This window comes from Lepidochelys olivacea (assembly GCF_965140295.1).
Source record: "Lepidochelys olivacea isolate rLepOli2 genome assembly, chromosome: 11".
Classification (NCBI taxonomy): Eukaryota; Metazoa; Chordata; order Testudines; family Cheloniidae; genus Lepidochelys; species Lepidochelys olivacea.
Genome location: NC_140421.1, coordinates 24,872,182 through 24,944,270, shown reverse-complemented (window position 1 = coordinate 24,944,270; position 72,089 = coordinate 24,872,182).

The following is a 72,089-nucleotide window of genomic DNA, read 5'->3' as shown; positions in this document are numbered from 1 at the left end:
ATCTTGGTTAAGCAATTAAGGGAAGAATGAATCTGTTATCTTCAAGTTTCTTATCTTCTCTTTTGAAGGCTCTTTGTATTCATGGGCCATATCCCTCCCTACTTGTGTGTTGTTGTATCTGATCACATCTCCACACAGAACGTCTTCTCTGAACTGTTCCATAAGGTAGCTACATTCATCTTCACATCTCTTCGCAAACCCTTCTTACAAGAAATCAGCCAACACAGGCCCGGATTAACCAATGCACACTTTTTGAACTTGCACAGAGCCCGCATCTCAGGGGCACCCCATTTGGATAGGTGGCATTGTGACCTGTGAGTTGCAGTGCCTCTCAGGCTTGGCCCAGCTGCCCTCCGTCATGATGGGGAGATATCCAGGCCATGTTTGAGTGAAGATGGGGGGCCCCAATTTCCATTGGTGCCCAGAGATCCAAAATTCTTTAATCCAGCATTGAGCCAACACTTAATGGCTAGGCTGAGGGGTAACTGCAGAAAGTCAGTTCTAAAGTGGGATTTCCAAAGAGGCCTGAGCAAGTTGGATAAGAAAAACATTTTAAAGTATCTGATATGCAGTGTATTGTTACACTTTTCCTGCATTTATTTTTCATTCTTCCCTCTTGTCTCTGACTTACAGGTGTCCTTAGTTACAAGGATCAGTAAAAACAAAACACAGATGCAGCCTATAAATCTGTATTTGTGTACTAATTCATAAGAGTAAAATATCTTTGGTTCCTCTTTTCAATTTCCTTTCCCTATTTGATTCACAAGCTCACTGCGGTATATTGGGCTTAGCCTTTCAGTAACATAAGCATGTCCCAGAAGGTTGGGTAACAGCAGAGTCTTCGTGAGTTGGTTCTGACTGCCGGTGAATAAATTAAGCAAGAGAAATCTCCTTGATGAATAAAGGGACTAAGTAAATACAACAGTCTTTAACCAATGGGATGAGCTGTAACCGAAGCCTTTAGAAGTAGGTCTGAATGGCTTAGAAGACCTAGAGCAAAAACATTTTGCAATATTAAGCTCCATAAAAAAATCTGGTTCTCAATACCAAAGAGTTAATAAGTTTCAAGGGGAATCAAACTTGAGTGTTACATACTGTTGTTCTCATGCTGCAGTTAAGCTAGCCTGCACTATAAAGATCAGTTTGGCTAATAAGAACCAATCTGATTCGTTAACAAGTCAGTTTAGCCAGTTGTGACATTCCACATTTTTCTTTATTACCTCAAAAGTCACTACATGAGAATTTAAAGAAGAAATAAAGATGAAATTGTTATAAATATTATTTCATATTGGTGCTGTAGTAGCACGCACTCAAGGTCAAGGCCTGGTTGTGATACACTGCATACGTACATAGAGACTGACTGGTCCCTGTTCCAAAGCACTTACAGCCTCTGAAGATTAGCAGCATAGGAAGGGAGATAAAAATAATCAAATATATATGTTTTTAACCACATATAAGTTAATGTATTAGTTTAGTAATAACAAAAAGCTGGAATTTTAAAAGATCTTAAGGGACTTACACCCTCAATTCTCAATAAATTCACTGAGAGTCAATCCCATCCCTCTCCTGCAGTATTTAACCTTCTCATAGGAAAGCACAATAGTGAAAGGAAAATAAAGTATGCCGTTTGACATATATTTGCCATTACTTTCTGTGCCACATGTCACACGCTTTCCCTGTTACAAGATGATAAAGATTTTTCTCTGGAAATTTTCACTGTGATTATTTTATTTAATGCATCCTTCTCTGACAAACCTATCTTGTCATTGACCTCAACATTTTTTCCTGGTGTTTCTAGGTTAGTTCCTACTCAGCTGAATTTCATTACAAGATGACTTTACCTCCAAAATTCACAGATAATGTTTCTTAAGCACACACAGCCCTGAAATGTGCTGTACAGAAAACTCCTAATTTACTTGGCACTGTGTTCAATCTTAGGGCAAGTGTTTCTTGTCTGACAGGGCATATTTTTGTAGCACACATAAAATTGTCTACTAAATGAAAAGGAAGGCCTGTCCAGGGAATAGGTGTGGTTTAATTGACCTCATCTTACAGCAATGAATTTGTGCATTCAGGCTTTGTAGATCAAAATTTTTGATAAAACAATGTCATAAAACAGCCCTGAACTTTTGCTGTATTTGGCTACATTATCTGAGATTTAACACACTAGCACTAAAAAGCTTAAAAAGATTTTATCTCATAGCAGCCAAGGAGTGTGGTAATAAGGTAAAGGTTGAAATGCATTGTTGGCATAAAAAAATCCAGCGCTTACACTGGATTTCTAACACACCCAGTTTAGTAAGAATTGGCACTGTTGAACTCTGACAGTGTTATGATAATATACTGAAAAAGACAGAGCTGCCAAGTCTCACACCTGAAAAATAAGACACTTCATTTGGCAATGGAGAATTTTAAGTCCAACTTTAATGTTACCCCAGTACAATTACTCCTCTCTTAGGACCTGCAGTTGTACAAAGTTGAAGTATAGAACTTGCGTCTCCCGTATAGTGTAAAAGTTTATTAACCCCATAAGTGTTCATATATACTAAACATGTGGAAGGACAGCCATTAAAATTTACTGAGATACATTTCAAAAGAAAGTAATGATGTCTATGGGTTATCCTGGAGGTGTGAATCAAAAGCAGCATTTCAAAGATTAAATTTTTAAATGTAAATAAAATATTGCATTGATTTAAATTTCAGGTCAACATTGTGTGCTGTGAGACTTCCAACAGCATTGCAGAAAGAAGTGCTCTGTTAGGGATAGACAAACCCTAAGGAGTTGGAGATTTTGTAAACTTTCCAGCCTGCTTATCAGGTTCATATTATGAACTTGTGAAATTTCTTTTCCCTTTAAAGCACATATTCCTCATCCCTGCCCCTCCCAGAATGGTTTAACAGAAAAAAAAAATTTTTATAGTGAGCTTGTGACGTTAAGTAGGAATAGCAGAATAAAAGCTAGGCAGCAACAAGTGAGGTGCGCGCGTGTCTATATGTAGATATATGCTAAATTGGGTGTGTTATACGTATATACAGAGACACAAACTCACTTTTTTCATTAGACCTTTTTCTTGCTGCTTTTCAGGTCTATTTTTCAAGTCTCTAAATTTGATTTTTACTTTATTCACTCTCACCATGTTTCATATTTTTTCTTCTTTCATATTATGCTCCTTTTTCAGTTTCTCCTAAGCAGAATCTAAAAACAGAGTGTAATGGGGTTCAACTCACTACCACGGTGCCTCCTGCTGGCCATCCTTGGAATTTCCTCAGGATTGCCAGTGCACCTTCCTCAGGTAGTGTCCCTGTCCTGTTGTCACTCCTGTCTCTGCATCCAGGACCCATGTCACTCCCTGGACCGTGTTGTCCTCTTCTGGACACATCCCTCCGGCTATGCCCCACTCATTTCTTTCCCCCCATTCTGGGGGACTGTCAGTCCCCCAATCCAACCACTTGCCTCAGTGGCAATCTGCAGTCCTTGTTCTAGCCACTCATCTCCGTGGCAGATTACAGTCCATAAACTGCCTCGATGGCAAGTGGGGGCAAAGCGGGGGGGGGGACCCTGGCCCACCCACTACTTCAGGTCCCAATCCAGGGACCCTATAGCTGGAAGCCATGTGTTGCCCTTCCTCCAACTCCACCGTCTCCTTCCCTGGGCCACTTCCTCACAGCCCCAGCACCTCTTCTGCCCTTGTATTAGGGCCTTAGTCGGGTAGGTATCAGCCTGGAGCTTCCTCATACTCTGCTGACTCAACCCAGCACTGCTCTGTCCATGGTGCTCCAGCCTTCTAAACAGCCAGTCCCCCTCCCTCAAACTCCAGGGAGTGACTGCCATCTGCTCTGGGGCCCATTCTTATATGGGCCAGCCTGGCCCTGATTGGCTCCTCCAATAAACTTTCCCCTAATTGGCTGGCACTACAAGCCTTTTCCTTATTGGCTGCCTCCCGTGCAACCTCCCCAGGGTTGCTTTAACCCCTTACATACCAATGAGGGGCAACTACCCAATCAAACACCCTCCCTCTTAAGAGCACACACCCGGGGAGGGGGAGGGAGGCATATTTGTCTTCCCAGCTTCCCTCACAGCTGGGGCCACAGGATCTCTTTCCTGCCTCAGGCTCTCCACCAAGAGGAGCAGCCTGCCTCCCTCTTCCAGGGTCTGGGTCCCCACCGTAGCCTGTCCTACTCCTGCATAGGTTCCCCTCTTTATCTGGGCCCTCTCTGCCTCAATTATCTTACCCATCACCTCCCTACCGGGCATGGAAGAGGGTTGTCTATCAGGTCCTCAGTCCTCACTGCCCCCTCACTCTGAGCAGTCCCTGACTGAGCATGGCTCTCAGGAATCCCCCTCCTTCTCCTCCAGGGGCAATGCCTTTTTATATGGACCTTCTTATGGCACTGGAAGCACATCCCTTGTTTCCCCTTGGCCATAGCTCTCTCATGGTCCTTCTCCTTTTGCTTGGCCCCTTCCCCTGGGTTAGCCTTGCCCCTGCAGCCCAGAGAGCACTGCCTCCGCACATGTCCCAGTTGCCCACAGGTCCAAATGTCCAGTGCCTCCCTGTTCTTCTCACAGGGGGGTCTCTCTTGAGCTCTTTTGCTTTCCTATTCTCCGAGTGGGGTCTCTGTTCTCCATCCAAATAGGGGTACTCCCTCTTCATGTGTCCCAGCAGCCCAGAGGCAAAACATTCTCTCAGCCTCCTGGTCCTGGTGCCTGGCTTCCGCTCTCGCTCCCTGTGACTCTCATGGACTCCCCTTTGCAGTGACTTAAACAGGCACAGCTGCTGTTTTGCTAACCCTGTCATATAGGCCTGCAGGTGCTCCTGTATCTCCCACTGTCTCTGCTGGGTGGTGAGCACCTGCTGTAGCAGAGTCTGAAGCTGCCTTTGCATCCTGTCTGCCCCTTCCCACAGGGGCACCACCTTCAGAGTCCAGTTTGGGAAGGCCCCAGAACCCTCCACAAAGAAGGTCTCGGTATACCCCAATTCCATTCTTCACCTTACATAGCCCTTAGTCGCTCAAATAGGCAATAGTCCCCATAGTCTTCTATCTTGTCATTGTATGAGGGGTGACCATGTGCCTGCATTTTCCACCATGTGTAACAGGGTTCAACTCACCACCATGGTCCCTCCTGCTGGTGGTCCTAGAAATTAGCTTAGGGTTGTCAATGCAACCTCCCATCATCAGTCCTGTCTCAGCATCCAGGACCCACATCGCTCCCTGGACCACATCATCCTCTTCTGGACACAGCCCCCCAGCTGTGCCCCACTCAGTTCTTTCCCCCCATTCTAGAGGGCTGACAGTCTTCAGTCCAACCACTTGCCTTAGTGGCAATATGCAGTCCCAGTTCTAGCCAGTCATCTCAGTGGCAGACTGCAGTCCAAACACTGGCCCTTACCTCAGTGGCAAGTAGGGGCAAAGGGTGGGGGGGGACCCAGGCCCACCTACTACTCCAGGTCCTCAGCCAGGGACCTAATAGCCAGCAGCCACATGCTGCTCCTCCACCAACTCTGCTATCTCCTTCCCTGGGCCACTTCCCCACAGCCCCAGTACCTCTCTTCTGCCCTTGTATCAGGGCCTCAATCAGGCAGGCATCAGCCTGGAACCTCCTCATACTCTACTGACTCTGTTCTGGGTGCTCTAGCCCTCTAAGCAGCCAGTCCTCCTCTCTCAAACTCCAGGGAGTGACTGCCCTCTGCTCTGTTCAGTGGCCCCTTCTTATATGGACCAGCCTGGCCCTGATTGGCTCCTCCAATAAACTTTCCCCTAATTGGCTGGCACTACAAGTCTTTTTCTTATTGGCTGCCTCCTGTGCGGCCTCCTCAGGGTTGCTTTAAACCCTTACATACCAATGAGGGGCAGCCGCCCCATCACAGAGAGACATTCAAATTCAAGTGTAACATTTGGTTTATTATTATGGGCATCCGAAATTTAAATTTAAAAAAGAAAATTATATATAAAAATGGAATAGAAATAATTTTGATAAGGTTTTAGCAAGAGTTAAATAAACAAACTAAACTGTGGCAAGGTGTTTTTCTCTGGGCCTTTCAGCATGGTGGGTACATTATGTGAAGACTATAAGCAGAGCTGGTCAGCAATTTTCTGTTGAAATGTTGGATTTTTTTAATCTGAAAATGTGGCTTCTGCTAAACTGAAATTTTTCACAGAGAAATGTCTATATTCCTGGAATTTTTTTTAATTTTTATCTAAACAAAATGTTTTGTTTCAGGTCAGGTTATCCTGAGTCAAAATATTCAGTTTGTCAAACCAAATTGAAATATTTAATTTTAGTCCTGTTCAACATTAGTCTATGTCCACCTAAGCAGCCATGGTTCCTCATACCCCTCTTCTCCCCATGGGCTGGTTTCCTTGGCTAGATTACATCTCCGATGATGAAGCATGGTTCACCTGCTAAACCACTGTGGTTCATCGGGGATTGCCATGGATAAATTGGAGAGAGTCCAGCGAAGGGCAACAAAAATGATTAGGGGTCTAGAACACATGACTTATGAGGAGAGGCTGAGGGAGCTGGGATTGTTTAGCCTGCAGAAGAGAAGAATGAGGGGGGATTTGATAGCTGCTTTCAACTACCTGAAAGGGGGTTCCAAAGAGGATGGCTCTAGACTGTTCTCAATGGTAGCAGATGACAGAACGAGGAGTAATGGTCTCAAGTTGCAGTGGGGGAGGTTTAGATTGGATATTAGGAAAAACTTTTTCACTAAGAGGGTGGTGAAACACTGGAATGCGTTACCTAGGGAGGTGGTAGAATCTCCTTCCTTAGAGGTTTTTAAGGTCAGGCTTGACAAAGCCCTGGCTGGGATGATTTAACTGGGAATTGGTCCTGCTTCGAGCAGGGGGTTGGACTAGATGACCTTCTGGGGTCCCTTCCAACCCTGATATTCTATGATTCTATGACTGTAGGACATAATGGTTGATGTAGGCCTGCTGGGAAGGTTGGCTAACAGGGGGAAATTGGGGCATGAAGCTCTAGAACTACAACTCCTCTTAGGCAGTGAAGCAGCTTAAGTGGAAACAGTTTAATGTCTAACCAACCCCAAACACAAAATTTTGACATTTTCCAACTGAAATTTTTCAGACTCTTTTGTTGCATGGAACATTTTGATATTTCAATTTGTAATGAAAACAAATGTTGAAATACTGGAATTTTCCATGTGATGGAAATTCCAATTTAGTTTCATCTCAAGTTATAAGTACATCCACTGGGCCAAATTGTACGCCGGTATAAATCAATATGTATAAAAAGCAAGGATACTACTCAGCAATTTAAATTTGGTTCCGTTGTTTTCAATTTTTTTCATGCTATATGAATTGCTTTTTAAACTACTTACATTTGCACAAAAATATATTTGCTTACCTTCTTGTGTGGAAATGAATTCACAAGAGAAGTGGAAAGTGTTCTTAACTTAATCTAAAATGGATATTACCTTCAGTAAACAGGTGAGCAACTAAGTCATTTTCTGCACACATCATGAATGAGGTTTGATTTAATCTGTGGTGTATTGGTATTTTCCACCAGGCAAGTGAAGGTTTAGAATTTTATTTTCCTCATACTCTCCTGACTATTTGTGTAGCTATGCAATATAGTCCTATATAATACTGCACTGATTTTCAAGGGCACAAATTGGCAGTTAGGCACCTAACTTTTGTTGACTTTCAATAGGACGGAGGTGCCTAACTGACATTTATGTTTTTGAAAATCTCCCCACATACAGATAAGTAAACTTAGTTCACAATCATGCAGTTCACACTACATATGTAGTGATGGCCCAGTAATTTTTGTTAGAATTTTATAATTGCACCCACCAGAAATTGTGGCACAGAAGCTACTTGCGAAGAAAAAGCAGACACCGCTACTACTGTAGAATTGTTCCCTCCTTGTCCTGCTGATGGCAGCAACAGGATTTTCAAAAATGCCTCATGAAATAGGACACAGTGGAATTACAGAGCGCAGTGCAGAGCAACAGCTGAGACCCAGGACCTTTAATTTGATCTCTTGGCCACTCTATGACAGAACAAGAAATAGTTTATTTTACTTCCTGTCCCTGTAGGTCTTCTGATTCCTTGAGGACCTGGGTCAATCTCTACTTTTTCTGTATAAAATGGCTGGTCTAATGATGTGTCAGTGTCAGACAACTGGTGTGGCCTGGGCATCTAGTGGAGACACTACTGGGCACAGTCTTTTGGGGCTGCAGTTCCCACTTGCCCCCATGGTGCTACTTTGGACTTTCCTTGGTGAGTGCATTATCTAGGACATGCCCCAACTTACCCAGGGTGTCAAGTGCAAATTGTAGTACATGCAACTCAGCTGAGCCCCAGTTGTACTTTCCCAGTTGTACAGATGAGAAAAAACAAAACACTTTTAAAAGTTTTGAAAAATCTAACTGTGTGTGTATGTATATAAAAAAAACATGTTATATATAAGTGTGCTAATGGCTTGCAGGTCTGGTAAAGCAGCCATCTGAGACACTCAAAGTGCTTTACACACATTAAAGAATTAAGCTTCAAAACAACCCTGTGTGGTAGGTACAGCTTGATATCCCCATTTTACAAATGCACAAACTGGATCACTGACTGACTGGCTTAGTGACTTGCCTAAGGTTCCATAGGAAACTCTGGTAGAGCTCAGAACAGAACCCAGATTCTCTCAATCCTCTGCTTTGGTCATGCTTCAAAACAAGATGTTCTACATGGGGATGTAATTCATTTTCGACATTACTGGAAAACAGAACACATGTTAGGTATGTGAAAATCAGAGAATACTGTTGGTTGATGTGAAGACAGCCACAATACAGTGTGTACTATTTCCCCATGATCTCAAGAGCACTGTTGAAAACTAAGAAGACTATCTGGCTGATGTGATTATTTCACTCTTGAACAGAACACAAACAAATTTTCAAAATGTCCAGTACTCAAGGCTTGTTCAGTACTGAACTGGAAGTGTTTGCACATGCTCACCTACACTTTACCTCTATAGTTAAAGGAATTCTTACCTACTGCTTGTTGTTAGAAACAGACTGAATAAATTCACAATAAATCAGGTAGCTGCAAACTTTGGCTAATTCTGCTAATTCATGAACACTTACCCCTATGTACACTTCCTGTTCTCTGGATCTTGACAGCTCAAAAAGTCATTATCTTAATGGATAGGTTCACATCTGTCAGCTGGGAAAGCAATTACCTAAATTGATAGCAGTTGTTTTAGTGTAAAATGGATAAGTATGTCTCTTTAAATTTCTCAGGAAGTTGTCATTTTATTATTTAGTCAGTTTATGATGATGTGCTGTGAACAAGACAAAACTAAACAGTGACAAAATGTCAACTACCTGATGAAAACTGACATAGGTAAACACCATGCATAATGTGGCTCTTTAAAAACCAGAAATGAATTATTTGGAAGAAAGGTTCATTTTATTATAACAAGTATCACTCTAAAAATTGAAACAAAATACATGACCAGAATACTTTGCAAATAATGTGCTCTTGGAAGCACTTTATTTCCTTTTGTTTTTCTTTGTCTTTCTTCCTTTCCACTCATTCATCATACCCTGTTGTCCGGGTCAGAGTTTATCCTTTATGATGTAAGCACAATTCTAGGGAGTCTATCCCTAATTCCTGATGAACCCCCACATTCTCCCATTGAAGTTGAGAGAAGTTTTGGGTGTTCAGGGAATACAGGTATCACCCCAAGGTGATATTTGGTTATGGGGAAAAAATATAAATTTAGACCAAAGAATTCTCAATGAAAAAAAAAAAAGCTTGCTCTTCCTCTCCTCCTCCTCTCCAGCCCACTTCCTTTTTGCAAGTGTCAGCTTTCTTTGCTTTTTTAGGTCTATGTGAACTGCTTTTCATTTCTTTGAAAAATAGTGATGATAATTCTTTCACTGTTTTGCACATCCATGAAAACTTGTTTCCACCCTCTGTTTCAGAGATTTTTTTTTAATGTAGCCCAGGTCCAAGCTTTTCAAAAATCAGAGCCCAAACTTAGACTTTTACATCCATACTTCGACACCTGAATAAGTAGCCTGAGTTTCACATATTATGAGACCAAGAGGTTTCTTTGATTTCTGTGGGAGCTCTGGGTGTTCTGCACCTCTAAAAATAAGGCTACTTATTTAGATGCTGCATATGGTTTCAGAGCCTATTTTATTATATTGAAAACATAATAAAGCTTATTTTTGAAAATCTTGGCCCAGGTCTGTTCAGGTACAATCCTACAAGTGTAGGGCTGGAAGGGACTCGGAGAGATCATCTAGTCCAGGGGTGCCTGTAATGGGGCGTCTACTCCACACTAACTGATGTAAAGTGTTAGTGGAACCCTAGGGTGGCTGTCCGGGGTTCTCTGCTCAGTGACCCCGTCCGGTTCCCTCCGTCTGACCCTCTGATTGAGGGAAAGAGCGAGAGCCGCCAGTCACAGCCGTTAGTTGCTGTGACTACCATCATTATTGTCTTCTAGGAAGGGTCCTATAATACATGGGTGTACCCCCCTCCCTCCCAACCATCCACCCCGCAGCCGTGCCCATCTTGTCGGGCACTCTCAGGAGAGGGAGGGTCGGTGACCCTGGGCGCGGCACTAGGTAACTCGAGAGGGTGGAAGACCACGAGTGTCGAGGAAGCCCCCCCGCTCTAGGCCACCAGGTAACTCAGGAGGGTGGAAGACCACGAGTGTCGAGGAAGCCCCCCCGCTCTGGGCCTGGGCTAACCTGAACACCTCTCCCTCCTGAAAGCTGTTGTGTTATACCCTTTGATTGCGTTGTTTTGTTGCTAAGTTTTTTTTTTATCCTTTTGTATTCTTTGTAACTGTTACAAATAAATTTCCTTTCTGTTTCAAAAAAAAAAACCATCCACCCCGCAGCCGTGCCCATCTTGTCGGGCACTCTCAGGAGAGGGAGGGTCGGTGACCCTGGGCGCGGCACTAGGTAACTCGAGAGGGTGGAAGACCACGAGTGTCGAGGAAGCCCCCCCGCTCTAGGCCACCAGGTAACTCAGGAGGGTGGAAGACCACGAGTGTCGAGGAAGCCCCCCCGCTCTGGGCCTGGGCTAACCTGAACACCTCTCCCTCCTGAAAGCTGTTGTGTTATACCCTTTGATTGCGTTGTTTTGTTGCTAAGTTTTTTTTTTATCCTTTTGTATTCTTTGTAACTGTTACAAATAAATTTCCTTTCTGTTTAAAAAAAAAAAAAAAAAAAAAAAAAAAACCACCCACCCCGCAGCCGTGCCCGTCTTGTCGGGCACTCTCAGGAGAGGGAGGGTCGGTGACCCTGGGCGCGGCACTAGGTAACTCGAGAGGGTGGAAGACCACGAGTGTCGAGGAAGCCCCCCCGCTCTAGGCCACCAGGTAACTCAGGAGGGTGGAAGACCACGAGTGTCGAGGAAGCCCCCCCGCTCTGGGCCTGGGCTAACCTGAACACCTCTCCCTCCTGAAAGCTGTTGTGTTATACCTTTTGATTGCGTTGTTTTGTTGCTAAGTTTTTTTTTTTATCCTTTTGTATTCTCTGTAACTGTTACAAATAAATTTCCTTTCTGTTTCAAAAAAAAAAAAAAAAAAAACCCTAGGGTGGCTGCACAGAAAGCAGCCAATAGGGGAGGGGCTGTGAGGAGCAGCCAATCAGGGCCAGGCAGGCCCATATAAGAAGAGCTGCAGGGAAGAACAGGTTCAGTTGCTCTCTGGAGCTTGAGGAGGGAAGCCTGGCTGCCTTGCAGAAGGAAGAATGCTAGCACCTTGGACAGAGCAGTACTAGGCAGGATCAGAGGAGTGAGAGTGAGCTCCTCTCTGACTGCTAAAACTGGCATGCTGATCCCCTGAGAGAAGGAGAAGGTGCTGGGGAAGTGGCCCAGGGAAGTAGACTGAGAGGTTGGAGTGGGTGCAGCACATGGCTGCTATCTACACAGTCTCTGGGCCAGGACCCAGAGTAGTGGGTTGGCCTGGGTTCTGTCCTGTGTCCCCTGCACTCACCACTGAGGAAGTGGCTGGACTGTCAGACTGCGATACTGTCCCCCTGAAAAGTGAGAGCACAGAGTGTGGCAGGGCTGTGTCCTGAAGAGGATGCCATGGTCCTTGGAGCAATGTGGGTCCAGGAGTAGAAGTGACAGCGGGTGAGACACCACTGAGAGTTGGTGAACTGACCTGTGGAGCTGATCAATACAGGTGACTTTAAATCTTAATAAAATATGTAGAATCTGTTTGGCCCACACAAGGTTGTGCTTAAGTTTATGTGGCCCTCCTGTGAAATAAGGTTGGGCACCACTGTCTGTCCTCACACTCTGAGGCAGGACCAAGTAAGCCTATGCCATCCCTGACAGGTGTTTGGCTAACTGCCCTTAAAAATCTCCAGTGACAGTGATTTCCATAACCTCCCTTAGAACCCTATGCTTTATGTTAACACATTATTGCTGTGTTATTGGAGACCATGGACAAAATGGCTGTTTAATATATGCATTTGTTTTTGATGCATTTATAATGTTGTCATGCTAACATGAATAATGTGAGGGAAAGGATTGAGTCGTCTTTTGCTCTGCAGGTGAGATCATAGGTGGTAAAGAGGACAGTTGCTCATGTTGGCCTTCTGGCGTTGGCCTGGGAAATCCATTCTCAGGAAATGTCCAGCTCAATATTGAAGATTCAAGAGTTTCAGATAGTGCAAATGATGTTTGGGGTAAATAATCTGATTTTGGGGCACGATGATTGTCTGAACCAAAGCACGAGACCTTTTGAGCTTTGTCATCACTTGGCATTGTGTCACATTCTGTTATAACATGATGTAGCATGTCATAACACTGATGCACCAACCATTTATTATTTTTAAAGGTATTATACAATGATGCCCCTAGCTACTGTAACTTCAAATTTATCTTGTGATAGATCACAACCTATTACATCATGAGATGTTACACAGCCCCTGTATTTTATTAAACAAGAGACATCTCATTAAATCTTGTGATATACCCAATTTGTAACTCAGAAATTAACTCATGTCACCACTGTAAGGGGTCCTCAAATATTCCTGCTTTCTGGTGGGCTAATCCAGTGGTTCTCAACCAGGAGTTTGTGTACCCCTGGGGGTACCCAGAGGTCTTCCATGGGGTACATCAACTCATCTAGATATTTGCCTTGTTTTACAACAGGCTACATAAAAAGCACTAGCGAAGTCAGTACAAACTAAAATTTCTTACAGACAGTTACTTGTTTGTACTGCTTTATGTACTATACACTGAAATGCAAGTACAATATTTATATTCCAATTGATTTATTTTATAAATATAAGGTAAAAATGAGAAAGTATGGACTTTTTCAGTAAGTGTGCTGTGACACTTTCGAATTTTTATGTCTGATTTTGTAAGCAAGTAGTTTTCAAGTGAGGTGAAACTTGGGGTTAGGCAAGACAAATCAGACTCCTGAAGGGGGTACAGTAGTCTGGAAAGGTTGAGAGCCACTGGGCTAACCAAGGGAGGAGACCTGACTTTTTAATCTCTTCTCATGTTAATCTTATTGGGGGATAGAATTTTGTGTAGGGCTCAGACTTGCATCCCATAGACTTCTTTTACTTTGAAGCCTGGGTCAAACTTTACATCCAAGGTTTTGGCATCTTCCCCTTCTCCTTTAATATACCTGACTATCGGTGCTCTTTTTTAATATATTGTTCCCATTAGGACTATACAAAGACTTCCCCAATGTTGGCAAAAATCAAACCAACAAACAGAAACCCAAGCCTTCAAAACTGTTTCCATGGCTTTGTGTACATTCTGTGTATTTGCCTTGAATGTGAAAGGAAGTTTTCTACAATGAAACTTTCTGGTGAGACGAAAAACAGAATATAATGTACAAGTTTTAAAAGGGGCTAACTGAGGTACTTTCCCCTCCACCTGCATAATATGGTGTGACTTCCCAAGGTGTCTTTTTTTTTTTTTTGGAGGCTTCAGAAACTATGTAATATGTGGAACAGCTAAATGAATTTGCTAATACAGGTATCTGTTCCTCATTTAAAACGCTGCATTCACACATGGAAGGGTCTGGTGTACTTGCCATTATTGCAGGCAATTGCAAGGCTCCCATTGCCTTCAATAAAAGAAGAATTGGACCCAGACTGGGTGACTGTACAAGCAAATACTCATTTGCCACTGCAATTATCCTTGCTGGAAGCACAAATACGGTGTTTAATAAAAGCATTGTTGCCACCTTCCCCCCCCCCCCCCAAAAAGAGGTGTGCCACAGAAGCATACACCAAGTGGGGGTTGAAAGTTAGGCCTGGATCCTGTAGCTTATTTTGCACAAGTGGTTGGTTCCCTGTGCCCATGCAGAGCCCCACTGACTTCAGTGTGACTGTTTGGGCATAGGGGTCTGGCCATTAAAAGTCAGTTGGGGCTTAGTCTTACATTAAGGGATATAGAGGAAAATCTTCTCAGCTAGGTGCCTTGCCTCATATATATTCTGAAGTGGGGGGGGGGGACCTTTCATTTATCTGTGAAATGAAAATGTGGAGATTCCCATCGTTGGTCCAAATTGGCACGTTCATCTGATTCTTTTGCAAAACTGAGTGTGGGACTGCATCTTCAAAACTACTTATTAAAGGATCGTTATAATGGAACAATAGAAATGTAATGGGCTAGAAAATGAGGTTCTCATCCAGCTTCTCCAGATTGGATCCATACAGTGTATTTTCTGGTGTCGTCTTCAGTCTAGTTTTAAATGACCCAACAGTTGGTGAGGTTTCCACATCTTCTCTTAAAAAGCCATTCAACAGTCTAATAACTAGTACATATATTAAGGTAACTGATGAATTACACTAATTTTAATTGTCCTTTTTGCTTTAAGGTCTAAAGAACAATTGCCTTGGTAACTTTATTTTGATTTTTTTTCTTACTGCAAGTATTTTTGTAGCTTATTCTTAGAAAAGGACATTATTATATCTGTGTACACATTTTTCTAGTGCATTTGATTTTCTACAGTCTTGCATCTTGTATAGTCATTAACACCTCTCCAAAGTGAGTGTATAATGCTACCCTGTCAGAATGCTAACATTTATACCCTTTTGGGACCGGCATAAATAATTACAAAAGGTACAAGGCACTGGAGAGTCAGGCCAGTATATATGGTAGTAATGGAAATATCAAACACTTTGAATGTGAAACAATGAAATGTAGTCTTGACACACATTTAGTTCACAGTAGAAGTCACTGTGATAAATGCTACCTAGAGGTGCATTGTTTGCAAAAGAGTATCCTAAAATCCCACACTGTGGCTGTTTAAATTGGTAATGCTGGATCATGCATGATGCATCTTTCACTGGACAAGAAGCTATGGGTACCAAGTGGCACAATGTAAGCTGACATAGCCTCATGTGATGTGATAGATGTGCCACATTGTGTCACCAATTTAAACCCATGAATGGCATCTCACTGGAGTGCCTGAAGCCAGGCTTTTTAAAGCCCATTTTCATCAAGGAATGTCAGGATATGTGTTGCATGTACAGTAAAACTCTCCAAGTAGCTGTTTATAAGATGCCTTAGATGTATGCCACCTTGAGATTTTTCTTTACACCAGTACCTGGATTAAAGAGTTGCTTTGCAAATCTTTACTGTTCTTTGTTTACTGATTATGTCTAATAAAATGTCCTGCCAAGTGTCGGTGTTTGAGACTCTGCCCACTTTAGGAATTGTAACCATTGTGTTCATTTGTCTACAATCTTCAGTCTCTTTTATGGTAGGTATTCAGGTATGGAGCTGTTTGAAAAATGTGAGGGTTTATGCTGTGGCAAATTTTGACTTTTTTAGTAAAAAAAAAAAAAATCAAATATTTCAGCTGAAAATGGAAAGATTTCTTTTATGAAATGGTGCCTCATGAGAGTTAAGAAAATAATGATGCCCCTCAGGGGAGCTGTAGTTCAGGTGCCTCATGCTTTCATTCTCCTCTAGAAGCAGGGCTCCCTATCCAGGTTCTGCCTCCTGGGGTGTGCCATGATCTCCCCACTTGGCAAGGAGAGGTGGTGCATCAGAGCAGCCACATGCCAGTGGTGCAGAATGGGAAATGAAATCCAGCTGGGGAGTCTGGCCCATAAAGGAGAATGGAAGCATGAGTCAACCAAACTACAGTGCCTGAGACACTTCAGCACTGAAAGTATTTCAGGTTTCAGCTAAAATATTTCTGGATTTGGGTGCTCTGTTTTAACCAAAAAAAAAATCAAATTTTTATGCAGAAGGCAGGTATTTTTCATTTAGTCAAAAACCCAGTTGTCAAAATTGGTTTTCAACAGAAAATTTTCAACCAGCGCACCTCAACCAAGGAAACTTCTCATTGGTAGCTCTTGTCAGTGGGGAATGTAACTGGTGGTTTTGTCGGTGGTTTCCTAGTGGACTAAAAAGGAAGGTTCCCACTGTGCACCTGCAAAGTATCCACAGGGTTTAGGGCAGTATGTCCTATGAGTTGCTGGCCAGCTAATGCACGTTTTCTTTTTGACTCACTAGATTGACAGGCCGTGGGTGAGATATAGCTGAAGGCGCATCTTTTTATTCCCATGGAGTTGTATGACTCATTTGTTTCTCTCCACTCATTTTTATTCCATTTGGGAAGATAAGGGCTTTTAACTTTGTATCATATTTATCAGGTAAGTCTCTCCATTTGTTTTCCTTTGAATTTTCTGTCTTGTGCAGCTTTAGCACGTTTTACTGCATCTATACCACTCCTGAAGACTTCCTGAATCATTGTTTTTACTTGTTGGACTCCTTCCTCTTCAACATATTTGGCACACTCCTTCAGCAATTGTTAAATTAGCTGATTTTTTTTTTTGTTGCATCACAAGCAAAAATCCCTTAACTCTAATTCCCAACTTCAAATAGATAAATTATGATCAATGGCAATGTTGAGTCCCTGGTACAGTAACCCATCCTATAGGGAGCACTGATAGCTGCAAGTGATTGCTAAACAGCTAATTGGAGTCCTGCTAACCTTCAAAACTCACACTTTAGCTTCTGAATGGTTTTTGCACTGAATTTTCTTAACAATAAGGACAATTCACTTAAGCAAAGCCATTGGTTTTCACATTATTGAATGCCCTTTCTACCATTTTCTTATTTTCTTTGCAAGAATTAGGTTGTTAAACCCATGCTGTTGAAGATAAAAAACAAACAAAAAAAACCCAGTAACAAATTTAGGGGTGATGGTTCTGCCCCTATGATAATTGAATGCAGTGCTGGGCTTCCACATAGTTATTATCAAACTTTATTGATTATAAGACTATGCATTTGAATGTACAGGGTTGTGAAGAACATATTCTAATTTTAAATCAGAAAGATGAAGTCAAGTAGGCTGAATGAAAAACTTTCAGAAATCCATTTAATATTATAAAGAGAGCTTTATTTACAAACAAGCTATCAACATTTGTATCTATATTCCCACTCATGATATATAAACACAGACTTGGCAGCTCACCAAGGTGGAGCATGAGAAGATAAAAGCTGGAAAGTGAGGTCTGAAAAGTTCTTTTCATCTCGATAGAAGAAAAGGATATGAGAGAAAATCATGGAAAAAGGAATTCTGAATTTCTAGGACAATGGTAATGTTGGAGTTGACTGGTCTAATAAAGAGCTGGAAGTTTTACCATTGGTATAGTCATATGTATTGTCGGTAATACAACAATCATCATTGAAGATGGACATGTGACTTGGGATACTTTATAGCACCTTCCTGGCTTTGTTTAGCCCAGGACAGCAGTACTTGGTGACTCTGTTGGGAGGCCTTCATCTTGCTAATTTAAACAAAACTAAGGATTACTGCAGACACCACCAAAAAGGCACTATGTTCTCCAAAAAGATTATTTGCTTAACACCATTAGGTGAACATGACCCTGTCTTTTTGGTACTAACAGAAAGAGAGGGAGGAATTCTGTCTTGGAATGAAAATGAAGTTATTTTTCCATATTGTAAAATTCACAATTATGGAATTTTAATATTCTATGAAAATTAGCTCTTGTAAACTGCAACTGCCTAGTTCCACACAGCTGCAACACTAGGAAGCTAATAAACCAAACATCAAAGATGCTGACAGGCTACATTGTGAGCGCATTAATGTGGATGGTAATAAAATACTCCTTTACAATGGAGGATGGAAAACACTCCAGTTTTAACTACGTAGTTAAAATTAGCAGTAAAGTACAAATTGTCCAATGAGATTCTTTTTTCATTATATATTTAGATTTCAGTACTTAAGTGTTTGACTAGGTGAGAACAGTTCAAGGGATTGTACATGTCCATTCCAATGTAGGTGTTTGTGCCCTTCTGTGCACAGTTGTCAGAGATTTACCCTTAACAGTACCTGTCAGGGCAGTCTGAGCACCCTCTGTCTTATGCACACCACTCAGGCATAAGGGGAAGAGTTGTTCCGACCACCCTCAATTCCTCCCTACTGCATATGATGGTTGTTGGAGTTCCCAGTCTTTGCTTGGTTGGTTAGTACAAAAATAAAAAAAAATGTTTTGTATGGTTCCAGCATTCAGTTTGGATATAGTCACCAGTACCAGATATATGCTGCACTGTCTGGGTTTCAAGCCCTGCCACTCTTGTGGTAAGGAAATGCCTAGCAGTGACCCTTACCCCAGCTGTCTTAAGTGTTTGAGGGACACTCATGTGAGTGTCAAGTGTGGTATTTGTAAGAGCTTTAAGACCTATTTTTTAAAAAGACAGGGCAGCTAGATTAAAATATGAGCTGATGGAATCAATGTTATGTCCTCCATCTAAGCTATCTCCCTCAATCCAGGTGCCAAGCACCTTGGCATTGGTCCATAGCATGCCTCTGGCATCACCACAACTGAAGAAGAGACATCAGAAATCAGACTTGGCACTGGGATTGTTGAAAGATGAAAAGAGAGGTGTTATAAAGGTTTGGGAGGGTATTCAAAGAACTCCCCAGAGCACACCTATAAACCAGGGAGTTTGTTGACTCAAGAGCCCAGTATGGGCCTTGCAAGACTGGCTCCTGAAGTACCTTCATCCACATGTCCTCACTCCTTGGTACCACAAAATGTCTTCCTGGTACCATCTACTCTTGAGGTGTTTGAAGCTGAGAGAGAATTATTAAACCTCTCTGTGTTGCTGTCACCAGAAGTTCAAGAGACTCATCTGGCACTGGCATCCAAGGTTCCACGTTCGTTCAGCACCTTCACCTCCACAATGGACAGCTCTGTAGCATTTGGCCATCAGAATACCAGTTAGTCCAGTACCATCTAGGGGAAAGCCACAAATGATATTCTCAGCTCCCCTTTCTTCAGAGTCTGAGCCTTCTTCACCAGTACCAACAGCTAAGGCATCACCATGATCACAAGAAGAAGCTTCTTCATCTGACTATGGGATATATAGGAACCCACTTCAACCTAGCTGTTCCCATCTGAAAGGCATGTCAGACAACATCTAGAGAGGTGGTCACAAAAAGCCATCACTTGATCACCTTATAAGAGTAATATTCAGTTGCCAGAACTAAAATTGCTCCTGACCATAGCAGAAAATTAAACACTTATATTCTTTATATAAGAAACTATAAGTTATCCTGTGGCCCTCTTGAGTTTGTATAGAAAATAACTCTTATTTCATGTGCTAAATAAGTGTATCTTTCTGACATTTCTTAGTGGTCCACAATCCTGGAGTCAGTTCAGAGTAAACAGCCAAAAAGCTCAATCCTTTGATTCAAAGGCACAGGGCACTAATTCCCCAGCATCATTATGTATTATCTTGGGGGAAGATGGGAGGTTACACAAATCAATATTTGTGGTAGACACATTAAGTGACTATGAGTTTGAGTATCAACATTCATTTTATGATGCTATGAGGACACAAGGATAAGTGATATTGCATACTTTAAACATTTTGTCACAGAACAGGGGAAACAGTCCCCATCATATGGGATTTTTAAAGTTGACATTTTGAAATCTTGCTGGTATTGAAATGTTGTGTTCTATGAATTGTACCTTTAATATAACTTACTTAGCACTTCAGTGTAATTTACAAATACTAACTAACTTTCAAAATCACTGCAAGGTAGGTATTGCCATCTCCAGTTTACCACTTGAGGAGAATGAGGTTGGGGGCCTAAATCTCCGAAGGCTCCTTTAAACAGTTCTGCCTCCGGCATAAATGAGTGATGCCCAGAGAAGTTAAAGAACTTATCCAAGCCACAGAGGGAGTCAGTAGCAGAGCTGGGATTAGAATTCAGGAGTATCTGACTCAGTTCTCTGGTCAGATCACTAATCCACCCCTCTCTGTGTACTATGCAGCTGTATGTGAAGTCTTTTAATATTTTAGACCTTTTTATGTAACTCAAGGCCTACTTAGCTATTATAGGGGGAAAAAAGGAGTACTAGTGGCACCTTAGACTAACCAATTTATTTGAGCATAAGCTTTCGTGAGCTACAGCTCACTTCATCGGATGCATCTGATGAAGTGAGCTGTAGCTCACGAAAGCTTATGCTCAAATAAATTGGTTAGTCTCTAAGGTGCCACTAGTATTCCTTTTTTCTTTTTGCGAATACAGACTAACACGGCTGCTACTCTGAAACTTAGCTATTATAGGTAAGTATTCCTGAATTACTGACCCTGTTTTAATAAAACATATTTCATTAAAAGAAAAATCTCTATTTAAAATTTCCAGTGATTTCCCCTCCCTCGTGAACTCCATTGTAAAAGTCAGTATTTTTTGTCTGATTTTACAGAACTTTGCAAAAGTGTAAATTTCAATGCAGTGCCTGCAGCTGGAACACTCACTTGCAAACTAGTTGCCAATGATTATTGTTTAAGCAGTGGGTAGCAGAATATAGCTGTTGATTGAGTAGGAAAAACATGGAGATATTCAAACAGTCGTGTTTCATGATATAGAACATCAAGGGATGAAAAGGAAAGACATAAAGGGAAGGGTGCAGCAATATTTCCTGAAGATAAGCTGGAACCATTTATACAAGGTATGAACATATTGTATGAACTGTATTGGCTGGCAGTGATATGATTAACTTCCAGTGTTAGCAAAGAGCACCTAATTGCCAATGTCATTTTGGTAAGGGAGGTAGGATTTTATAATTAAGAGCTGGCAGCTTATGAGGCCCAGCCTTGTGAGACTACCAGTTCACTACCACTACCTCTTGGGTTAGAGTGCTGCAGTGTTTTGTGTCAAAGCTTTCTTTAATTTAGAAGCTGTTATTTTTAACACTAAAATGAAATGAATTCCATTTTTAAACAAATCATGATCTTTTGTAGTTATTACATATTCCATTCAGGGATGTCAAAGTGGTGTACAAAGGTGGATAAATTCTATTCTTCTTTCATGGATGAGTAAACAAAGGCATAAAGAGTTTAAGTGGCATGCCCCAAGTAAAGCAACTCAGTGGCAAAGTCAGGAAGGGAATTTGTAAGAGTATTGGTTAGACCACTAGATCATGCTGCTTTTTCTTTGACAATCTGAGTCATTCCAAATAATAAAGGGAAGGGGCCTTCTACCTGTCAGCCAAATTGTTTGTATGAAGTTGATGCCATAGGTTTTCATTTTTAGGCTGCTTTCACCCAAATCCTCAAAAGAAAAAACTGCTTTGGGGTTTTTTATTCAAAACAGCTACTGCATGCAAGTGAATTACTGAAAATGTGAATTTTACAACAAAGTAAACCACAATGTAAAGTAATAAGAATGTTACATTGAGTTCAACTTTGAATTCCCTAGTGCCTTTTGGGGATGGGAGACATGGAAGAAGGGAGAGAGTGAGAATTCTGTTTGCACTGATTTAATACTAGTTGTATGTGTTCATAGAACTATCCAACTGCCTAAAATGAAAAGGATATTCAAATTGTGAATTCTGAACATGGATTAAAAACAAGCTTTATTCAGGCTTCAGAGCTGTTGAAGCCCTGAGGCCCCAATCCTGCAAAGTAGTAAATGCTGGCTTAACTTTAAGCATGAGTCATAAGCCAGAAAAGGTGGAACATGTGAGATTTTTAGCTGCCCACATGTGAGGGAGCCAAGTTATCACAGGTTGCCTGTAAGTCTGGTTATGAATGAGTGGAGCCTCAATAGGAGGAAATACCTTTCAGTTTGTATACTGTGATGGGTGAGTGGGGAAAACAGTGGCAGGTGTGTTAAACTGCAGTAAGAATTGGGGGTAGGAAGGCACCAATGCATATTGCCTACTTTTGCAGCAGTTGTGTTGATAGTTATCTTAGAGGCATGATGAGCTTTTGGGGTATACTCGTATCTGCCTATACATAGAGTAGTTTGATCTAAGGTGACTAGAGTTACCCTAGAAAAAATATGGTTGTTATAGGCCATTCTTTTTAGTGCATTTGGGCCAGATTTACAGAAGTATTTTGGCACCTAAAGATGCAGGTAGGTACTTAACTCTCATTGATTTCAGTGGGAGTTGGGATTTCCAAAAGTGCCTACTAAACACATGACTGTATCATTAGGTGCCTAAATACTTTCAAACACCTGGCCCTTTTGCACTACAAAAGAAGGACTAGCCCATAGTATGTGAGAATAGAAGCAAGATATGGTCAGCGATTTTGTCACACTATCAGCCCCCTCTGGGATACTGCTGCTACTACACTGTTGTACTACTTTGTGTGGAAACTCTGGAGGGAGTGCTGCTGCTACAAGAACCTCAGCTATAATTACTGTATTATCCACCACCACATATGTACCACTCAGGAGACTGTAGATGAAAAAAGCAGCTCATAGAGCCAAAGATGTACCAAGCTTGTCTATGTTAGATCTTCTTGAAATTAGAAAAGGAGTCCTTGTGGCACCTTAGAGACTAACCAATTTATTTGAGCATAAGCTTTCGTGAGCTACAGCTCACTTCATCGGATGCATACCACAGCATCCGATGAAGTGAGCTGTAGCTCACGAAAGCTTATGCTCAAATAAATTGGTTAGTCTCTAAGGTGCCACAAGGACTCCTTTTCTTTTTGCGAATACAGACTAACACGGCTGCTACTCTGAAACCTTCTTGAAATTGTTAGAGAACCATCTGAGTTACAGATGGATGAACTTTCCTTTAAATTGTATCTAACATTAATAAAATCCATGTTTATTATGTTACAGAATACATCATGTAGTATAAGGCATTTAGTAACTGGTGAATTAGTTTAGAGGTAACAAAGGAAATTAAGGATTCTATAAACTGTGTGTATACACACTAGTAATGAAAAAGTCAGTATTTCAAAATTTCAGAAATGTATTGAATAGAAATTGCTCTTTTAAAAATGTTGTAGATAACAAAGATAGTAAAAACTTACTCACGTTATGGTATTTTCACAAATGTAATAGTTAACTGTGAAGCAATCCTACAAAGCCAAACAGAACATTGATAGTAAGTCTGCTACAATACACTACAGGATAACATGCTAAAATATAAAATGCATACTATAATGCATAATACAACATGTCAAAGAGGAGAATAATTTAAGACACATAGAAAATAATGGATATATGGCTCTCGGCAATTGTTTTCAGTCTTCAGCATCCTCTTGCAGCAAAACCTCACACTGCAACAACTCTATCTCAATTTCCCTCCCTCTTTGATGGGCAAATTGCCATCTAGTGCAATGCCTGAGGGTTCTTTGTTATGACCCTGGCTGGGTCATTAATAGTCTCTCTCCTATCAGTGTGATAAAAAGTTCAATACGTCAAGAAGCCAGTTACTCTGGAGGACAGGTTAGCAATTCACCGGCCCTCCTGAACATGATTCACTCATTCAGTTTTAATAAACCCTTTGCTGGATCTGAATGTGGAACCCAGGCTCACCCACTCCTCAGTCAGGATCCCTGCATGAAGCAGTTGGAATCAATCTCTCCTGACCCCTTATGGTTCCCTTGAGCTGCTGTTGAAGGGTCTTACTTTCAGTGTCTCCTCAGCCTCTCTGGCAGCTATCCTGCCCTTCTGACTTGCATCCTTTTTATTTCCCCAGCTGTTGAGGCTACCATCCAGCCCCAGTTGAGGAAACAGCCAGTTTCCATTAACCCTTTAACAGCTGAGGCCTCATGGGACCTGTACACCCCATGATAACAATCTGAACTTTCAGAGAAAGTAACAGCATTGTTTGATGTACAGTGAGGCTCTTAGAGACCAATACTCACATTATCAAGTGTTCCAGTTTAATGCAATAGTTACAAGATTAAGTTGTTAGTTCATGATAACATTAAACCTCATAAATATTGAATATCTATTTTAAGAATAGTCTTAAACAATGCCAATTTCTTTGGAATGTCAAAATATGCTGCACTACATAGCACATTCTTATGTTAGGCCTTTACATTTGGAATCCTATGTGCGGTAAAAGGAATATTTATTTTTCCTGATGAGAGAAATCAAAGCTGCATGCTATTTCAGTGAAGTCAAGCTGACACCTGCAGAGAAGCAAGCCATGACATTTTAGCTGACTGCTCTCCCTCTCTCTCACTCCCCCAGTTGTGGCTTGTTTGTTCATTTTATTTACCCTGACAGACAAAAGGAGCCTAGATGAATGTGTTTAGATGAGGCTTTGGCATACTTTCCCATAATTCATATTTTCTTCTCCCCTGTTTAGTAAGTAGTTCCTACATGCTAGTCTTATCTACATGTGACAGTTCTACAGAGGGAAAATGCACTTGAACACATTTGTATTAACTCCAGTACTCCCCGCCTTCCTGATTTCTCAAACATAGCTACATTTATCAAGATAATAAGCTTCAGGTTTCATAATAAGAAGAGATCTATTTTCATGTCAGCCTGGCATAGTCCTGACTGACTGAGCTAGTAAGATCCTTAAAAATATGAATTTAGGATCAATAATATTTATAGCCCCATTTATAAAGTAGAAGTCAAAAGCATGTAAAAATACTGAATTTATTAGGGCAACTTACTCTAGGGACTGTACATTTACTAACCTCTAATCCTTCCTCTACTATTTAGCATCTCTGAGTCTAACAAAACAAAAATAAATTGAAGGTGTTCATGGGGGGGGGGGGTATGTACATACAGGAAGCCCACAAATTATCTTGATTGTGTCCTAATATTGCAGAGTTTACTGTATCCATCAACCAGTCTTTTCCTAGCTGCATCTTATTTTTGTTAACTGTGGATGCCATTAAAGAATACAATAAAGTTATGGTAATGGAATTGAAATATATTTTATTGCATCAATATAAGTTCCATTTACTGTATAATATGACAGTGCTTAATAATTTTATATTACAAGCATAATTATAGTATCAAATTAGTAATTTTCACAAAGTACTTGCATTAGATGCTCACATGATATGATGCAATATATTCCAATTCTCTATGGCACAGTAAGATACACATTCATTTTAACGGGAAAACCAGAGAAGCAGCACACTGTAGCATCTGATGGTCCCCTTGAAGCATTTTGGAAAGACGCCTATCCTTTTGTGGGACACACATTTTACTTATAATATTCTTGTAAGCCAGGTATCCTTGCATCTTTTAAACTGCTGAAGATATACTGCATTTTAAAATGTGAATAACTTTCTTTAATAATAATTTCAAAGGGCACCATTCAGCTATTGTTATCACAGTGAGCAGTTCCTTACTCTGTGGATAGTCCCATTAATATTAGTGACTCTACTCATGGAGAAAGATCCTAGTCATTGTGAGAAGGATGACAGAATTAGGCTCAAATTGTTTGAAAACAAGCTAGTTCAGCCTCAAAACAGCACTGGGTGGTGGATAATGGGATTAATTTATGTGCCACTGAAATGCAGCTTCTTCTAGGGTGGACCACAGCAGCTTTTTAACACTTCACATCAATACTACACATCAGTTTTAAGACAAAAAGTGAAGAGTAGTGCATCCAGTTGAAACTATCTGTGGAATTTGTGCATGTACATTTTCCTTCAGTGTTTTACATGAATGTTATTACTTGTTCATGTACTGATAACCTATGCATTTTAATTCTTCTTTCAGAGTGTTTTTTATCTGGAGAGTTAGTGTAGTATCATATCATGCATTTTAAAAGATATCCCAATATTTTAATAAACACTTTAAAAGAATCCACCTTAAATACTAGTTTCCTATACTAGAAAGTTCATCAATATCTGGACAGCCATGCAGGCAGCTAGGAGGCCAGTCCATTAATGAAATGTTAATGACTGAATTAGACCTGTAATAACAGAAGTAGGATGCACTGCTGTGAGTCCATTAGCATCAGCAGAGCCTGCTGGGGAACAAGTAAACACAACATACAAAACAAATGTCTACTGATGAAAGGTTTGTGTTGCTATAAAGGTGTTCAAGACCCAGAACTACATCTACAATGCAGTGCTATCCTAAGATTTTCTTAATAGGCATTCTAACCTGATTTACATTTGACAATGAAATAACAAAATGTGTGTGATGGCATTCATATACAACCCATGCTCTGCTGTCAACCCAGACCACACTGACAACAGCAAGAGCGATTGAATAGTTTAGTGAACCTCCATATTACTGAGGTTCAAATCCAGCCCAGGTTCATTATGGTGTAAAGTTGTTACCACCCGATGGATGCTCGGCCACTGTGGAAAATGAGCTTCATGGTCCCTGACTAAAGACCCAATAGACCTCACAAATACCACCGCTGTAGCTGGCACTATTTACAGATGCTACTAAATGTTTATATCATGCCTTAAAGGTAGATTAAGTGTAACACTTTCCATAAAGCACAATATATGTCAATGTAAGTACCAACCTAGTTAATGGTTTTACTGGTGATCATTTTGCCCAAACCATTTAGCTAATGTGCCTATCCATAGTCATAAGGTATAGTGGTGGATTGTAGGAAAGATGTTAGGGAGGGGGCTGACTGCTGGGATGGGGAACTAAGAGTTCAAACTGCTCCACTTCTTCCCTCTCCCAAGCCCTGCAAATTTGAAGTCAATCCCTGCCCACAAAATGGGAGAAAAAATATAAACACCTCCTCTCTCTCAAAAATCTCAACTATTTCCCATCCCTTCCCCAAGTCCAAAGGCTGCAACTTTCCCTTTCACAACTGTCAGACCTCCAGCTGGCCCCTTACAGCTTCTGTAATGTAGCTGTAAATAAACATAAAAATTATGTGTATCCACAGCACTCTGAAAATTGAAACATTAGGGTCAGCATAGAATAAATAATTTTAATATAAAACGAATAATCAAAACCATGCTGTATGGTAGTTCTCATATTTCAGTAATGTACTTGAAACAACAGATATCAAAGTCAGAGAGTGGGGTGAATTAGAAAGAATTGGGATGGGTAAATTCCCACCAGCTATTTCAAAACAAAATTTGCACTCAGTGGCAAGTTCCCTGGGCAGAGTACAAGATGAAGTAAGAGTTGGGCTGGGAAGAGGATCGGAAGAGAGTGGCTAAGATAGAGAGGAGTAAGCGGATGGCCAAAGGTAAATCTGGGAGCAGTAACATTGTTCAGAAAGAAAGCACATACAGCCTAGAAAACAGAAAATTATTTTAAAGCTGAGGAAGTTGGTGTAATTGTGTGACCTTCTCCCAAGGTGCTCAGCAGGATGGGTGCAGGGATGGAGGTAGTGCTCCTAGACTGGTATCCCAACGACTGAATGAAAATAGAGTCAACTGCCTTTTCACCTCTAGAATCCACACTGAGGGTGTTAAAACATATTGGCAGGTAGCATGGGGAACCTTGCATCGCTACACTCTGTTCTGTGTCTAGAGCTCAATACATCTTGTTGGTTTTCAGTTTGCACGATTTCACTCCAAGCGTAGACAGCTATCTAGTTCCACCAGCTATTTCCAGTACCATGTTACTTATACTTGGACATTTAATAGATGATCTGACAACAGTAGTTGAAGGCAGAGCCTGTCTACGCTAAAGCTATTACTGATGCAGCTGAATCAGTGAGGGTTTTTTAAAAAAGTTCCCTAGGGTAGACAAGGCTGCTGAGAATGGAACTATTACATCCTTTTTAAAAGTGCCATGTGCACTCTCCCAAGTGCTGGAGATGATGCATAACTAAAGACTTTGCTTCTGCTTCTCTACTGCTGGGTCCTGCCCTGACCTCTCTGTGATTCGTGGAATTGCCAATGGAGGAAGTTCTTATCAGGAAACTCTAGTATCAGGGTTCTAGAAGTGTTTCATGTTCTCTTTCCTAATATCATGTCTGGGCATCCAGAATCTGGCCATTAATATAAATTAACACTGTTGAGACATTCATAGGTGGATACCATGGTTATAAAGTGAGCTGTGCTTTAGAACATTTAGCCCCTCTTGAGTGACAGATTTCTCTCTAGTGACAGATTTCACTACCTTCACCCCTCTGTAGGTGGAACCATGGGTTCCTCCCACTTTTAGACTAAGTCTCAGGGGTGCAGCCCCCTGTTTTACCATCTGTGAAGGAGCTATATGTCCCACTATATTCATCACCTGGAAAACCCTTCCCTCCAAGAGCCACTGGCCAATGGTTGATTAAAGTGACTCAAAACAGCTGCTTCAAAACAAAGTATTATTTGTTCACCCAAAAGAAACATATCTTTCAGAGAAGTGAGTTAAAACAACAAAAGGCCTACATGTCCGGGTCTTACCTCATCTTTGTCTTTTCCTTGTAAGTTGTGGTAAGTGCCAATCAGCCCAGAAATCCTTTCTGGTTGGAAGAGCCAACCAGCCATCCCCTGCAGCATTCTTTGCCCCTCTCTCACAGCAGTATCCTTAAGCAGCTGCTGCCCACTCACCCCACCCTTCCTCTCTATACAGGGTTTTTTAATGGTTTGCGGCGGGGGGGGGGAGGGTTAATCTCAGGGTCAGGACTGGGAAAAATAAAACTGTTAGTCTGGCTGTAGCCATGCAGGTGAACATCTCCCAATAAACATATTGCTCCCATAAGGTCCTTTGGTAATATTCCTGGAGATATCTTCATCATTGTTTCATTTCTTCCCTAGTTTTCTCTTTTCTCCTTTGATTTAATTCTCTGCAGTATGATAGATTAATGGGCAGGTACACTGATGTACATATAACAGCCATAAAAATACAGCATGATATAAACATATACCGTACTGTGTGGCTGTGGCAAAGTGGTTTCTGATAAGAGTCCAGTGGTTAAGGCACAAGCCTAAGATTTAGGATAGGTGGGTTCAAGTCATTACTCTGTCTCAGACTTCCCATGTGACCTCAGGCAAATCACTTTGCTTCTTTATGCCTCAATTCCCCATCCTTAACATGGAGGTAATAGTACTTGCTTACCTCAAAGAGGTGTTATGAAGCTAAATATAACGTGACTTGCTCAGAACCCTGGTAATGATGGACTGTAGACAAGCATCTCTTCTCCATGCTTCTAGGTGTGGTGTTGCAGGCATTCTTTCAGCTCAGTGCCCCCTTTAGTCATTGTGGTGCCACAACAGTCTGTCATATGTGGCCTGTCCCTCTGACCAGGTCACTACTCAATCCTTTCCCCTCTGAGGTTAACAGAAGAGTCCCAAATAGGAAACCCTTTATACTTTGCCCATGTGTGATCTGTTGTTCCTCACTGCTACTTCTTTTCCAGTTATGGTGGTTCCTTCTGAAATCTACTCCCTGCCTCTCTCTCACAGCAGCTGGCTGACCGCTCTGTCTCTTGCTTTGGAATGGTCACTCTGTCTCCTCATGTAGGAGTTTCCCCCCTCAGCCCTCTCTCTCTGTGGCTAGGAGTTATGTTCCATAAAGTCTCAAGCAATAGCTTCCTCCTCCAGACAGGAGTTGCCCCTCAGCCTGCTCTCTGAAGCTGGGGGTGTGACTTAAATCAGCTGTAAGGCTTTTATTAGCTCCCTTCAGCTGAGTACCCTTTCCAGTTAGCCTTCCACTCTGGAGAGTTCAGCAGGCCAGCCTGCTACCACCAGTGTCTTCTACTATGAAAGAGGAGGAAGCCTTTATGCTGTTCTCCTCCCAACCCCTTTCAGTCGGTTGGGTGAGAAGGGAGCCTTGCCCTGTCTTCTGTGCAATGCATCTGGTCCTTAAAGGTACAGTGTCACAATTCCTTCCTCAAATGCCACTCAGTCCCAGAACCCTTAGGTCTCTCTCTATATACTTTAAAGGGAATGCAAGGTGGCAGGGTGAGCTGACCAGTAGACACTACTCTCCTTGATGGCAGACCACCCCAACACATATGTCCTCTGGAAGCCACTCTATCCCATAGACAGGTGTGGTCAAAATTAATACCTAGCTGTGAACCTAGCCAGGGGGTTCTTCTTGCCTGGTTCCACAAGAAAGTCTCTTATGTCTTTGGCAATATTAATAATAATTTTAAATACTGACAATTTGTCTAATTTCCAGAGTATTTCAATTGTAGAATTTTGGTTTGTTGGTAGAAGCAATTGTTTGCTGAACTACTATAACTCAGAAGGACTGGGTAATGGATACTGATTTAATTATGAAGAACACAGTGAGCTAATTATGTGAGCTAAAGAAATAAATATGCTATGCACAAAATAAATCAATAAACCATAGGAAATAGTTGTATTAACTGTAAATCCTATAACTAATTCCTCCTGCACAAAGTCCCACCATATATTTTCTAAACCATTCTCTGCACTATTACACTTCTGTGGTCCTAAAGTCTAAGTGATCCTTGTTAAATAATATTAATATTTTTCTTTTCAGAAAAGCTACTTTCCTGGTATAGCAAGTTGAGTGAGTCATGCTGTCTATAATTTGCTTGTCAGCAGTGCTCTGTTTTTCTTCGTTTTGACATTTTTACTTGTTTCCTGAAGCCTTTGTCAGCTTTCTTATTGCATTTTCACTTGGCTATCAAAATCGAAGGGAACAAGTTCTGTACAGGATTTGCAATGGTGAGCATGATACTAGATCTGAAATTCAGACCATACAATGAAATGGCCCATGAAGATTAGGTCAGAGACAAATAATAACACCTGACAAAAGAGTATCCATTTGATTAGAGCTACTGTGATACTACTTTCTCTGCAGTACTTCTTGAACCCATGACCACCATGTTCATATTTTGGACATATCAGAAAATGGAGAGACAGTCAATGAAGTACATTTTACATTTGATCACTGAAAATTGAGGATTGATTTGTTTGTTACAGATTAGTTCTTTCAACACGTGATTATCTTAAACGTATGCTGATAGTACTATTGCAAGTTACTGTAAAATAATAGCCTCGCTTGGGCTTTTTCCTGACTCCACTGAAGTCAATAGTAAAATCTCCTCCATTGATTTCAGTGTCTACGATAGAGCTCGAAAAGGGTGTGAAAATATTCCCTCTCCATTTTTGGCATGAAATTGTTGCTCATGAAAATGAAGGACTAATAGTGTAGCACTGACCTTGAACATCCATAATGCAGATAGATGCGGGAATACATAAGACTCTATACTGAGCTTTGCCCAGGGGTCCCAGTTCAGACCTTTTTTCTATTGTCTTTGTTTCTTTAAAGTGAGGTTAGCACTCATGACACGTGGCAGATAGATATCCTTAGAGAATGAAGACCTTTATTTATTCATACAACAGGTATAGCACAGCCTGTAGCAAAGCTCTCAATGTCCCCTTGAGCTTCACCAATATCTCTTGATGCCCCTTTGGGCCGGCAATGTTCTGGAAGCCAAACTTTCTCCTAGTGAATTTGGCCCATGGCCTACTTTGTGGCATTCCGTTTGAAAAACCTTTTCTAAATTTTTAGGATACAAACCTTCAAAGGCTGCTGCTGTGACAGTACAACAGATACTGTGCTTTGCTAATGCAGGTGGCCTAAAGACACAATTGTGCAAAAAGAGAAGCTACTGAAAGGTAAATAAAATGTGTTTTGTTGACATACTAATTGTTCACTTCATACTGTAGATTGCTTTGTATTAAACTTAACTAATTGAAATAGCTAGCAGGATTCAAATTAAAAATATATTGAAGTCATATTTTGTTAGCAGTTCGTCAGACCCTTTCCCCCTCTTGGTGGTGGTATTTATAAATTAATTGCATTATTATTTATTAGTATTAATTATTGGATTTGGTAGCAGCCAAATGTGTGCTAGGACCTCACAATACACAGCCAGGTTTCCTGACCGTAGGAGCTTACAAGCTAATTTCAACCATGATTCAGTGTAGTGGGGAGGGAAGTTATTAGGAGTTAAGGGAGCATAGTAGGAAGAGGAAAAGAAGAGATGGGCCAGATCTGTACACTAACATGATATGACGTAGTAAAGAAGGTTTGGGTGGGTCACTTATTTTAAACAAAAAAATAAATGTCTTAGTTGGGGAGAAACAAAGGGATTCAGAGATGGGGATGATGTGAGGCAGACAGGTAAGGAAGATGATCTTTGTGGTTGCATTATTTTTTTTAAGCACTGTATCAGCAGGTGATAGTGTCGGAGTCTGGAGAGAAGGTGGTTATCATAATTAAGGCTGGAGATGAAGATAGTCTGGAAAAAGTGTTTGTGTGGGCAGAAAAAAAAGGTCAGATCTAAGCAGTGCTATAGAAAAGGAGGATTTGGACTTGGTCTGGATGTAGTGGGTGAGCACATCTTTCTCTGCCTCAGATCATAATTTTATTTGTATATTGTATACAGTATTTTAACTGTCTAAAAGTACTAGCAGCCAGGGATGGATTCACCGCATAAATTGAAATAAGCAAATAAAACAAATGACATTTCTCTATTATAAAATATGCACATTCTGAAATTATAAAATATGCACAAGTTCCGAGTCCTGCAAGCTGATGTGTGTAGGCAGACACTTTTGTCCCTATATTTGAGGGGTCTGTGAATAGGTGAGGCCTTCCCCATGGATAAGCTTGTAGAACTGGGTGGCTTAATGTTTTTACTTAATAGATTACAAAGTTTTCAAAGGAGCTGTTCTGAGCTATCAGACACCATCTCTAATAGAATATGCGAAAAATATTTACTTTTCTTGCCAAAATAGTTATTTGTATTAATTCTGCAGATTCCTTTAAATACAAAACAATGAATTTATACATGTGATCCTCTTCCCTTCCCTCCATAATTTAATATGGATTTTGAGAAAGTCTGGAAAAGAAACCAAGAAACCTCATGATGAAGTTGCTTAGTACATCTTTATCTCAAGCCTCTTTCTCATTTATTAAAGGTGCATATATACAGGACCATTGACAACAGTTTTTTTTTTTTTTTTTAAAAGTAAACTCAAAGACCTCATTTAAACTGGTCACCAATCAAAAGTCAGCATTTGCCTAGAGATCCTGTATGGTAACATGTGAGATCTCAGCAGGAAGTAACTGTGGTAACCATACAAGTTCACTCATTTCTTGTAGATATCTTTTTGTACATATCTGTGGGCTGGTGGTGACTTTTTGATTCCAAAGTCTAGGTATTTCTTTGTTGTGTCCTTCATGAGAAGCTCTTATCAACATTGGTGGGAGTCTGCTGATGGAGTAATTGTAGGTTGGAATCCTCTGTAAGGATCACATACTTTCAGATAAAGTTACCAAGGGAGCAAGCAGAAGGGTCATTTATCAAAGTCTTTGTAGACCACATTTCTAGGAGGATTAAACAATAAGGAATATCAAATTGTCCCATTTTGGCACTGACTTACATTAAGAACTGTATAGAACTTCCTTGCCCCAGCCATCCTCAGGAAGATGCAGACTGCTCCTCAAAGCACCCCTCATGGTTTTGAAGACATGACTAGGTCTTCTTCTCTCCTGCTTTACAATCATGAGGCCTTTGCCTGGGATGTACAAACGGTGAGGGAAAAAATTCGTGCGTTGCACGCTCCTGAATCAGTCACATACTGTTTGCAGTGTAGCGTGATGCTAAAATAGTGATGGCAGGTCAGACTACTATAAGAAATATCTATGTATTAGCAAAATTATTGCTTGTACTATACCAGAAAATGCTAATCAAGTGGGATATGCCAGAAAATCAGTGGTATGCATATTCAGAAAGCACACCAATATAGACTTTAGAACTTGCAATACAATGAATGTTGGACAGTCTTAATCTTTACTCCATCATTAAACAATGAGAAATATTGGGTTGTTTTTGTTAAGCATTAGGAAAATGCTTTTGGAAACAGACAAACATTTGTCCCTGCTGGAAGCTACTTCAGCTGTAATGCATCATTATGCCTGACCAGCCTAGAAACCTTGGAAAGACAAAATATGTACAAGCTGGTTGTTAAGCATATGTGATATGTTTTGCCTTGTCACCTGGCAACGAAAAGGTTTTTCTAAACAAATTTTACATGTTGCCAAAAGTCCAATTTTTTGAAACACGTAAGCTGCTTTTGAAGATGTTGATGCTGATTTGTCAAATACAACCCAAGGTACATCTCTGTCAGCAGAGCAAATTCTGTAATTCTTCGTGTTTCATGTGTTCTGCCAATAGAAGAATTTAATTTTATAAAATGTAACTAACTTATTTATTTGCTATCTTACTTAGTGCCTATAACAACAGCACCTAGACAGTGTACAAAAATAATAAAACTATACTGACTTCAAAACTAACTCATAAACTCTCCTGCCCTTCATAAAAAATAAAAAACACCACCCCCCCCCCGAACACACACACACACACTTGTCTGGCCTGAGACATCCAGCTAATGAGAACAAAAAACAAAACAAACAAACCTTGTTTATAACGAACAATCCCCAGATTCTCTGCATAGATGGGGATTGATGTTTTATAAGATTTCTGGAAAAATTGGTAAGAATTTATTTAAAAAAATAATAATAATATAAGATTCACAGTATCTGAAAGAGAGGAAATCAAATATGAGCTGCCCTAAATCTAGGTGTTATTTTAAAGCCAACAAGAAAAGCAGGTGGTATGTGATCCTCTAAACTTTCACTATGAGTTTTAAGCAGAATTCTTAAAGATCCTCCTGCTGTACTCCGATGAACTTTAATAATGTAATGCATTCTATTACTCCCTTAATCTCATTTATATGGTCTATATATCCATTCCCATCTGCTTACCAATATATTTATCCTTTACCATCAGCCTCTTCCTCCCCTGTCCCTAATAGTGTCATTGATGATACAACCCAGTGCTTATGTGATCACAGTTCATTACCATGCTGAAGGTGATTGGGATTTGCACAAACAATGGAGTGTGACATCATTGAATGAATCAGGCAGGCAGGGGGAGTCAACTGATTATAAACGACACAGCTTCTGTAATGACCCAGATAGCTGGGGAGTCAGCAATGATGAGTAGACCCCCTTAACATCATCCTTGATAGCAGAAAAAATTACACCCAGAAAATAAAGATGGATGGTTTCAGTATGATTCAAACACAATTTTAGTGATTCCATATTACTAATACTGACATCGGAAGGAATTTGAATGCCAAAAAATGAGTAGTTGTCACTGGATGTGCACTCCATAAAACAGACACAAGCACTAGAGTGCCACATAATGGGAGTGTACGCAAAGAAAAAGTATTCAGATTTTTTTTCTATTACCTTAATGATAAAATAAAATAAAAATTGTTCTAGCTTCTTGGGCCATGAAGGAAAAAATAGACTTTTAAATGATAAAACAATAGTAGCCTCTTTGCTGAATGATGCAGCACTTAGTAATAATGCAGTACATTTTGGAAAGATCTGTATTTTTTTCAAAGACAAACATCAAATAGAAAGGAAAAGGTTCTGTCACCTTCACCCTCACAGTACTGTCATTTATATGCTATCAGCTCATTAAATTCACATTAGGATACTCCATGGGACTTTAGGAGCTATTAGTGCACCTAAAATGGCATAACAAAATCTCAGTTCACTTTAAGAGAGATGGCATTGCGACATTTTGTATTTCATCACTGAATTATTATAGTCTCAGATGCATTCTGCTGTGATGATAATGGAAGGAGGAATACTAGAGAGGAAAGCTGTCCATTTGTTTATCCCCAGGGAGAGAAAAAGCAAAGTTTGATAAAAAACTAGAGTGAAAGTAAAGCATTAACAATTTAACCCCTGTAGCAATGCTAGAGAACACACAGGATTTTTATAATCTGCTTTCTAGGATGTTTAAATAAATAAATAAATAAATGTTTGTGTATTGGGAGATGCTTCAGGGGATGAAAGGTGCAGTGAACGTAGTGAATGAATTTAGACATCCTGGTCTTTTATAGATGAAGGCTCTGGTGCAGACATAAAATACCTTCCTTCATATAAACACTCCTGAAAAAAATCTAATAATTCAGTTATTCTAATCAAATTTGATTTTATTGTCGCCTCTTTTTTTTTTTTCTGACTTTCATCAACATCAGTTACAAAGTGTGGTGCTATAGGTAAATCTGCAGCATTATGTTTGTCTAATATACAATTTCACACAAGGCTACCACTCTAACGGAACTCTACACCCAGGGAAGAACAAGCTACATTGCATTAGCCTTAGCTGAAATCATCTGCATGTATTGGAAAACATACTCAGAAAACCTCAATAACCTTTAATAAATGGGATATTTATCTAGAACAGTAAGCTATGTTTTATATTTTCTTCAGCTAAGGAAAGAATAGCACTGCTCGGAAGATGAGTGTTTTACAGCGCTGTTTTTCCTCTCTCTCTCTCTCTCTCTGTATATGAATAGAAACTAGAATATGTAGAACAGGATTTGAACTAAATTTTTAAACTACTGTAAAGATTAACTAATTCTATTGTAGATCTACATGAATGATGTGTTTTCAGCTACAGGAAATGGGAACAAGAACACTCATCGGAGTTCAATCTTTTTTCATTCAGACTTGATATATTTTAAAGTTAAACAAAACCTTTTGAAATATTCTGTGCTCCTGAAAAGTGATTCCTTTTCATTTTCTGTGGCACAGTAATGTCTGGGAATCAGGAAAGTAGCCTCATTTCAGAGAGAGCCTTCAGAGCAAAAAGACAATACTTAGAGTTAAAAACAGTGAGAAATTTTGAATGTGCACATGCACACAGGATGGAACTCATTTCTATGGAGAGGGCCAGAACAAGGACTATAAACTACTCAAGTCCTTCTTAAACCCCCAAATTGGGCTTAACTGGGATTTATGTCGTGTATAAACATTGTGCTGGCATTGAGGTGAATTTCTTCCAGGCATAGGGAGGTCAAAGATCCTGGCAGAGTTACTGCAAAAGAAAGCTTTGAGTCTTGAAAGGAATGGGAAAAATGCCAACACTGGGAATAGTCTCCCAATGAATGCACACCTAATGTCCTCATCCCCTTCTAAATGTAGTGTTGTATTATGTCTACTTGGTGATTTATATTGTAATCTCTTTGGAGCAGGTAGTATGTTCCTTGTTAGATTCTCCACATGTTGAAAAGAACAGTGTACACTAAAACTCAGCCTGTTTTGAGTGGTCACTCCAAGGACTAAACAATTGGCAGTACAATGGAAACAGTTTTCTAATAAAGGAACAGCAGGACTATACTCAGTGCTTTATTCACTGGTATGCTCTGGCTGCTTTACATGGCTCTGGTGATGTGAAGCAGCCATGAACTTGAATTGCAGCTGCTTACTTAAGACCAGAGTTCAGCTGATGGCAATTGGTCCAGTGGCACAGAGCAGCTTGAGCATAATGGCGAATCGGGTCCACTGCATTTGAGGATACTTTGGGACAATCTTCGAAATCAGAAAATTGTCCAATAACGGGTTGAAGTACAAGTTCTTCTTCAAATAGTGTCACCGGGGATGCTCCATTTCAGGTGCACCTGTGCCCTGCACCTTAGATCAGAGATTTTTGGTAGCAGGGCCGATTCAGCCCGCGCATGCACCCCGCACATCCTCATGCCCCGTGCAGATGCTATACCAGGCAGCAGAGGTGAACCACTCTCGGTTTTTTCTCAACCGCCTTTGGCCCAAGATAGACTCTCCTGTGTGCCTGTTGTCTAATATTTAGTGTTCTCTCAGATAGTTACCTAATTTACAGTGTTATAGTTGTTGGAACAATTGTTCAAACAAACAACCCCCTCTTTTTTATTCCTAGAGACAGTTTTATAGTTAGGAGATTTTCCCCTTCCAGGGGTTAAATTTTTCATTAGTTTTGCCAAGAAAAGCCAGGCTCCCTGGCTCAGTATTGATAACACAAAATCAGTGGTACCAAAGACCGCACACCTACTTATGGTTCAGAGGAAATCCCATACCAAATATTCGGTACCAGCTGCATTGGTACTGAAGCTGTGCTCCACAAGTTCTCACTTGGCCCAGTCGTTGATACTGTCGGTATGTCAAGAGTTTAGGTACGCAAAGGATCAGATAATACCTTCAGAGCCGGACTCTCCTCTGTTAACAAGTGCCGGGGGTTTGTCAGTATCAAGCCTCTCTCTGTCACTGATCCTGCTAACACCTAGAGCACCACACTCGCCCTCACCTACTTTGCAAGCTGAACAGCTATTCTCCCCCTTGTGGAAGAGGACTCAGCAGAATCTAAAATTTTGGTGTAGGTTCCCCATCCTATTCTAAGACACGTCACTCTTCCTCTTATACTGATATATTACAGGAGAATCGACCTCAAATGACACCCGCATGGCAGGAGCACAGATTGCTGCCTCCACCTATGCCATGCATGCCCCCGTCAGCGACCTTGCCGGGAGCCATGGGCATGCTATCTCAAACAATTTACACGGACGTCCTCGCAACACTGGAGGGAACAGAGAAGAGTCCATTCTCCTTAACTCCCTTTACCACACCTATGCCAGAGGAAGAGACCTTTGAGGAGCAAGAGACAAGACCTGATAAGGACATCACAGCTCTTACAAATATTTCCTCTTCATCTCCTGATGAAAATGTCATGCCCTGCCCCCACCTTCTATGGCAGATGACTTCAGGTAGTTTCAGGACCTGATGAAGTGGGTTGCTGATATGCTGCAGACTCCCTTAGAAAAGCTTCAGAAGTCCCACCATAAACACCCAGGTATTTTACATGCTTCAACATCTATGAAGATTGTCATTCCAGCCAATGAAGATCTTATGGGAGCCCTGTAAGATGGTTTGATAAGCCCCTGCTACTGCACTGCCTGCCTGCAAGAGGGAAGATAAAAAGTATTGTTATGGCTAGGGAATCAGAGTTTCTATTTTCTCACTCAGCTCCAAATTCTCTAAGTCGTGGAGGTCATTAATGAACCAGGTAGACAATATAACTCAAAGTCCACCTATACATTAAGGACCACAAGAAGCTCTATCTCTTTGGTCTTAAGTCCTCTGCTTCAGCCACACTTGAGTTTATGATAGCAAACCATCAGGTGCTCAAGGCTAAGCATGACCATTTAAATTATAACAAATTCAATTATTTTACTAAGCATCTGCCAGAAGAACATTGGGACCAGTTAAGTCCATTATACAACACTGTCAGCTCCTGGAAAAGACGTTGCTGCAGGCCTCCTTAGACTGTGCTGCAGTGTCTGCCACATCCATCTCCACTTCAATGGTCAGGAGAAGAGTCTTGGCTAAGCTGTCAGGTTTTCCGAGAGAGGTTCAGAGTACTGTCGAAGACCTCCCCTTTTGACAGTCACAAGCTCTTTGTGGACTCAACAGGTACATCTCTCCACCCTTTAAATGACTCAGGAGCCATCCTGTGATCCCTAGGGATTTATACTCCTGTAAATAGAAGGAGATTTAGTAGGTCTCAGACAGCACAAAGAGCACAGCCAACCCCATATTCAGCATATTGTAGGCCCTCTGAAGCTCTGGCCAGCAGAACAAAATACTCAAAAAAGAAACCTCCATCAGCCTCATCTTCTCAGCCATCCATGTCCACCAAGCAACAGTTTGGATGGTTAAGTCAAGAGTCTTAACCATCCAACTGACAAGTCTTCCAGCTGCAACATCTTGCGCTTTTCCCTCCTTTCGGGTGCTGCCTCTCCGATTTTCAGAATGCATGGGGCATATAACATTGGACAAATGGGCTTTGGAAGCCAAAACATTTGGTTACACTATCCAGTTCAAATCTATCCCTCCAACCCATTGCCCCTCTCCATCCCTCTTCAGAGAGCCCCCTCATAATCAATTACTAGATGAAGACATGATCTGTCTTCTACACTAGAACCAGTTCCTGCAACACAGGGGAAGGGGATTCTATTCAAAGCACTTTCTGATTCCCCAAAAGAATGGAGGGTGGAAGCCAATTTTAGACCTGAGGTTTCTAAACAAATACATAAAGAATAAAAATTCAAGATGGTGACCCTTGCAGCAATAACTCCTTCATTAGAAGCAGGACATTGGTTTGTGACTCTCAAACTACAAGACACATTTTCATATTAATATTCATCCTTCACACGAGATTTTTTCGGGGTTTTTTAATAAAGACCCTACCAGTAGAGGGTACTCTCTTTTGGCCTATCTTTCGCACGAAGTGAATTTTAAAAGATTCTGGCACTAGTTACTGCTCATCTACGTTGTTTGGGTATAATTATTTTCTGGTACCTAGATGATGGGTTGATGGGGGCAGATTGTATCAGCAAGTGTTGACTTCAGTAAAAATCCCTGTTTCACAGCCTGGGGCTTCAAATCAACCTTGAAAAGCTCATTTTCACTCCACTACAGTGTGTCGATTTCATAGGAGCTTCCATGGGTGCAGTTTGGGAGGGCAAGCACTGCCCTCCCAAACAGAAGTGGGATGGAGCTGCTTGTCCTCTTGGGTGAGAGAGGTTGCTCTGGGTTTCTGCCTGTGCAGCTGGATGCCACCTCCCAGGTCCTAGTGCCCATTGTTGTCACCTTCTACATGTGCTGGGCACCCTGCCTGGCCACCATCCTGTTTCCTGTACAACAGTGAGTGCCCGCGGGGCAGTGGGGAAGAGGGATTGGGTAGGGCTGGGGGAAGAGAAGGGGATAGGGGAATGGGGCATGAGGGAGGGGGATGAAGAGGTGAGGTATGGGACAAGGGCCAGTGAGGGTCAGAAGGGGCATAGGATGGGGAAGAGGCAATGGGTAAGAGGGATGGGATGGGGAAAAGAAGGGGATAGGGAAATGCGGGGACGGGGGAACCGGGAGCCCATCTCGGCAGCAGCAGCGTCCCCTCGGCAGCAGTAGCAGCTCCAGCAGGAAGGCGGCTCTAGCAGGAAGGCCGCTGCAGCAGCACCAAAAGGCACCAGAGTGGTAGGATTGCTGAAGCAGCCAGTGCTGGAGTGGCCGCAGTTCCCATGCTCAGGTTGCCACAGTTGACAGAAGCAGCAGCAGCTGGGGCTCCCCTGTTAAACTGACCCATTTGTGTGAGCGGGGCAGGAGGGAGGGTGTGTGTGTGTGTACGCGCGCATACATGCATACTACCTCCACCCACCCCCAATGTGTCACTCATAGGCATAGTTTGACTGCTAGGCAGAGCATACCTACTGTCCAGCAGATGTCTCTCATTAGAAAATCTCATCTCAAAGATTCAGGGCAGTCCTCAACGAACAATAAGAAACTTTCTTCAACTGCTGGGACACATGTCATCTTGTGTCTTTGTAGTGCAGCACGCCAGATTATACCTCCAAAGTCTACAGGGATAGCTTCAAACAGTTTTCAAACGAAGCAAACACAGTCTACGCAGGTTACTGTCTGTTCCCCAATGGTTTCTACAATCACTCAACTAGTGGAAGGACCCAACCAACACCTGCACAGGTGTTCCATGCTTGCAGAGTATTCCTACTGTAGTGATAACATCAGACGCTTTTACTTTGAAGTTAGTGGTGGGGGGGACATATGGGACCTCAGAATGTACAGGGAAACTGTTCACTACACGAGCAGCTTCTCCACATCAATTTTTGGAATTGAAAACCATCAAAAATGCTTGCCCACACTTTCTACTGCTAATCAAATCAAAGTAAGTAAAGATAATGACAGGCAATATCAGGGAGCCGTCTCTCCCCATTTCTCTGTGCCAAAGCAATAACACTCTGGAATTTGTGGATAGCCTACTACGTAGTGATCTCAGCTTTTTACCTCCGAGTGTTCAGAACACGTTGGCAGATGAAAGCAGCAAGCAGACATTTCATTCTAAATTACGAACGGGAACTTATCTCCAGAATCCTCCACAAAGTATTCTTAGTCTGGGGATTCCTGGAGGTTGATTTGTTTGCCATGGCAGCCAATTATAGGCAGTGGGTATTGTAGACCGAGGGAGGCTGTGCCTCCCCAAATAGCCTGGCATGGCACCACCCATGCTCCGCCCTCAGCCCCCCTCCTGCCACTCTTGGTGGTCTGCCCTGGCTGGGGCTGGGGCTGGCCGGCCTGCCTCACAGACTCCAAGCAGCTGGTGCTTGGGCCGGTGCTACCCGCATGGCACTGCAGCTGCAGCACCCAGTGCACTGGGACTGGGGGTGCTGCGGGCCAAGGGCTGTGGTGAGAGCGCTCTGGGCTCCTGCGGCAGAAGGGGGCAGAAGGGGAAGTGGAGGTGTGGGTCCTCGGGCAGAAGGGGAGGGGCCGGTTCACCAGCCTCCCCCAACAGCATGTTCATCAGCCGCCCAAGCGGCGAATGCAAAATACATCAGATATTGCTCCAGAGAGGGCATATATAATATATAATCCATAAGAGATGCATACCTATATACATAAGGATTATAATATATAATCCATAAGTGATGCATACCTCATGTCGAGGATGAAAGGACTTCTTTATGCATATCCACTGTCAAGGTTCCTCCCCCACTCTGAACTCTAGGGTACAGATGTGGGGACCTGCATGAAAAAAAAAACCCTACTAAGCTTATCTTTACCAGCTTAGGTCAAAACTTCCCCAAGGTACAAAATATTCCACCCGTTGTCCTTGGACTGGCCGCTACCACCACCAAACTAATACTGGTTACTGGGGAAGAGCTGTTTCGACGCGTCCTTCCCCCCAAAATACTTTCCAAAACCTTGCACCCCACTTCCTGGACAAGGTTTGGTAAAAAGCCTCACCAATTTGCCTAGGTGACTACAGACCCAGACCCTTGGATCTTAAGAACAATGAACAATCCTCCCAACACTTGCACCCCCCCTTTCCTGGGAAATGTTGGATAAAAAGCCTCACCAATTTGCATAGGTGACCACAAACCCAAACCCTTGGATCTGAGAACAATGAAAAAACATTCAGTTTTTTACAAGAAGACTTTTAATAAAAAATAGAAGTAAATAGAAATAAAGAAATCCCCCCGTAAAATCAGGATGGTAGATATCTTACAGGGTAATTAGATTCAAAAACATAGAGAACCCCTCTAGGCAAAACCTTAAGTTACAAAAAAGATACACAGACAGAAATAGTTATTCTATTCAGCACAATTCTTTTCTCAGCCATTTAAAGAAATCATAATCTAACACATACCTAGCTAGATTACTTACTAAAAGTTCTAAGGCTCCATTCCTGGTCTATCCCTGGCAGAAACCAGCATACAGAGAGACACAGACCCTTTGTTTCTCTCCCTCCTCCCAGCTTTTGAAAGTATCTTGTCTCCTCATTGGTCATTTTGGTCAGGTGCCAGCGAGGTTACCTTTAGCTTCTTAACCCTTTACAGGTGAGAGGAGCTTTCCCCTGGCCTGGAGGGATTTCAAAGGGGAGGGGGAAGGCAAGGCAAGCAGTGATGCCAGCTCTGTGTGGTGCAAGGGGAGAGGCTCGGGCTAGCCTCACATGGTGTCCCATTTTCCCTTTGGGAAATATGGTCACCCTATTCACAGAAGAGTGTGACATTAAAAGTGTAGTTAAGTACATACATAGCAAAAGTTCCTGATTAAATACCACACCTCTACAATAAAATTCAGCTCCAATGAAAACATGGGGAGAGTGAGATATCATGCTCTTTTAATAAGTGTCAGTCTGTTTATACACCTTGTAGCACACTCACCTCTTTTATTCATAAGTATGCTTCATCACCCTTGTCACGGTAGATAATAAGCGTCACCTGCTTAAATACCGCCAAAACCCCAAGTAAATAAATGTGGTGTGACAGATGCACACTTTAGAATGAATGCATTACTGAAAGACTGGAGAGTGATTGTCATACTTCTTCACTAGAGCTGGGCAAAAATTTTCAGCCAAAAAAATGCAGATTGGGTGGAGTAAAACATTGCATGAATTCATGTCAAATTTTCTAAATGGTTTTTGTTGAAAATTAAATAAATATCTTCTCCCCAAAACAAAACAGAAAATTCCAAAAAAACTTAGAACATTTTGTTCTGACATTTTCAAAATGAAACATTTAGATTTTTCAATTCAAAATGACTTTCCATTTCCAATTTTATTCAGGTTTTTTTAAAAATTGGAATAAATTGAAAATTAAAAGCTTTGGGGTGAAAAAAACATTTAGTTTGATCTGAAACACATTTTTTTTCAACTCTTTTGATTTGCCAAAAAAATTTAAAAACAAAATTGTTTTGACTTGACCTGAAACAATTCCCTCGTCCCTCCCCAAGTTTTTTTCAGTTTGGCCAGCGAACTGAAGAAATCAGTTATTTGCACAACTCTATTCCTCATGTCTATTCTAGTCCCAATCCTATTTCCTCATCTGCTTTTCTAGGCAACATCAGTCCATGGCTGTGGTGGGGAAACTTTGTGAATGCCACAGCTGAAATTTTTGGATGTAAGCCATATTGCTGGAGTCACTTTTATCCCTTTTTTCTATCTTCCTTTCACTCTCTTATCTTGCCTGCCTACCAGTTTGTTCCTTTATCCCTAGTTTTCCCCTCTCCTTTTCCTTTATTCTACTCCTCCTAACACTTTGTGACTCTCTATTTCCTGCTATCAGTCTCAGAGACATTTAAGCAATTGAGAGCGACAGCTGTGTGAGATGTATATAACAATACGACCAAAATACATGCAAAACTCACTCCCTACCTAGCTTTGGGACTTCTTTACTCAAAACTTTCACTAAGGTCTGCAAACCTAGGCTCAACTTTCGGCTAACCTGGGCTGATTCATTGTTTTTCCTCCAAATCATGGAAAGTTTGCATGGCTTACATGCTAAGCCAAGCCAAACCCAGCAGCTTGAATAGAATTTCTCTTTGAGTTTTAGGTTTATTTTTCAAACTTGAGATTCTAAAGGAAACGCAAACAGCAGAAACACATGTGGATCAAAAGCAAAGAATACGTTTGTACATTTGAAATCCAGTGTAGTGAAATCTCCAGATTTCACACAGCTGCATTCTATACTTCAAAGATGAGTTAAAGTAGGAATGTAAAGGAGCATATAGAAGAGTAATAAAGCACGCTCAACATATGGCAAATGTATAAGAGATATTACTGACATCACATGGATTGAAGAGGATTTAAAAAAAATCAACAACCTCTAAGAACAGGTAGATTGTACAATTGAGCCCCTACATGGCTATTAGGATTGCTTCTGAACAGAAGTGTGCCCCGCCCCCCCCCCCGGGGCTGATTAAAGGAAGCACTCACTTCCAGCACTGCAACTGCTGCATGGTTGATGCTGTGGTGATTTTCCAAGTGAAGGATCCTTTAGAAAGTACCATATTATCACTGTCTGTTATAATCATCTGTGCGAGGAGGTGGTGTGTGTGGAGGAGGAGGGTATTTTTGAAGCTGAAAGTAAAAGTTGGGTTAAAAATAATGTATTTTAAAAATTCCCAAATCCTCCTTACCTGCTGTGTTTCCAATAATGCAGGGCCAGATTGTATACCCTGCCTATCCCCCTGCTATATTCCATGCATGAAGAAGTCTATTATACATTGGTCCCCTGCCTCTGAAAAAGCAGGGGCCCAGGTGCCTCTGTTCATGTTTGTCAACAGAAAACAAAATTTACTATAACAATCAGGACACATTTCAGATATGAAAAGAAAACCATCTGACTCCTCCTTACTCCAGACTCTTTGCAAATTTTGTTGCTAAACAGCTTGACACTGTCCTATTATAGCATTTGACTTAGATTTTGAAGAGGTGACTAGTAATTTTGGGAGCCTCAATTTTGATGAGTCCAGCTTGCAACAATTAAAAAGACCATGATTTCCATGTTAAGTACACATCCTCTGATAATCAGGTATCTTTCAGATGTCTCCAGTCGAGCACCCAAAACCACTGGTCACTTGAAAATCTTGGCCTACATTTTTATGCTGGCTGCTTATAATTGTGAGTTTGTGTATTAAAAATTTTTAGGTGTTTAGCAATTACCTACTAATGGAAGACATCTAGGGTAAAATCCTGGCCTCAATGAAATTAGTGGCAAAGCTCCCCTTGACCTCAGAGGGACAGGATGTCCGCCTTGAATGTTTTTGGATGTACTAAATAACTCTGTTCTGGTGAAACTGAAGCTAAAAATGCATGCTTTACGCATCAGGGGTTTTTAACTGCAGTTTCAGAAACATTTGACTAAGTAACTGACAAGGTCACTCTATAAGGTGGTGACATAATTGTAAGACTAACCACTTAAACTAAAAACTGATGCAAAAACAAGTTAGAGATAGTATGAATAAAAGATTTCCAAGCTAGAAAGAGGTTAAAGTACAGCCAGAACAAAGACTTTGATGAAATGCAGGAGGATATAGATAAAGGTAGAATAATGATGTACAGACCTAAAAATAGAAAGAGAAATGGTTTGTTAAGTAGAAAGGTGCTGCTGCACTGGCTGGGAAAGAGCTTTCAGAGTCAGTATGAAAAGGCTTTTAAACTTTCATCCCTATATGTAACAGCAGTAAAAAAGAATTACGAGGATTACAAATACAGAAAATAAAACAAAAGAATTGAGGGCAAATTGAAAGAGTTTGTGCAAAACTACGTTATAAATTTGGTAATTAATTAGGTGTTGAATGGAATAGCCATAGAGCTGAGAACAGTTTCAGACTTTGGAGATTGCACTGTAGGCTGCATGAGAGAAGAAACTCGCCGACAGCAAAAACAGTACTCCCATACGGTTATGTGTTTGTACATTCACAAGGCCCTAAAGAACTAAATCCTGCTGGCCTTACTTAGTTCTGCTTGCCAATGAAAAATTGACTGAGTAAAGCTAGTGAGATTTCTGCAAGAACTTTCTGCAAGAATATCAACTTTGTCATCTTGAATATTCGTATGTGAAAATAATAGGTGTCTGTAACAATCTGTTTCCCAGCATGCTTTTGTGTGTTTGTGTGAGTGAGTGAGGAGGGCAAACGGTGTTGTCCCTTTAAATTTTGTAGGGAAAAGTAGTTGTAGCTTTGCAGTGGCCATTTTGCAACTGGCTGCAGCTTGCTGCATCTGACTGTCTTCTAGGTGGTAAGTTTAACGTCTCTTATATTTTCCCTTTCCTATTTCTGAAGAAAAGGCAAATCCTCATAGTAAAGAAAGTTGTTTCTCTTCTATATTATGTGTGGCCCTGAGACAACCAACGGTTGTGGTTTACTCAAATGAAAGAAAAAATGCAAAAGGTTCCCTTGGAGCCCCAGAAGGCAAATATCTGTAGATAAAGGAGTGCTTCTGTATCCTCATCCCACTGACTGGTAGCAGTTGTGCTACAAAATGGGGATGCTAGCCTAAAAAGCCTGCTTACCTCCTGAAGGGAGCACCATGATGGTATTTTCCTTGCTCCCAGCATGCATGCTGTCTGGTCCGCAAATGGGGTCAAAAGCAGTTTAACTCATTCCAAGGCCAAATGGCCCCCTTATGTGTATACCTCATTTCATTTTTTGCATATGCGTGTTTGATATCTATTAACAAGGACTGGACTTTCCACGTGCTTCTGTGGAGTTTATGCCATTTGTGATACTCCCTTCATCTTCCCCCTCTTTTTGAATGGCAGGCCTATGCTCTTGACTAACTCCCCTTTGCTTCCTGCAACCTCACATTGCCTGTGTCATTTCAAGAGCATGATATTGCTTGTCTTTTGGAGCACTGTTTCCTCACCTAAGTGGTTTTGTGGCTGATTTTGCTATGGTGCATCATGGGAAATGTAGTCCAGTTGGGTAACCAGCCCAAAGAGGACAATGGAGGCACCTTAGCTACAGCTCCCAGGAGACACTGCAGCAGCTTACTGTTCAGCCAGCCTGAAATGAATCATTTCAATATGTTGAGATGTTTCATTTCAATCAACGATTTTTCAGAAATTTCCATTTTGATATTTCACATTTTTGTTCTAATTTGGGATAAAAACAAATGCTGAAATATTGGTAAAAAGAAAAGGAGTACTTGTGGCACCTTAGAGACTAACACTCCTTTTCTTTTTGCGAATACAGACTAAAATGTCTGCTACTCTGAAACCTGAAATATTGGTATTTCCCATTGAACAGAAATTCCAATTTTTGTCCAGCTCTAATACATACATGAAAGACTTTGAGCTGCTCAGATACTATAGTGGTAGAGGCCTGTATGTACCTTTAGATAAAGAAAAATTCAACATCATTCCATGCTACCCATTCCCCTTACTTCAGTTATACAAGTAGGCCCACGGTAGAAAATAAATGACATTTCTCAGAGGAAAATTTGCTCTTGACTTTGCATTCTGTTTTCCCTACCTGTGAGGACCTGCCAATCTTCCATGCACTAGCAGAGCAGATCATCGGAGTGGAAGTCCTCTGTAAAGCTCCAAGCTGGAAATTTTTCCCTTCGTGTATGAAATAGCTTTAATACTTAGTGTCTCTTTTTATATCAACACATTAAACAATAAGGCTGCACCAATAACACAAATTCTCATTGTTTGAAATAACACATTCTATACACAGTCACTAGAAACAAATCATACGCAGAATAGAAGAATTAAAGAACTAGATGAGAAAACAAATAATATTAGAAGATTATGAGTCACTGGCTTCTTACACAATTCCAGTAGTGCAATATGTAATTGCTCTGCCATGAGACTAAGAACTAGCATTTTTAACAGAAATCTGTTATCATCTGCAGTTGTTGCATCATTTCTTCTAAAGTAAAGACAACCAATGAAAGTTTTCATTTGTAATACAATTTGATTCTGGATTTTATTTTTGATTATGTTGGGGTTAACTTTAATGTTTTCGAAATAGTTTTCAAAAACCTTTTATTCAGTTAATTTTTGAGGGCAGAACACATAGAAACTTTTATCCCAGTTGGTAAGCAGACGTCCCTTAGTTTTATTCAAGTTTTCACATGAAAATGCCAGTTGGGAATAAAACTGACAAATATATTCAATCAAAGATGGAATATTTTTTCCTCTTAAATTGCAAATGGCTTCATTAAAATAAAAGCACCACCTTAGGGATTGCATAAAACAGAATATTGGTACCTAAATGGTATTTATGAGTGGGCTAAATGTAAAGTGAATTAAAATTTAAAGGATTATAGTCAGGTAGGCCACAGACATCTGTAGAGGAAGGTCCATTAAGAAGATGAAAGAACCTACAGTCCCTAGTGACAGGAACATGTCCGGTTAGCGGTCAGGCATACCTATACACTTAGTACCACAGCAAATGAAAAACATATTGCTTAAATCCTAAGGTACTTGAATGATATTTACTTTAGGCAAAGAAACCCAAATCCCGATATAAACATCTAGGTATTCATATACTGTGTATATATATATATATATATGCGCTGTCAGAAAAGTACAGGCGAATAAAAAGAAACAGTTGTTAATCATGTGAAACATAGTAATTTGTATATGGTAGTCTTAAAAGTAGGCCTTTAGAGAATGCTGCAAAATCCGTTGTGTGATTAAACTAAAGAACCAATGCTGCTGTGGTAGAGAAATCTTGAGAGAAAGCCTAACATTCTTTAAGGTGCATGTCTCACATGGGACACGTTTCATTCACAATTGAAAGGAGACATAGATGCCATTTTCTGTTTATGTAACTTATCAACATACAGCTGTGGCCTGTCTGCACACAGGACATCTTTTCTGAGTTTTTACTGCTAAGAAAAATAAAACAATTAGTCCAATTAATTAAACTTCTAAGGAAGGAGATTCTACCACCTCCCTAGGTAACGCATTCCAGTGTTTCACCACCCTCCTAGTGAAAAAGTTTTTCCTCATATCCAACCTAAACCCCCCACACTGCAACTTGAGACCATTACTCCTTGTTCTGTCATCTTCTACCACTGAGAATAATCTAGAACCATCCTCTTTGGAACCACCTCTCAGGTAGTTGAAAGCAGCTATCAAATCCCCCCTCATTCTTCTCTTCTGCAGACTAAACAATCCCAGTTCTCTCAGCCTTTCCTCATAAGTCATGTGTTCCAGACCCCTAATCATTTTTGTTGCCCTTCGCTGGACTCTCTCCAATTTTTCCACTTCCTTCTTGTAGTGTGGGGCCCAAAACTGGACACAGTACTCCAGATGAGGCCTCACCAATGTCGAATAGAGGGGAACGATGACGTCCCTCGATCTGCTGGCAATGCCCCTACTTATACATCCCAAAATGCCATTGGCCTTCTTGGCAACAAGGGCACACTGTTGACTCATATCCAGCTTCTCGTCCACTGTCACCCCTACGTCCTTTTCTGCAGAACTACTGCCTATCCTATCCTCCAATTTGTCTAGGTCCCTCTGTATCCTATCCCTACCTGCCACCGTATCTACCACTCCTCCTAGTTTAGTATCATCCGCAAATTTGCTGAGAGTGCAATCTACACCATCCTCCAGATCATTTATGAAGATATTGAACAAAACCGGCCCCAGGACCGACCCTTGGGGCACTCCACTTGATACCGGCTGCCAACTAGACATGGAGCCGTTGATCACTACACGCTGAACCCGACAATCTAGCCAACTTTCTACCCACCTTATAGTGCATTCATCCAACACATACTTTTTTAACTTGCTGACAAGAATACTGTGGGAGACAGTGTCAAAAGCTTTGCTAAAGTCAAGAAACAATACATCCACTACTTTCCCTTCATCCACAGAACCAGTAATCTCATCATAGAAGGCGATTAGATTAGTCAGGCATGACCTTCCCTTGGTGAATCCATGCTGACTGTTCCTGATCACTTTCCTCTCGTGTAAGTGCTTCAGGATTGATTCCTTGAGGACCTGCTCCATGATTTTTCCAGGGACTGAGGTGAGGCTGACTGGCCTGTAGTTCCCAGGATCCTCCTTCTTCCCTTTTTTAAAGATGGGCACTACATTAGCCTTTTTCCAGTCGTCCGGGACTTCCCCCAATTGCCATGAGTTTTCAAAGATAACGGCCAATGGCTCTGCAATCACAGCCGCCAACTCCTTTAGCACTCTCGGATGCAACGCATCCGGGCCCCATGGACTTGTGCACGTCCAGCTTTTCTAAATAGTCCCTAACCACTTCTTTCTCCACAGAGGGCTGGCCACCTACTCCCCATGCTGTGTTGTCCAGTGCAGCAGTCTGGGAGCTGACCTTGTTCGTGAAGACAGAGGCAAAAACAGGATTGAGTAAATTAGCTTTTTCCACATCCTCTGTCACTAGGTTGCCTCCCTCATTCAGTAAGGGGCCCACACTTTCCTTGGCTTTCTTCTTGTTGCCAACATACCTGAAGAAACCCTTCTTATTACTCTTAACATCTCTTGCTAGCTGCAGCTCCAGGTGCGATTTGGCCTTCCTGATTTCATTCCTACATGCCCAAGCAATATTTTTATACTCTTCCCTGGTCATTTGTCCAATCTTCCACTTCTTGTAAGCTTCTTTTTTATGTTTAAGATCCGCAAGGATTTCACTGTTAAGCCAAGCTGGTCGCCTGCCATATTTACTATTCTTTCGACACATCGGGATGGTTTGTCCCTGGAACCTCAATAGGGATTCTTTGAAATACAGCCAGCTCTCCTGGACTCCTGTCCCCCTCATGTTATTCCCCTAGGGGATCCTACCCATCAGTTCCCTGATAAAGCAGTAGATATCCTGCAATTTCTTTGTCTTTCAAAAAGATGCAGGGAATTTGCATACATTTCATTTGCATAATGTTGTTTATTTTCTAATGCTTATATACAGCCACTCCCCATTAAAAAAATCCTTGAACTTCCTGTCCTGTGATCCCCCTCAGAATGTAAATTATAACTTACCCCAGTTTACGAATGTGTAACTTACACAACCAGTTTTATCGCCCCATGAATGTGGCCCCATGTATTTAAGTTTGCATATTATAATATTATGCAGCTTTAAATCCACATGAGTGGGAGATGGGATATATCTATTTATTAGAATATTAACATTTCTAACATGACATTTTACACAATGCTTTGAATCACACCATGCATATCCCTTTATTCAAGCAATATCTTCTTTCCAGTTTAGACAGATTAGCTAAGTGGTTAAATAGTGGCCTTTTATTATCCATCTACTTTACTAATATCTAGATAAGATATGAGATAGACAAGTGGGTATTGTTTTCAAATGAGGATCTTTGTGATTGCACTTTATTTATATTTCAGTATGTCTTGTGTTCTGCTCTTTAAGGTAGAATAGAAAAAAAAGACCCTAAAAAATAAAGTGCAAGTTTACAGACTAAACCACTAGTGAACAGACATTTAGTGGTAAATTTCCAGCCAAGCATCCAATCAACCTTCACTCCTCTGTGCATATACTTAGCCAGCCCTTTGAAGGAGCAAACACCTGCTCAGAATTCTAACTTATTTGGGTGCATGTTTTTAAAAAGTATAACAATTGTGCTTGTGCAGGTGTTTAAAGTGTGCCTGAGTGTTACGACTCATGCAGGTGCACTGTCTGCCTCTAAAATTGACACCGATCTCTTAAAATCGCCATAGGGATTTGCAGGGTGGGTTGTATCATTTGTATTGCCCCAAGGAAGAGGAGGGCGGAAGTGGTGATTAATTGCCTCCTGTTAGCTCTCACTGGTATGGGAGAGAGATCAGATGGTGACTTGCCTGCCTGTCTGCTTTGAAGGCTAGCAGAGAGGTGGGGTCAGTTTTGAGTTGCTAATTCATCCAGTACTGCAGGCAATTAGACTATGTATGCTTAAAGCTCATCTTTGGGACCCACTTTTTCTGAGGAGCCAGTCCAAGTGGTATTCATGATGTGGTGGATATGAAAGAGAAGAGCTTAATCTGCATATTAGTTTCTGGCAAAGTCTAGGCAAAAACTTTTTTGATGCAGAGAAAAAGCAGGGAATTTTAACTCCTCATATTTTTTTTAAAGAATTCTACAGCCCTGGTGCAGAGAAATATCAAGTTAACAAAATAGAGTTTTGTTTGCATTTGGGACACAGGCTCAGGTCTCATGCTGAAAGGAGAACAACAAGCTTTTTCCACAAAAATAAGATCAAATCATGTTTACACCAAGAAAAAATTACCTAGATCACAATGAAGGAGGAAAGTGGAAAGTTATAGCCTTGCAACCGCTCTAGGTTGATTTAATCACCTGTTAGATTAGGTAGTTATTTAACGTTGCATTTTCCAATTCGTGACTGGTACTGACATGCACCTATTGCTCTGTTTCAAATTTAACATAGTGAATTAGAGACAATTAGAGAGTGAGAGAGAATTTCTTCACCTGATGTATCTTGGTGTAGCTCTGCTGAATTCAATAGAGCTACCCTGATTTGCACCAACTGAAGACCTCGCTCTATTTGCTGAAAATGAATTAGAGCATATGTGTTCTGTGTCTCCCCCTTTTTTTTCATTTTATATAATCTATATGAATGGCCCTATTGATTTCACTGGGATTTAAGTTAATATTTGTGTACCCTGTAGTCTCAGAATAACCTCACCTGTTGGTCAAGGATACCAAAATACTAGTCCTGCTTACAAATATTCTGAACAATTTGTGTGGACAAACTATATAGAGCAAGGGTTAAAAGTCTGATCCGATCATTGTGATAGTTACTTATTACACATTCTCCCCTTGCAAATTTCTCACAGTTCATTCAAAAGTAACAGCGCTGTCAATGGGAACTTTTGCCTAACTGCAGCATTTTGGCCCATTAATGGAAATTCTGCTTGTGGACTAAATGTACAATATGTAATAGTAATCCTAGACTAAAATTCTGCGCTTAGAGTGGTCCATCTGTACTTGAAAGTGCTACTTAGGGTTTCCTTGTCCTCCTTTTATCCTCAATCAAGTACATTTTGAAAACAAAACAAAACACTTGAATTGGCAGTTCTGGGGCTTCCTACTTGCTAAGCTCTTACTCCTTCAGATGCCTTTTTTATAAGCTAACAACTTAAAAATGCTGGTTTGAAGCTTCCTTCACCCCTCACACATTTATCTTTAAAGCAATGCAAAGTAGAGCTATATAATTTTATGAATTAATTTGTTTTGTTTGCAGCTGGTTATCATCTTGCTCTGGAATATTCATGTAACATTTCAGAGAGCACTGTGCCATTTTCCAGATATTATCATTATGGCCTTTTAGTCAAGAATTACCACTACTATTACAGGAACTACAAGGAAATGCATTCCCACTCATTGCTGTGATAAGATTCCTCACATCCTCTGCTTTGCAATGGTTCCCTTAGTGTTCCACTTCTAGGATGGAGACACATTTGCAGCGATGATAACAATTTTCAAAAAGAAACTAATAAAATGTGCAAAGTTTTTTTTAAGGATTGTGATTTCCCCCCAACAAAACTGTCACTGAAGCTGGTAACCACATTTAGTAGAAACGATTAGAGATGTGTGACAAATTTACAGGAAAATGCACAGCAAAACTGGAAACATTTTTCTTTTCATCAGCTTTGTGAAAGGCAAAGGGGGGAGAAATATTTTTTTCCCCTCTCCTGTTCTGCCTGATAGACTACTTCAAATTTTAAGATAGGGAAGTGTAACTACTGAATAATATTGCTGTTAAAGTATCAGCCAATTTTTTTAAAATAGAGAAAACACGTTGTCAATGATAATCAGATGTCAGTGGCCAATGGTTAGCTTCATTAATCACCAGTGCTGAGAAATCTTGGCTTATAAACAGAAAGCGTGTTTTTAAAAAACCAAAACCTCAAAAACCCACCACCACCAAGAAAAAACATAACCAAGGATTGGTAACAAATATTGTTGCTTTTAGAGCAATTTATATGTGAGAATTTGTATAAAGGAGAAAAACTGTTTGCCCCTCTTATAGACTGGGTGGATAAAATCGTAACAGGTAATGATGGGTCCGTCTTCAAATGTCTAGATGTTCAAAACATCCAACAATTCAGCAGCTTCTCCAGATATATCTGAAACACTCAGACAGTACAATTTTTCAGTTATCTGCTATATATCATAGGTGTATATCAAACTATTGCAAGAACAGGCCTTTGTCTTCTGCTTCTGGTCCTTCCTGTAAACCGGAAATGTCAGTTGAACCAAAAATCGAAAATTCAAGAGAAGTTTGGGTTTGGTTTGGTTTGAGTTTTGGGTGAAGGTACAAGTTGGTTTTCATTTTACCCTAACCCGTTCATCCATCCTCAGTACAAGTGGAAAGGCATGATATTATTGCCTCTTGCACTAGTGTTCCACCTTTTGGCCCAACTGGTTAGCCACTATTTGGGGTTGTTTCCATTTGGAGGAAAAATTGATTATATGAGTCAGGTATTTCTTTGGTGCAAAACAATACCTGCAAAGTCCTGTTTCTCTGCACACAGTTGAAAGAAACAGGAGACATCAAGTACTGTAACCCAAACTAGCTTTTTCTGCTTGGCATCTACCCAGGGCCTTGATCACCATTGCATCTCTTGTTTTCTCCTGAATTTCTAGTTGCACTCTCCCTCTCTGAAACCAGTCAATGCCCCAACCTCTGTGTTTGCAATCAGTCCCCAGGGAAATTCCTTGGCCCACCTGGTTTATCTTCTGCTCAGGCCTGGCAATGCTGTCTAGTGCCTTTGGCAGTGGCTTCTACTGTTTCAACTATACAAAGGGCCATTTAATCCTTCTGTTTAGTCTGAATGAAAGATGTTTAGTACACTCATCAGCTTTAACCAGGCTGTGATTGATGACACCCATTAGCACCTTCCAATATAATAATACATTCAAATGGAACCACATTTAATAATAATGAACCAGATTCTGTCTTGCTATATGAACAAGTGACTCCCACAGTAATGGGACTTATGGGAAATCAAAATGAGCCATGTGTGTTCTTCCAGTCACTGCATATGACTGATGGAGCCCGATTCTCAGTTGTGCCCACCTTCCAGTGGGTACAGTTGAGAAGGGAAGAGATTACAGCTCCGTAGGCTTTCAGCCTGTTCTAGATCCCTTACTGGCCATAGATCAGAGTAGTCTTGGGAGCTGCTCTACACTACATCACTGGCTGTAGCTATCAAGATCTATGCACCAGCTTACCAGGTCATACCATGTGCCTGCTCATACCTGACATGACACCCATACAAGCTCTATACCGGGGATGCAAGAAGGGTGGCACAGGAGTAAGCTATGCTGTCTCAATACACACAGTGGACTTCCTTATGCAGAATCCGCATCAAGGAAGATCTGGCTGCTTTCCCTCCTATTGTGCCATTGCAATGTCATAATGGGAGCAGAGCAGGCCAGATAATTTGGCCCATGGTTTCTAATGTGGCATATTCAGCTAGCTGGTCTCCTTTTTACAGGTGAAATTTCCAACTGCAAAACTTGCACCTCTATTTTTGTGCTTGCAGAAAGAAATTTGGGGTATAAACCATGCTTAATTTGTGCTGGGGCTTGCTGAGACCGAGCCCTGGTGCCTCTAGGCTTGGCAGCTCATAGACCAGTCATCTGGGCTCCTGGCCAGCAGCCACCGCTCTCAAGCCACCCAGCTCTGAAGGCGGCACTGCCACCAGAAGCAGTGCAGAAGTAAGGGTAGCAATATGCCATACCATGTCATCCTTACTTCTGTCTTCAGAGCTGAGTACCTGGCCATCAGCTGCCACTTTCTGGCCACCCAGCTTGAGCTCTGGCACTTCTTTCATTGCAAATTAAGCACTGGGTACAAAGATGAGTCAAATGAAAGGTGGAAATTGCAACCCCAATAGGAAGGCTGCTGTTGTAAAATATACTCCAGTAAATAAACAGCTTACCATTTTTTAAAAGTCAGCATGTACCAAGTTATTCATCATGCTTGTCTGGAGTGGCTCACAACTGAGAGTACCTACCTCAGGGCAGATTCTCAGAAATAGGGAAGACACCCTAACCTGTTGGGGTGTTCTGTACTTAGATTTCACCAACAAATGTGAACACCTGGATTACTAAACTAGTCTTATCATGGAGTCACAGACAGTCTCTTTAGACTCTCCAGCCTATTTTGCCACCCAGACAAATTGAACTTTGTGATAAAAGGTTACTTAAACCAAAAATCATATCACATCAGGTTGCTCCCGGGCCCAAGAGACCAGTTACTTGCCCCAGATCAGTTGGTACTCTAGATCTTACACTAAAGATCACACTGGTAGCCAATTCTATAGTAAACTAAAGATGTACAAGCTAGGAAAAGGAAATGAGAATTATTGAGAGATTAAAGTAGGTAACATATATGCACAGGTGAGCCACAGTTTATAATTCCAAATGGTGGCAGTGATGTAATAAACTGCCAAACTTCCCAAAAGTCTTTACAGGGTACCCAGGTTGTCTCTGGGGATCTCTGCTTTGCATCTGGCACACTTACCTGTAAGAGTCCAAGTAGTTCAGCTATGAAGGATGTCTCCCTGAATCCATATTTATAACTTCTTCTGACAGAAAACAGCTGACAGTATCTCTACCCACACAGGATTTTCCTTTGATGATGGTGAGTGAGGAATGCACTTTGAGCTCCAATTATCATAAACAATGGCTACTTGCTTGGAAATTAGCACTCTTCTGTTAAAGTCCTTCATCAGCACTCCATGAGGCTTCTTTGATGGGTTACTTAGTTGCTGGGGTATACATAAAGTAAATGTTTGCTGCTGCATCATAACAGGATTCATATAATTGAAAACAATGCAAGTAATGTCCCATTAGTTTTATGAAGTCTACAGATCAAATACACTCTTCTGCCTTCAACAATCACTTTGTGCTATACTAACACTCAAGTGAATTGGCCTGAATACACTCTGTCATGACCTGGTCTGCCAGTGTCACATTACTAGTTTGTTATTTCTCAGAGAGGTCATTATTTCCCTCTACTCAGGATAAGAAGAAAAAAACTCTGTATGGCATCTCTTAGTATATATTGACTTTTTAATAGCAAACACTATATGAAATAAAAAACAATGGTGAGATGAAGAAACTGTGGGAAAGAATTTTTACACAGTAATGCAGTTGCTTTAATGTTAGAAACAGGTTAGATCTGTATCTAATATATGCAGTATAAAATCTGAACATAGTTAATGAAACATTGACTCTTTCTCAAGTGAAGTACATAATATATAGAAACAAAATTATCAGCAACACAATGGTTTAAAATGGTGTTTCCCAAACTTGGGACGCTGCTTGTTCAGGGAGAGCCCATGGCGGACTGGGCCGGTTTGTTTACTTGCCGTGTCCGCAGGTTTGGCTGATTGTGGCTCCCACTGGCCGTGGTTTGCTGCTGTAGGCCAATGGGGGCTACGGGAAGCGGTGCGGGCCGAGGGATGTACTGGCTGTCACTTCCCGCAGCCCCCAGTGGGAGCCGCGATTGGCCGAACCTGCGGACACAGCTGGTAAACAAACCGGCCTGGCCCACCAGGGGCTCTCCCTGAACAAGTGGCATCCCAAGTTTGGGAAACACTGGTGTCATAAATATAAAGGGAAGGGTAAACACCTTTAAATCCCTCCTGGCCAGAGAAAAAACCCTTTCACCTATAAAGGGTTAAGAAGCTAAGATAACCTTGCTGGCACCTGACCAAAATGACCAATGAGGAGACAAGATACTTTCAAAGCTGGAGGGGGCGAAAAACAAAGGGTTCTTTCTGTCTGTGTGATGCTTTTGCCGGGACCAGAGCAGGAATGCAGGTCAGAACTCCTGTAAAGGCCTAATAAGCAGTCTAGTTAGATATGTGTTAGATTCTGTTTTGTTTAAATGGCTGACAAAATAAGCTGTGCTGAATGGAATGGATATTCCTGTTTTTGTATCTTTTTGTAACTTAAGGTTTTGCCTAGAGGAATTCTCTGTGTTTTGAATATGATTACCCTATAAGGTATTTACCATCCTGATTTTACAGAGGTGATTCTTTTACTTTTTCTTTAATTAAAATTCTTCTTTTAAGAACCTGATTCCTTTTCCTTGTTCTTAAGATCCAAGGGTTTGGGTCTGTGTTAACCTATGCAAATTGGTGAGGATTTTTATCAAGCCTTCCCCAGGAAAGGGGGTGTAGTGCTTGGGGGGATATTTTGGGGGGAAGATATTTCCAAGTGGGCACTTCCCCTGTTCTTTGTGTAACACTTTGGTGGTGGCAGTGTTTAACCTAAGCTGGTAAGAATAAGCTTAGGGGGGTCTTTCATGCAGGTCCCCACATCTGTACCCTAGAGTTCAGAGTGGGGAAGGAACCTTGACAACTGGTTTAAAAGAAGGACTCAGGTATGCAAAGGCCTCCAATCCAAAGTGTGTTAATATTAAAATAATGTATGGAGATCATTTAAATCCCATTGTGCTGCTTAAATATAGGGAAACTGAAAGTGTCTCACTTGAAACCAAGTTCTTTGTGGGGGTCTGGGGATAGTACATGTATTGTACAATTCAGGCAAGATTTTTTACAATGATAGATTGACGTTGAATACCAGACCTTCCTTCATGTTGTACATACTTGGGCTGGGCTGCAGGAATGGTCCAGCAGGAGTGAAAGCAAGAAATGGCCACGTTGATATCCTTTAAAAGATGGAAAGACTGGAAATGATTTCTCTTATCTTTTATTTTTTAAAAGATGGAAAGACTGGAGGTGGTTTCTCTCTTTTTTTTTTATACTTTGAGACATTTGTAATAAAATCAAATATTGCACAGGCATGAGAAGTATGAAACTAGGTAAAGAACGAGTTGGTCATTCAGCATGAGATCAATATAGTTGCAAGGGTGATGTTAAATAAATCTATGACAATTGTAAAATACGCTGTTTTGTACCTTTTTTTGTATTAAGGCCCTGTCTTCTATCATTAAATCTCCCTTTGAATTCAGATGGTAACCATTTAAGCTGTATGCTATTTGAATAGAGACTTTGTCTTGCTCTGAGTTTGGAAATGTCTGGCACATTATGCCATCACACAGTGTGAATATGATCAGGCACTTATGTTGTACAGTCTTATTCTTGTAGGCTTATGCTTCTAACACAGCAGTAGAAGTTTAACAATACATATGAGCAGAAGTGGTGAAATTAAAGAAAGGCAAAGAAAAAGAATATATTGGACAACCCTTGGATCTGCCTGGTATTGTTCCATATGGAATCTCCTTTTCTAAATAGTGGGCAGTTTTTAAATAGTTCTGAAATATGAAGCAACATTGTCAACCAAAATTTAGCAATATTTATCAAGCGTTATTAAGCACACTTGGCTATTAGGGTCTGATAGGTTTATGCCCCAGTTGTCAGCCATGCTATGGAGACGGGCAAGTATCAATAGTGTGGGTGCTGTAATATTGGCCTCACTATCACCTTCTGCCACTGGGAGACTCCAGGTCATGTTTCAAATACACAAACTCCACTTGAGCCCTGATCCAAAGCCCGCTGGTGTCAAGGAGAGTGTTTCCAAATTTCCACTGAATTCAGTGGGCTTTGGATCAGACCCTTAAATGCCCTACTCAAAAGCTTCAGAAAGCAAAGGGCAGTTACAGAGCAGGGAATAGGCCTCTGTGGGGCTGATTCAGAATAGCCCTATTATCCCAGAGGCAGCATGTGGGGCTCCTTGCATGTTCTCCCAGCTGTATCCTCTTCTTCAGGCCCAGGAAGATGTAGAGAGATTTCTGTGGGGAAAGAAGTTGGGTTGAATCAGGAGTTAAGATAATGAAAGACTGGTAGCATGTGGGAACCACCTGCTTACTGCTCCTACACCCATGTGAATTGAACCCTGGAAGGTTCAGTCCTGTCTTGATGCACTATATTATATCAGCTATTTGAGGTATCTGACTGAGATTTTAAAGCCTGTGTGAGGAAGTAGGCTATTTAGAAGGTGGAAGGGGACTGTGGCTGGTAAACTGTGGATGTTTAGGATTGGAATTAGAAAGAAGCAGTTTGTCCAGGGGTTAGAATGGGGGAGTGGGTGTCAGGGTTCCTGTGTTCTGTTCAGAATTCTATCACTGATGCTGCGATGTTGGCATCTCGTTGACTCAGTTTCCCTACCTGAACAATAGGGATAATAATTCTTATCTATTTCACATGGGTGTTCTATTTATCAATTAATGTGATTTTAAAATTATTTGAGAACTTTGGATGAAAGATGCTCTGGAGTGCAAAATATTACAACATTATTTTTATTCATGACTTGAGTTAGGTTTTAGTTAGTTGCATGTCTTTGTATACTGTGTATTACGTTTTATAGCAGTGTCTGTGTTCTCTGGGCACCTAGGCAGAGATTTTCATTTTAATGGTACATAATTCAAATGCTGGATCAAATTCACCTCCTCCACACTTCTAACTGCATTATTAATAATAATGTGGTTGATTGCTGATGCTATATATTTGTTTTCTAAAGAGCTAGTTGAGAAGCTGGGTGTGATAGTAGGGTATGGTATGTTTCTCTTTTGTTCTCCGCAAGGCTTCTGCCTACAGCACAACTTGGCACTGCCCATATTCTCTCTTCACTACTATGAGGCAAAGCGTGCAGGCATTTTCAATTTACTAGATCATTCACAAGTTACCTCCAACCCAGCCTTGTCATTGCAATTCGCCACACTTACAGTGTATGCTTTTATATGCTCTATCTCACCAGAGTCTTATCACGCCAGGCCGGTGCCACAGGGTACTAGTTGACAACAAAGATCTCGAGCATAGTTTAAAAGGTAACACCATAAAAGAGAAAAATAATGGCCACATTCACCACTAGATGCCCTGTTCCCACAAACCCTGCAGCTTTTCTGATTTCAACCAAAGTTGAGTTAGATGAATTGCTACCATCTCTCCTGCCCTTGCTGCTACTCGGATAAAAGGAGCTGCAGGGCCTTAGCAGGTCAGCTCCTGGCTGGGACCAGAAGTGGGAGGAAGGGTGCTACTCTCAGGCCAGAGGGGCTTGACTGGCTGCATTTACTGGACCTGGGAAACTGTGGACCTGAGAACTATAATCCTAAAGTAATGGGTGAAGGTAAAGAGACTAGGTGGGACCAGGCCCAGGGAAAACAGCAGCAACAAATTAGGGGGGATGGTACACAGCTGTTGTTTTAGGGTCCCTGGGCTGGAACCTGGAGTTCCCTATAGGACACTGGTGAAGTGGCCCACTTCCTGAGAATAGAACAAGATGCCTTTAGAGGCCTGAGTGAAGGGCTGGATTTAAATGGCCCAGAGATGGGGCTGAAGACACTGGTGGGGCAGACAGTTTGATGAACTCTATGGTATCCCGGAAGGGGTTTGTATTGATTGGGTGATTTGACTGGAGGGCTGAGCCACTGGAGACCCACTTAGTGAGCGTGGCAGCCTACAGGGGATTCCAGGAGCAGGAAAAAGAGTGCAGTACCACACCCAGCCTCTAGGAGGCACTCAGGAAGTAAATGCCCTCCATCACAAGGAGAGACAATGGATTGTATTGTTTGGATGAAAAATCTTCGGGGAACCTTCTGCTTGGACCCCAGGCACCTTCTGGCTAACTGTGCAGAACAGGTAGGACAGTCTTGCAAAAAAAAAACCCCACAGGACTAGGGCTTTAGAAGATTAGATTTAGAAGATCCATTTCCAGCTTTGCCATAGACTTCCTATGTGACCTTGGATTATTTGCTTTAGGCCTGATTATCCTCTTTCTTCCACTAGAGAAAATTCAGAGCAGCTCCACTGAAATCTGTGGATTTACACTGGTTTTACATTGGCGTAAGCAAGGTCAGATGCTGCTCTTAATCTCTCTGTCCCTCAGTTCCTCAGCTGTAAAATAGGGATGATACTACTTCTTTTCTCCTACCCATTATCTGTCTTGTCTGCACACATTATAAATTCTTTGGGACAGGAGTTCTCTTAGTGTGTATGTGTGTATGTGTGTGATGCCTAACATAAAAGCATGGGCCTCTATGCTCCAACATTGTGACTCCGAAGTGCCAGATGTTTATTCATAGGGATTTTTGTAAGGCCACTCACCATAGTATCTGAATGCCCTCTAAAACTAAGGATAGATCATTCACTACTTTCTCCTATGTTGTTTTTCTTTAGGTAGCATGGATGTTAATCAGAGCTGTATATAACCTTCACAAAGAAACACACAAAGCCAGATGAAATGTGCAGCTGTCATTACAGATCATAACTGTGGGCCAGATTTGCAAATGTTGTGACTAATTTAGTTGCACCTGGCCTGAGCTTCACGCAAGTCTGAGCCAAGTTACAATTCCAAGATAAAGTCACAACTCCCCTTGTCTTCCGTTTAATTTCCCCTCCCTTTTCTTCCTCCCCTCCCTCTCCCCATTCCTCCCCTCCCCCTCCCCCCCCGCAGGTCAGTAAAGATTTTCATCTCCCTAGATTGTGTTATTGTTGACACTGAGTATGAAAATGATACTGAGAGGGAGAAGCTGAGAAAACAAACACTGAACACAGGCATTACAAAAATTCTGGGGACAAGAACTTTCCAGATTTGTAGGGAGAGATGGGAGTTTGGAGGGGATGACTGCCCTGAGCAGAATTCAGAAAAAAAGGAGTCTAGCATTTTTCCCTCTCTGCAGTATCATTTGCACATATTCTTTGCTTTTTCTAATATTTCTCCCTTCTCATTCATGTGAATTTTGAAGTTTTCTGATTCAGCTGAAGGGAAGAATAAATGGAGGCAACATTTTTATTGCCGGCAAACACTACAGGAGCAAACAGAAAATACATATCTCCATATTCACAGTGCAGTGAATGAAAAATATCTATAGAATGATTATGCAAATCTCTGAACTCTAGCTAATAACTGGTGCCTGAGAGTCATAGTATGGGGATTCATATACTGTCTGGCTATTGTAAAAGAACCAGCAGTGATTATACAAATGGGTACCAGAAGCAATCAAAATGCAGGGGTGTGCATAACTTTGAAAAAAGTGTACTCTTACAAGTCAGTTACTGTATCCCAACATTCTGGTTGGCTGAGAAAATTCTCTTTCAGAGCAAATCAGGGGAAAGCTTCTTAAAAGTGAAATCTGATGGACTATGGAATAGACTCACAAGATTAGTAGTTGAAACACCCTCCTTACAGATGTTTAACATTACAGTAGACTAGACAAAGTACTATTGAATGTATAACAAAAAACAACATTTCAGAGGCAGAGGGATGACATATTAGCCAATAGGCCTCTATTCTATGGTAATCACAGTGAATGGATAAGGATAACTCTCTCTCAGTGCAGTATCTGTGTGTGTTGCCTCCATTAATCTGACAGTAGCAAGTCTAAAATGTGACATCTGTATGTCAGATCAGAGCAGCTGCATGTGTGTGAGGGCTGAGCCATGTGCAGAATATCCCTCTTTCCAGGTGCTTCATTTAGTGTAGGGAGGGCAATCCACCATGTAATTAAGAAGTACATTTCTCGTCTTCTCGCTAGTTTCCTTTCATTTCCCCTCCCTTTTTATGCACAAGATTAAATAGATGCTGGCAATTGCATAGCTTTTGATACAGGCTCACTTATTATCAGGAGGGAAGTGAATCCAAATGTACGCGCACACGGGAACCGGTCCAACAGTATTTTATTGGCAGAGCTGTGGCAGACCTGTATCACACTGTGTAACAGCTTGGGCACTGCTGATTACACAGATACATATTGCTATATAATACCAAGCCTCAGCTATGCTGGGGCTCTGTCTTGGATACAGTTGCATGGTGGCACTTTTACCACATCTCATTCACCATAGTGCGAGGAAGGGCAATAATTCAAGTGTGAGTCAGCACTCTTTGAAATTCACAGGAGTCTGTCCACTAACTTCAGTGGGCTTTGGATCACCACCTTATAACCCGCAACAAGTGGGGAGGTATGAATTTTGCTAGCTACTTTTACCTTAACACATTAAGTTGAGTTTGTTTTGATAATGGAAATTATTTGTTTCGTTAGAAAAAGAAGGGATGTGTTTAATTTAGACCTTTCTTGCTCCTTATGTTAACTGTTGAGGAATGGATCACAAATGGGGTCTACATCTACACTCTCTCTTAAAGTGTGGCTGGGCCTCTGTTGCTTCATTTCCACTCCCACCTGACATTCCAAGTTTATTTCACATTTGTTACATATGAAGAATGGTACAATAATGAGATTAGGTCTGAACATTTCATTGGGGCCTCTCAAGTTTCTGTTACATGACTCTCAAACTCTAGGCATGTCTGTATATTTTGTTGTTCAAACACATTTTCTGCAAATAGACTCTGCTGTCCTCTCCCCTGCTGAAAAAACAAAGAATTGAAAAATGACACCATTGAAGTAAATGGGACCTTTCACATGAGTATGATAAGTAGGATGTGGTTCCAGATACTATTCTGAAGATGCAATTTTTGTATGACGTGGTCAACAACTGACAGGAAGGAAAGGTTAAATAGTAGGGAGAAACTACTGTATTTTCACTTTTGCGGACTTGTGCTATAAGTGATTACATGCATGGTTGAAAACTGTATGCTGACTCCATAAATACTGATTGACCTACCTGTATATTTTCAATAAGAAAGTAATGTCTACTATTTCGAGGAGGAAAGCAAAATCTGCAGTTTTAGGCTATATACAAATGATAAAAGCAAAGACATCAAAGCGTGCAGCCTTTCAACTCAACTAGAACAAAAGTTTGGTTGCTATTTTAAACATTTATGGCTAACTAACTGTGACACCATCTCAGCTCTGAAAATTAGATGATTTTACCAATTGACTTTTGATCTGACAGTTTCTTATACATTTCAGTGTTGGTTTGTAAGACACAACTCCACATTGGAATACACATGTGACTAATTAGAAACTGTTTATGGATTATACGTATACATTTAACATACAAGAATAAAACCTTTTTTGCTAGGGTCATGTTTGTAATGAAAAAGCATTAATTAAAAAATGCTTGACCTGATTTTTTATCTATTGTGTTTGTGTATGTGTAAGTGGGGGAATAGTCCCACTATTGTGGGGAACTTTCCTGGCTTCTGCACTACCCCGGTGAAGTGGGCTAGCAAAAGGATCTGAGTCCTCGCTCCCACTTCCTTTACCCAGTGGCCTCCCTGCCCTTGAGGACTCCCCTTCCACTCTCCTGTCTGGCAGAGTCCTCGTAACCCCAACAAGGCTGGGCCCAGGATTCATGGGGGCTCGACCCCCAACCCTGTTGTGGTCACGTAAGACAGGGGCTAGGGTGTCCCCACTCCAGGGTACTCTCTCTGCACTGGGCACTTCTCTGACCCACTGACCATTACATACAAGTTAAAGCAAATGCAAGTTATTTAATCAACAATTAATTTTAAAAAGAATAAGGAAAAATGGGAAAGGTTAAAGGAAACACATCACCCCGCTCTGTGGCAGGGAATATCACAAAGAATGTCTTTGGAATGTCAGGGCAGGTCACAGTCTGTTCCTTGTAAGTCTCAGGCCTTCTTCTCAGGCCCTGGCTGTGCTCCAGGGATGCTGTGGGTTGGACACTTGCTCTGCTGGTAGCCTCACGCTCTCAGGCTCTAAGTGGTAGGACCCTTCTTCCAAGTGTCGCCCCCACCCTGTCGGGGTTACGATCCAAGCCTGGCCTGCAGAGCCTCTTGGCTGAGGCTTCTCCCTGTGCTGGGCCTGCTGCCCAGCGTCCCCCTTGGTCTCCCCAGCTGCTCACCAACCCAGCTCCAGACTGCTCCAGCCCCAGCTGCACCACTCTGTCTCTGCATTGCTGCTGCTGCTCTGCCTCCAGCTCCGTGGGCTGCTTTTCTGGCCCCTCTGGCTCTGGTTGCTGCAGCTCTCCTTCCAGGGCAAGTCTGCTCTCTCTGGGCTGTGCCTCTGGCTTTGGGGCTGCAGCTCTGTTCCCAGGACAGGGTCTGCTCTCTCTGGGCTGCTTTTCTGGTCCCTCTGGATCTGGCACAGCTCTGCTCCCCAGCTTAGCTTGGACCCCTGCTTTCTCCTTAGCTCGGCCCCTCTCTGTCTGACCCAGGCAAATTCAGCTCACATGGAGGACGGCACCTCCCTGGCCTCCTGACTCCCTGATTAGCCTGCCCGCCCTGTCATTCACCTGAAGCATTGGCCTCTCCCCATTGTTCCTGGGGACTATCAATCTCAGGGTCCTGGTTTCCCATAGACCCTTCCCCTTTTAGTACTGGGAGCTAGCCAACCAAAACACCCCCACTGACTGTTAGTAAGGGGGCAACAGTCCCCTTACATATGTGTAGATAATATAAACAAAAAAAGGAACCATAAAGAAAAAATATTGTAATGCTCACAATAAAAATGTGAAGAATGTAGCTGCACAGAGTGATTTAATGAGTTCTGTAGTAGTAGTACAAGGATGAAGAAGATATACGTCAAACAGTATATCTTAGAACATGTGTATAGTTTACACACCTCTTAGCGGGGGACTTTATTCTTGTTGCATTTGCACCAAGAGGCTACAAATGAAACTAAAGAATATACATTTATTCGGATAATTTCATCTACCTTTATCGTAAAGATTCTTGACAGTACAGGTGATACCACAGCTTTTATACCGCCAAACACATGTGAGGGTTGCAAGAGTCTGCAAAGGGGAGTGCTAAGATGAATCAGAGTATAATAACATTTTCTCGATAAAATAATGCTTCCGTGTCACAGAAAACGAAACTGTCAGCATTCCTTTGTAGGCCTCTCTTAGGCTTAAGAAAGGGTCTTTGACAGTTTCAGCACTGCCTTTAAATATCTTATTGAAATGTAGATTAAGACTGTACATCTTATAATAAAATGAAAAAGGCTTTCCAACTAAGTCTCGTAGAAAAGCAAGTATAAAATAAGTATTAACTTTAGCAGTTATATTTTAGCATTTTTCTCAGGTTGATCCATCATAGACCTAATATTTAGATGTATTTAAAGAGACAGTAGATTACCTGACTGTACACTAGTACAGTATTATGCATTCCTAGGATTCATTGTATAGTAAGATTGGCTGTATCTTTTATAGTGCCATCTTCATATAGTTTACAAAGACACAGCCACACACTGGAAGTGCTGTAATTAAGGATGCTTCAGTATTTCTGTTTAATATTATTACAGTCAAACTTTAGATTAATATTAATTGTATTAGATGTAACGACTCAGTCGCTGATGAAATTTGGTATATAAGATCTGAATCCAGGGCAGAGCTTTTTTTTCATCCACCACATTTCCAAAGTGTTGTATGGTTGTTTTGAGTTACAGGATTGAACAATAGTGCACAAATCAGCCAGTTCTTTTAATACGCTGATATTGAATATTGTTTAGTGTAAGTAGTTGTTCTAAGTCAAGATTTCTCCTCTGCCTACAGTCAGTATGTTAGACCTTTGCCAACTTTATTCGAGATATAAATCCAAGATTTTCAGAGTGCTGACGAGTTTGTGAGCCTTATTCTCTGGGAGCCTAATGGGGGACTTTCTTTAAAGGAGTGGGGGATGATCTCATTTTGAGTGCTCATTTTGAAAGTGTTGAGTCACCTTTCCTCTGTAACTCAAGCTCTTTAAGGTGTCCCAAGTTAAACACCCGCATATTGAGACACCGATAATCACTAATCACTTTTGAAGATCATGACCGTAGATATAGGTCTGAGATAAAACAGGCAAATGTGTAACATTCGGAATAAACCACCCAGAACCCTTGACTTAAAACAGCAACCTGTACTAAAGAAGATATGTTGCATGAGTCAGAAAAAACACAGTATGACTTTCAGATAACAGCTTGAGTTTGCATGGCTCGTAGTGAGAAAAGAAACAACTTTTAACTTGTAAACTGAACAAACTTGATATGGAGCTCATTGAGAGCCAATAAAAATGCTATTTACACACTGTCACTTTTCAGAACGTGTCCCTGCTTTAAACAAGAAATAAGCACCAGAACTGTGGTAGCTTTAACGACAGTGAGGAAGATTCATACTGACTGAATGTATATAAATAAATATTGGAATGTAGATAAGAAAATATTGGCTCCATTTCACATGAGATGGGAACAAGATAGCAAAAGAAAGTGATTCATGAATGGAAAAAGATATAGGATGCGGTATGCAATTACTCCATTCAAAAGAATATTAAAATACTTCATGGGATTTCTTCCAACTCCTATGATAGCAGTTAAGAGCACAAATAACCAACCTATAAATGTAGACATCACAAGGAGGATAGTGGTCTGCTGGGCTTGAAACTGTTTTTCTTTTCTTTTGCTTTTGAATGCTAGATTGGATTTGAATATAAGACCTTGAGTTATGCATATTTGGGCTCAGATTCAGTGGTGGTCTGACAGTGAAAAGAAGAAATGTTTTGCTGGCATATTCAGTGGCCAAGTTAATAATCCTTAAAAGATGGAAAAACTGGAAGGAATATCTTTCTCTTGAATGAGAGATTTCTTTTCCAGAACACTTGGGGTATAAATTGGCATATTAAGAAATAATCAGTAGCTAGTTTAAAAATTGCAATGCACTTTTGAAAAGGTGAAATCCATACCAGACATGCTGTATGAATTCTACTTTGGATTTCTGTGATCTAAGTTGTATTTTCTAGTTTCTCTGTTCCTCCCTTTGTGATTGGATTCTTCAACACCAATGTTCTGTTTGTGTGATAGTTTCCAGACAAATGTATTTGGTAATCTATTAGAAAAGTTTCATTTGGGAAGCTAGGAAAAATAAGTCACTAGTGGGTTTTTTCGTGTATTTGGGAACTTAAATCTAGCTTTTTTTTTAAAAAAAAAACCAAACAAACCACAGGCTGTTCATAGTGAAGACAAGATCTTTATGCTATTAAAAAAACTAAATGACTGAAGCATTAGTATGGAATTAGCTTCAAATAACAGTCAAAAGCATGATCTTACAAACACCTAGTTATGGAAATAAGCATTGTTTGGTAATATGTGTTTGCAGGCCTTCATAGGAACACTTTCTTCTGCTTCTACACGTGTAAAACTGGAATGACTCCAATGAAATCAGTGGAATTGCTCTAGAATTACATTCAGGTAAATGGGAAGGGAATTTGCCTCCCTGAATCATGCTTTAAGTTTCAGATTCAAATAAAACTGAAAACTCAAAATGAAACTCAGTGAGAAATGCAGTGTTTCATTTGGTTTCCTGCCAAAACCATGAAAATAATTGAATTTCCCGTGGTTTTGATGCAAAACCATAGATCAGCCCAAGTTCACTTAAAACTCAGCCCAGAGGTTACTAACAGCTGGACCCAGGGAGTGCTCAACAGACACAGGCACTTTAGCAAATTTTTTGACACGACGTGAGCTGAAATTTGCATTTATTACAAAACAGAAAACCAGGCAAGATCTGTATGGCTTTGGATTCTGTAGCAAAAGTTTCATCCTCTCTCACTGTAACTAATAATTCCCTTTCGATTCTGATGATTTATGCTATGAATGTGTATTAAAAAGAGTAATATAATGAACTTGGCTGGAAATATTACATACCCAGAGAAAGAAGGCATTAAAGCATTTTTATATCACACTTTTTAAGGGACAGATGATGTCCTATTTAATAAAGGAGAGCCTTTGACCTACTAATCTGTAACTTCCAAATTCATTTTGGTTGAGTCTGTTTTCTTTAGAGTGACACTGTCAAGAATTGTATTTTACCTAATTTAAAATAGCTGTCCACTGGTGAGGAAGATTTCCCTGGGACACCACTACATGTTCCTCCTTATGTCCTGGTCCATATGGGTATTCCACTGTGGGGATGTGAATGTGCTTCATGCACCCAGAGTCAGAGAATTCTTGCAAGCAGTGTCTGTTGGTCCACGCATGCGCCCTGGCCTTCCTCATGTGTTTCAGTGAAGGCATAAAGGGTGGAGCAGACTGACCACCATTCCAGTTCCTTCTTACTGCCACATGGCCTGGGTCAGACCCGCCAGTGTCTGGAGCTTTCCTTCGATTTTCTTCCATCTGCAAATATTTCAAAATTTGTCTTAATGCTTCTTGCATATAGTTCTTTATAGTTAGTAAGTTTTTTAATAATTGTATTGCTCTTTATCAGAGTTTTCTAGTTAGATTACCTGCCTCGGGGACTTCGCTGCTCCTGCCTCGTTACGGGTATTGGACTATATCCAGAAGTCCAGGCTTCAAAAACAGTGTCCTGCTGCCATTCCTTCTTGGTCAGCGATAACCACCAGCGCTGTTTGTGCTGTCTTAGGGAGGCACATATTGCGGCTAGGTGTAACATCTATTGCTTTTTCCCTAGCAGTACCCATGAGATGAGGGAACACTGCCTTAGAAAACATCTCATGTAGAAGGCCATCAGGCCACAGTGTAACCCAGTCTGAAGCACCCACCCTGTACATCAGCCTGAATCAACATGTAACGTGCCTTCTGCCATGAGGTCTGACTCTGTCTGAGGGGATCTGTGGGTACAGATTCTCCTTAATCAGTCTCATTGGGAAGGCAGAGAACACTCACACAAGCATCAGGGTTTCTCTTTAAAGACATCTGACACAACTCCACTTACATTGAGCAAATCTGCTTGTTCAACTCCTAAAGATTTAGGACATACTAAGTCCCAGGGCCATGACTCTAAAGTCCACAAACCCAGGGCTCTGCTGGTACAGGGCCCAGTACCAGCAACACCCTCTCCACCGTCAAAAAGTCAGGATCAGTCAATTCTGGCACAATCGTACTGTCATTGTCTCCCACTCTGGTCACACAGAGACTCCGTCCTCCTACCCCTGTCAGCATAAACAGATCAGACCCTTCACATTCCTGGGAGGTCAGAGACTTGTACTGCACCAGAAGATGTCTTTGCTCTTCCAAAGTCTCATTTTCCCCCCACATTGGGACCTTTTCTCACTAGGGAGGTGGTGACTCCCCCATGGAATGTTCTTTGATAGAAGCCCTATGCCCTCTTCCATCTGCCAGCTGTGCCTTTCCTCCATCAGCACCGCTGTTGGATCTGGACCCTTTCTTCTCTTCCTAGGGAGAATCCAGTCCTTTAGAGGAGCTGCCATCTGCTCCTCTGAGAAATTAGTCCAGACAGAAGATTCAGAGCAGCCTGGTACCAACCTCTACCTCAACATTTGCTTTGGGACCTATGCCTTGAGGACCCACACAACTTCCTCCTAAACCAACATACTGGGGAATATGTGACCTGTATGCCCGATATAGAGAGCCCATGTATTCTCCTCCAAGGGAACAATAAGAGCCTTCTACTCACTCCATAGAAGAAGAAGCATACAAACTGGTTCCATTGATTCTGCCCGTACTGACAAGATTGTTGTCATCTTCTCTGGATGAAGCAATCAC